This window comes from Glycine soja, chromosome 14 (genome assembly GCF_004193775.1).
Source record: "Glycine soja cultivar W05 chromosome 14, ASM419377v2, whole genome shotgun sequence".
NCBI lineage: Eukaryota > Viridiplantae > Streptophyta > Magnoliopsida > Fabales > Fabaceae > Glycine > Glycine soja.
Window position 1 is genome coordinate 49549878 of NC_041015.1, and position 50543 is coordinate 49600420.

Here is a 50543-nt window from a genome sequence, read left to right on the forward strand (position 1 = left end):
GGATGTAAAATATGAATTGCAGAAGTTAAACAAAATCTAAATTAAATTGAAGATTTGAATTGAGATGCGTACCTCAAGATATGTGCAGATATGATGTCAAGAAGGTCAAGAATTTAGATACAACCTTATTGCTGCGAATCACGATATTAATTGAATGATGTGGAGTTGCAATTTTAAAGAATGAAAATGTTGGTGAGAGATAGGAAAAATCGAAGTTAGATGCATGAGAGAAGAAGTATGAAAAATATGTACGTGTGTATCGCTAAATGAAAGAATAAAACTTAAAGAGGGAGTTCATCTTTCCATGTTCACAAGTAAGGAATTGATAAAGATGCAGATTATTCCTTAATTTTATGGGGGTTCATGAATAACAATAAATTCTTTTTCAACTTTGTTATGTTTGTGCTTTGAGCCCGACACTCACACGTTGTTGTGTGAAAAATATATACAAGAAAAGAATCGAGGACAAAAGGTTTGATTCCTATACATGACTTCACACACATACACTTGGATTCAGATTGGATATACAAATAATACGTGTATAGTAAAACTTTAATTTTGAGGATATTATAAGATATTTTTATCATTATTTGATACACAAGTTTATTTTAATAATTTTTTTTTGCAAATAACTTATTTTTAGCTACTTGAAATAGTTTGTAAAAAATATGTAAGTTAATTATAAGTATTTTTTTTTCTTCTCAATTTTATTCTTATTATTTTATTTAAAATTTCATCGTACTCTTTTATTCAATTAAAAACCTTTTTATCTAAGTTAACATTCATACACGTACCCAATAGGCAATTGGTCAATTGTTACTAAATTGTCCTTTAAACTTAAAAATTCTTTGCTTTTAAACCACACGAGGAAAATGTCAAGATAATAAATTATTAAAAATAAATTTCAATATTAGATATATTAAATATTAGAAATATTAAAAATATCATTTTAAATGATTTAATATTTATCAATTAATTTATAAATTAGTCCTGTCAACTACCTTTCAATTTTTTAACTCCTAATTTAACTAAATAATTTTTAACTAACTTATAAACTAATTTTATCAGTCATGACCTAGTGAGATTAATTGATGATGTGCGTCTTTGTTTTCTATCTTCCCGGGACACTCATGACAACTAAGGTGAGATTAGATATTTGTTAGGTGCTTCCTCCAATGGAATGTTACAAGTTTAATGCAAGAAAATGAGAGGATTTCATAAGTTGAAAATGACTTCAAAATAAAAAGTAACTAAATCGAGGAAAACAATAGTTATTTACTTTTCTTTGTAATTCTTATTTTTATTGATTTCCCTTTTATATTTAATTCTTCTTTGTTTGTGTTGATGTATAACATTTGTCTTTAGTTTAAAAAATATCATGTGTTGTTTTTACAAAAATGTCTATATTTATTTAGATATGCTAAAAGTAACACGCTAATTATTTTTCTTTACTGGATTCTTGAATTTGTAGTTAAAACTTTTAAATATCTTAAAAAATTTATATTAAAGGTTTTAGATTTTACAGAAATGTGTATAACCACTTCCCCTACAACTATATTTTGTTATTTGCATTTTTGAGAAATATTCATACACATCAAATATGCTATTATATACTCAATGAGAGAGAAAGAGAAAAAAAATATATAAATATTATAAATATTATGATATGACATAAAAAAGAGATAAGGAGAGAAATTATGGTATTTGGAAAGTATGAATATCTTTGTATCATTACTCTTTACATTTAGATGATCAAAACAACATCAGGATATCACTAATTACCAAAATATAAGATACTCACTTTGAATATAGAGTATATTAAATTAATTTAGATGAATTTCATAATGTCACATTACATTTAAGATATTCATATATAACTTTGCTTCAATGATAAAAAATTATCAAGTAACAAATATTTTTATTTTTATTTTCACTTACTACTCTCATTGTCTCTAATTATAAAATCTTTTTTTATAAATTTGTTTATCTTGTTTATAAGATCATTTTTTAATTTTTAGATGCATTAATTATTATTTTTTCTACACATACACTATAATTATTTTCTCTTCAAACATTAATGAAAAATAATTAAGTGGATAAAAAGATTAAAAAAAGATAATGTTAAAATAATAGTATAATTAATTTACAAATTTAATGTGATTAAATAAATTAATTACTTTTTAAGAGACGTAAATTAGTTGAAATAATCTTGTAAATAAAAATAGAAGGAGTATGTTTTCCTCTTTCTTCTTGGAATTTGAACTTGAAATTTTATTTTTATTCTTTAAAAACTTTGGAGATGAATTGTTTATACAGCATACTAAAATCAAAACTTAAAAATTGCATAATATCAATTGGACTTGTTTTGACAAAAAAAAAAATATTATTCCAAAAAATTTATCAAACATCTTCCGTGGAGATTACCTATGAGAAATGTTTCCTCAAAGAGAAACTGAAATCTCAAAGTAACTAGTAAATAATAGCTTATAGCATATCTGTATAACATTGGAGAATGGAATGTAAGGTTTTAACCTTCTATTATGGTGAACAAGTCACTTTGCCATTCGCAAAATGACACAATATGTGTACGTGCCATGTTCTTTAGTTTAGCCCATTTATAATTAGTATTCTTTTATTTAACAATATTGTTTTCATTTTTTTAAACTCATTAATTATAAGTATTTAATATATATTTTTGCATTAAAAGACAAGAAAAAAGAACAAAAAATATTTAAACATAAAAATAATGATAATTATTTGAGATAAAATTATAATATACTAAGATCTGAGTATATCTCTTTTATAGATTTTATAGATAGATAAATTATTCATGAATTTTTGTTTTTGGCGTACAATAGTTACATTTATTCAAATCTAAGACCTGATACTTACTGTCTGAGTCTCCTCTGTTAGACTAACCTTATTGTGTTATATATTATTCCTGAGCTTTAATTTATTATTAAATTTATAAAATTTAAACTTAACTATTTATATAATGAACTTAAAATTAAGCTAGCTTAACTTCATTTGTCAATTAAAATAAATGAAATTATAAACATTGAATTAAACTCGAATAGTTTATGAATATCTTAACTCACTCACATGCCATTAATTATTACATAGCTAGCACAATGCAAGTCTTAAATGATCGGTTACTATCTAACCAAAAACATTCACAGGGGTTCATTTCCATTTCAACGGTGGATGGGTAGTTGTCCATGTCATCACATATACTATAGTCACATGACCATAGCTCAACTTATAACCTACATCCGGCCATGACCATAGCTCAAAAATGATTGAGCTTTGCTTGAAAAAAAGTGCACCCATGTCATTATGGTAAAATCATCAACAAAAGAGGATGAAATATTTGTTTCGGCTCTCACATAAGGCAAGCTCATACTACCGCACAAATCGGTGTATTTGCTGATGAAAAAGAGTTCCTATGCATTTTCCCAAATTGACAAGCATCACATAAATCATCAAGATTATCCATCATAGCCATTAAACCAAAATCCAGTAATTTGATCCGTTCAATCACAAATCCAATTTTAAAAATATTGGTTTAAAAAGTTATATATTTAAGAATAAGAGTTATATAATAGAAAGGCAACAAGGTAACAAACCACCACTGAAATCCAACTCTACAAACTAAAACAAGTCTAGAAAGAAGCTCACCATATAATAAAATAAACAATAAAAAGCAAGCAAGGAATTAATCCTCCAATGAAGTTAATTTAAAAAGTACAAATTAACTCATCACAATGGAGTAAAGAACACCAAGTCAGTAAGGCAACAGAATGGAGTCTTTAGTCTTCATCTTTCTCTTCCGCATACTCATACACTCCTACGCCTTGCTCTATGCTCATTCTTTACTCTTCTATTTAAATTAGGGTTTAAGAGAGATTCCATGCAGCAAAAACAACAGTTGCATCAATAAGAAAATGTAATGAAAATAGCAAGAGTGGAAACTTAGAGCAAGTATAATAGTTCCATCTTTAAAGCTTTATATATGAAATTATGAACTTGGAGAATATCCAACACACAGGAATTGTTACTAATAAAAGGGCATGAGAATTGTACCTGTGTGTAGATATAAACTTGGAGAATATTTAGGACAATCATTTATGATATGTTCTTCAACATCATCTTTTAACTTGAATCCATGGTGAATCTCTTTGAAGTTTGGCAAACTGCTGAGTCTTATACGTAGCAGCTTACGTAGTAGTACTTTTTCTCCATCCATAACAATCCCTTCTTGATCATCGTCATCAGTTTCACATTCAAAAGCAAAAACCTTCTGTAACTGAGAGCAGTCTTCTATATCCAACGCGATCAGATTGTGAAAGTGACCAGCCACAAAATTATGAAAAAGGTATTTCAACTTGTTGCACTTTTTGACCCAAATATCCTCGAGATTTGGGAAGCACACTTGTTGTGAACAAGTATATAGGGTTTGTGCATCACCTGAATCAAATATTTGCTCCAATTCCTCACAATCAGTTATATACAGGCTTGTCAGCATTGGTAAGCTTCTAACAATGGTAGGGGAGAAGATGGCTTTCAATTTTGGACATCCATCCACATGAATCCTGTCAAGCATCTGGAGGCTTAGAAAATTTGAGGGGCCCTTCCATATGAACTCGAGCTCAGGTAGATCCCACAAGTCAGCATGAGTTAGATCCAAGTTTAAAGGAGCAAGTTCTGTGTTGCTCCCATGTTCTCTGATTTGGAATTGGAAAAGACCTTTTACTCCAAGACCAGTCAATCCAAGTTTTCTAAATTTGAGTACATGTCCAAGTTTAGAGGAAAGCACTTGATCGGATAATTGGTTGAATGTGGTGGTAACCAAGCATAATAATTCCTTCTCCTATATACATAACAAAATTCACTGTTAGTTTGTTACTTGTGATAATTCAATTTAATAGAATTTCCAATCTAAAGAAAGACCATAACAAGAAAATTGAATACTTTTACTTCAAGGATGTACAATATATTGTTGTTTAAAAAGAATGTGGCCATGAAGATATAAATTAATGTAAAATGTAATAATTAAATAGCATTTTAAAAAATTAAGTGTTAATTGTAAGGTTAAATGTTGACTAGTGTCCGCTTACGAACAATAGTAGGTAATTGCATGCTTAAAAAAGTTTTAAGCATTTTTTAATTTTAAATTATACATTAGGTCATTTACAATTTACATGTTCAATTATAATATTATGTTTAATAAATACCTATATGTTAGTTGTTATTTTGATCAAAATATTTATAATATATACAAAACATGAACCACGAATTATATTGTTATTCAATTTCATTATGTTGATTAGTGTAATTGTTAAAATAAATACTAAGTAATATAAAAATCTATTGAAAAATAATAGGAAAAATAAAATAAACCTATTATTATCACTGTCAATATCTTGAAGTGTACATATAATACTAATATTGGAAAAAAAAAATGTACATAGTATAATGGTAAAAATATATAATAAAATTTATATAAAAAATAACATATTCTTAGACATCAACCTTTCATTATGTTGATTAGTGTAATTGTTAAAATAAATACTAAGTAATATAAAAATCTATTAAAAAAGGATAGAAAAAATAAAATAAACCTATTATTATCACTGTCAATATCTTGAAGTATACATATAATGCTAATATTGGAAAAAGAAATAATGTACATAGTATAATGGTAAAAATATATAATAAAATTTATATAAAAAATAACATATTCTTAGACATCAGCATTTCATTATGTTGATTAGTGTAATTGTTAAAATAAATACTAAGTAATATAAAAATCTATTAAAAAATGATAGAAAAAATAAAATAAACCTATTATTATCAGTGTCAATATCTTGAAGTATACATATAATGTTAATATTGGAAAAAGAAATAATGTACATAGTATAATGGTAAAAATATATAATAAAATTTATATAAAAAATATGAAAATTTAATATTTTAAGAATAAAAAGATAATAAAATACAAAAAACTAAAAACTATCATTTAAAAAATATTACTTGAAATAGTGTCTTAAAAAATTATAAAACATATACAGTTTCTATCACCATCTATCTATTCATAATTCTTATCCATAAAAAGTCAATTCATGTTCACAACTCACGGTTCAATTACATCCCCAAAAATAAATTAACAAATAATCATTAAAGAAATAATCATTTTCGAAAAATATATTACCGTTGCAGTTGAGTCTTGTTGCAGATCTGAATCAATAATCATCACCCTACGCACCCAAGAGTCAGGCAGTCTTGGACAATCAATGCATCGTAGCTCTTTCAAATTTGGTAAATGTGGATCAAAATATTTAGGCCAAATCTCAACCAAATTCGGCAACCGAAACAACCATAGAGCTCCCAAATTGATGTGAATATTAGTCTGAGGATGACTCTGGTGCTGGTACACTCTAAGATCATGTTCCTTTTCACTGCCAAATACATACTTCAACTCATTACATTCTTCAATTTCCAGTTCTTCCAAACTTGCTAGCCCGTGAACATAACACATAGGGAATATATATTCCAAGCTGTGACATCGAAGAATAGTAAGTGTCCTTAATTTTGGAAGCATCAAAGAGGTATGACTTTGACTGCTAACATAATCAACACTCCCTTCTTCCACTTCTTCTATTATCTGCTTCAATTCATAGCAGTCAATTATTGTTACTTGTTCTAGCAGCTCTAGAGTTTGGACAATGGATGGCTTGAAGATACAAGTTAGCATCGGGCAATTATCTATTGTCAAGAACTTGAGATGGCATAGCTTTGAGTTCTTGGGAAAGGAAATATTGTACAATTGTCTACACCTCTTTATGGTTAGCTCTTCTAAACTTTTGAGAGAACATCTGGAAGAGGGGTCATTAAACACTTCTTCAAGGTTATCCAATTCAGACAAGCATAAAATGACTAGGCTGGAGAAGGCATCTTCAGTTTGCAGCAGATCAACATTGGTACTATCAAAGACGCATTTTATCTCTGGACAATCTTCGAGGAATAGGAAAGTCAAGTGATTCATGCCTTGTGGAACCATGGATGGGATTACATTTTCGTAACCTCCCTTAAGGTTCTCCAATTGAAGATACTCTGCTTTTTGAAAGAAATCCTTGATTGGTAATGATATAAAACTTTGAACTGACGCATTAAAAGCACGTGTGCATAACGCTCTACATGGTCTATGTTCTTCCATTATTTCCATCCCCAAGTAAAAGGGGTCCATTATTTCCATCCCCAAGTAAAAGGGGTCCATTATTTCCATCCCCAAGTAAAAGGGGTCCATTATTTCCATCGCCAAGTAAAAGGGGTCCATGTAAAAGGGGCCCATTTTATAAATTAAAACATACCTCTCTAATCTTGGGAAAGAGATATTATGCGGAAATTCCTCATTTGCATACGAGAGTATATACAAATACAATTCATTCAGCTGCAAACATCTTCCTATAACCTCATAAGCATTATTTTCCTGAATGGAACAACAGAACAAATCCAGAAGCTTCAATTTCTTTAATGACGCGATTCCATTAGGCAATTCAATAAAAGAAGAACAACGCAAGTCAAGAACCTCAAGTGCTTGTAGGCTTTCCAAAATGGAGATGTCACCTAATTTATAACCTCTCAAGCACAGAGTATGAAGATTTTGTAATGACTTCATTGATTGTGGCAGTGACAAGGTGCAAGATGTCGTATATAAACTCCACGTATAGCTAGATGTTAAGAATGCCAGGATTTTAATCATTTTTAGCCTTTCAAAACAAGCATTTGATACTACAAAGGCAACCTTGGGAGAATGAAACAAGAGAATTTCAAGTGATGGACAATTCAATTGATCATTATCAAGAAGCTGGCCATTTTTCAAATCCCATAAGGATATTGCCCTCTTATCTTTTATGGATTCATCCTCTATCAACATTCTTGGATCCATTCCAGTACTTGCCAAAATTGCTTGACCAGTTTTAGATGCTATCCACAAGGCTACATCACGAACCATGTCATGCATTTTCACCCTTTCTTTTTTACTGGCCTCCAACAACAAATAACAATCAATGAGGATGCTAACAGCTATCTGCATCTCCCTCCTTGCTTTCTCCATTGTTCCAAAAGTCCCAGGTAGGCCCATTCCCTTTCCAAATCGAAATAAATCTTCCAAATCAATTTCATGATCCTCTGGAAATATAGAACACAACAAGAACAAGGACTTGGCTAATTCATTGGTCAAATTATCATAACTCAATCCAAGACAGCCATAAGGACTTCTTAAGCCTTTTGGAATATCTAGTGGTTCTGAATCTTTTAGTCTTGACAATGCTAATTCCCACTCTTTAACAGTTTTGCCCTTCAGTGTGCTTCCCACCGTCACAATTGCAATAGGCAATCCTCGGCACTCATCTACAATTTTTGTTGCAACGCCTTTCGATGCATATGGTGAGTCATCAGTTATGTTTGCATTCAATTTGAACAAATCCCAAGCTTCATCGCCAGCTAAGAGATTAAGCTCAATTATTGTTTGGCATTGCAAGGAAATGCATACTTCTCTACTCCGAGTGGTTAAAATCACTCCACAGCCCTTGTTGTTTTCATTGGATGGAATACCTATAGCCTCAAATTCTAGCTTTTCCCATAAATCATCCAAGATTAGTAGAGTTGTGCCTGTCCTTAATCTCTCTGATAGTCTTTGTGCTCTAGCTTCCTCTGATTCTTCCACAAATTTCAAACCCAACTTATCAGCAATTTGCACTTGGATGCTTCGAATATTTGGAGTCTGAGAGACTGTTGTCATCACAACCTTCTCAAAAAGTTTTAACTCCTCAGCTTTCTTACCAACCTCTTTCGCCAAAGTAGTTTTTCCTGAGCCTCCTAGTCCAACTAGTCCAATCATGGAAACACTTTTATCCTTTAATGCTTCCAAAAGCTTCTTAAAAGCTGATTCTCTTGATTTGAAAAGAACAAAATCTTTGGATGAATAGTACTTCATGCCTGGAAGTTCGGGAATCTTAGAAAATGGCTCAAACTTGCTGTTGTGGTTGAGTTGAGCCATTTTCTCAATTTTTCTTGCTATTTTTTTGGTAAGAAAATATTGGAATTGCCTTCTGAAATAGCTCTTGCTTACTTCCGAAATTCTTCCTTGAAGCATATGCACTTCTTCTAAGACTTTCTCAACATCTTTCAGCCACTTCTCAACTGCTGGTTCAATTTTTTCAGTCCTCATAATAGCTTCTTCAACTCGTTCCTTCACACTGTTTCGGGTTAATTCCAATTCTTCCTTGGCATTTGGAAGATTCCCAGCAATGTTGTTGAAACAACACAAGTATCGAGCATGGTGTAAAATTGGGTCCACTGTATATTCTGCTAACTTTGCTACGATGGAAACAACGATATCCCCCATTTGTAATAGCAGAGTCCTAATGATGAATGAGTACATAACATTTTAGCTTAATATTATGTTAAGCAAAGTAGGGAGTAGTGATGCAATTAAAGGAAAGAATAACGTAATAATACCTTTGATGGATGTTGACGTTGTTGTATTTAAAAACGGAAGTGAAAGTAGTTGATGTTGCAGATTCGATACCTTTCTCCAACTATGGGCAAAAAAGTAGTATTAGAACTCTAAACAGAGAACTACAATAGCATATGGTATGTGTACATGAAAATATGTATATAATAACATCTAAGCTAAATTACACATTTGAATTTTTACAATTCATTTTGATTTTCATGTTTTTTTTAATTTAATTTCATCTTTTATCTTTTAAATTTGGTTCAATTTAGTTATTTTATCTACTTAAACTTTAATGTTGTTAATAATTTTAACATAACAATAGTTAAAATTATCACACAACAATATTTACGTGTCTAGAAGTTTTTTCACACGTGTGATTAAAGGGTGATTGTTTATAGTTATCACACAACAATACTTTCTTGATTTCTCTCGTAGGATGTCATGAATCTTAAAATTGAGAACTAAATTGAACCAATGTTTTGGGGGTTTGTTTATCCTATGCTACAGTGGATTTTGCGAAATCCAATTTGTTTTGGTCTATGCTTTAAGTCCATGTTTTATCCAATTGAGTGAGGAATCCAAGCCAACCCGATCTCCTCCAAGAAACTTTTAAAATATCGTTCCAATCAAGAATGGAAGAGAACAAATTGGGTCAAGTTTCTAGGTTGAAGAAACTTATTTTCTAATGCACATGTTTAACATTATATGCTCAATTCTTTCAATCTAGATATCCAGTTTTACAAAATTTTGACATTTAGATCAGAATGCTTCCATCTACAAAAATCTTAATCAATTTTAAGATTCAAGGGGGATTTAATTTTATAATTTGAGGGTAAATTGTAATTTGTGGTCTCCCTTTAAGTTTTGATCCACAATTTTTGTGGACGACTTTAGTCCTCATATTTTTTAAAAATTCACAATTTTGGTTTAACCTTCAACTATAAATATATTAACAATTTCTTTTTATGTTTTAATTAATGAAATTAATTTTGTTATGATATATTAAATAAATATATTAGATATAAGATTCATTTGAAATAAAACAAAAGAAATCAAACTTATACAAAATTAAGGATTGAACCTAGATATAAGTTTTCTAAAATGTGGTTAGTAAAATAGTGATAGAAAAAAGGATGATAGAAATTGCGGATATCCATAATTGGAATTTAGCATATGTTTTTGTCTAAATAATAGGTATCCTTCAATTTTGTATGCATAAAAGCGTTGAAGCGCATAAGTATTATTTTGTGGTAGTTTTTAATCGTCATTACATTAATATTATTAACAATTTTAATTGGAACCTCATAGAAGGACCTAATTGGATCAAATTTAATAGATAAAGGATTAAATTATTTTTAAAAAAAGATAAAAGATAAAACTAAATATATAAAAATTAAGATAAAGAACCAAATGTATTACTTAGCCTAACATTTATTATTTTAATATTTGTTCAACGCTTACCAAAAATGAAGACAAGTGATATAAATATGCTACTTGCCTCTTAAGAATAATAAAATATTTAAAGATTTAAACTAAATTCTAATATAACTATCAAATCTCTAAAATATTCACCAAACGAAAATCAAATCTACAAAAGATATTAACTATTGCATACTAAGATATCTCAATTATCACATCACTCTTCTTCAAGATTATCATTAAATTCATCACCACTTTAACCCGTATGACCTTCACCACCTCCATTGCCTTGATCATCATTGTTTTCGTCACCAGCAATATCGTCAATGTGCAACAATGATTATGGTGGTGATAGTGAAGATTGTAGCATCAATCATGGTAGTGACAATGACAACAATCAAGATGGAAAGGCGATGGTAGTCATGGTGGTGGTGGCAGGGCGACAATGGTCAAGGCGACGACAACAATAATGACAATCATGATGATGGATGTAATCATGACAGCGATGGTCATAGTGGTGATGATGTGTTATTGAAATATTTTAGAAATTGATAATTGAGATCTTTTATACATTTTTATTTTTTGTTTGATAAATATTTTAAATATCTGATAGTTATATTAGATTTTAATTTTAATTTTTAAATATTTTAATCTCAATTATCTACTATTTTTAATCTTAATTTGATGATTATTATTAATTATTCTCATATTCATACATAAGATTGTGTTCTAATCGGAGTTGTACTATTTATTTCTCTATACATAACTTAAAATATTTTCATATCTTCTTCCAATATTTTCATAAAATAAAGTTGGTAGAGGACTAATAATACACTGATATCAATAATATTTGTTATTTAAAAAAAATGATATGAATAATATTTTTAAGATAATAGGATTTGTTAAAACTTAACATAAAATATAATTTAATTTGAATTTAAAGATAATACTATACTCATGAAAATAAACAATACATTTTAATGTAATTGAAGAATGACAGTAACAGTTAGAATTTAAAATTAAAGATATTTTCACAAAGTATCTCCCATTCCATAATAATTATTGAGTTGGAAAAAAATTCTTTGAAATGATTATTATTTTAATTTTTAAATGTATCATCAATTATTTTTTACTAATATTTTTTTATAATATTGACAGTAGAAAATAAAAATTATAAATGAATTAACAATGATAAAGTTAATTTCACAAAATTATCAATCTCTTTTATCTATTTATTCATTTTTGTTGATCCGTATAAAAAAAATTAGGACCTAAGCTAACACTAAATATTGCAAGCAAGTCACGAGTTGGCAAAATCACTTGGATTGAAGGAAAAATATTAAAAAATAAAGGTTAATATAGAAATTTTTGCTTTTGATTCTTTATATTTTAAGGTGGTGAAGGTTTTGTAAAGGGAGTGAGTACATCTACTGATGATTCCCATGTCCATGTTGCATATTTTTTTTCCTAACTTTATTGGTTGAGATTTAGTACACTTTGGGATTGCTAGATCCTTTCATTGAGATTGTTTGGTTAATTCTAAGGTTCTTCACTTGTTTGGTTTTTCGGTTGTGCTTTGTTTTTCACGTTAATAAAAGCTAAATTTGTTGGTGAAATTAATATTAAATGGGAAAAAGATATTGGAGCGTCTTACTCGCTATTGGTGGTTCAAGCGTTGTTGATCGTGCTAGTATGAAATTGATCAAATGACAAAATTGATTCCTTTTAAAAAAACGTAAAGGACAAAACAAAAAATTTAAAACATAAAAGACCAAAGTGAGAATTACTAAAACCATAAGGGATCAAAACAGTGTTAACATACTTTTTTCTACTTCAATCTTGTTGTACATAGGGCTTTTTTTTCCTTTAACCCGTTAATCAATTAGGTTATCCAGGATAATAGTAATCTATCTAAAAACTTTTAGATATAAAAGACTTTAGTTTTTAGATATAACAGTCTTTCAAGTAGTTTAACATGTCAAGTTACACTTAAAAAAGTCAAACTAAAAAAAACAAAAGAATGGCAAGTTATCGGTTAGATTTTTAAGTTTTATTGATTTTTAAATAAGACTTACTTATTTAAGTAAAGCCTTATTCGATCTAATTTATTTTTATCCTTCAAAGAGCAACTCTTATGCTTTTATTTAACAATTTTTTCTTATAAACAAAAGAGATATTGGTACACAATTTTAAATTTGACGTGGAAAAAGTACAAATACAACTTCAATACCTTAATATGATAAGTGTTCATTAGTATTTTTTGGAATAGACAAAGATAATATATATTATTGAAAGTAAAAATATACTTTTCACCTTCAAATAATTGATAATATATTGGATCAAATAATCTATTTGTTTTCTTATCTTATTTTTTTATTTAGTTTAATACTTTATTTTCTTTTATTTTAAAATAAAGTATTTTATTTTCTAAAAAGTTCGGTTTAATACGTTTTTTATCTTAATTAAAAGGTTTGAAATGATTTTTATTGTTAACATTGTTATCATTCACTATTTTTTGCGTTCAGTCTGTTGTCTACCTTTTACCAATTTTTTTTCTCTCAAATCAAACATTCTATAAGTCTTTTTTCCCAAATTCTGGTCAAGCCTAAATTACAATAGTTCACAAGTTTTGTGATTTGTGATCAGTAGTTTTTAATTTGTGGTTTTTCACTTGTTTTGGTTTTTTGATGTTTTCTTTTTTCTTGTGTATGTAGAATGAATTAAGGATGTTTAGAAAGAAAAATTATATACTTTGTGATATTTTTTAGCCGTCGATTAATATTTCTATATTATTAATGGTGTTAAATTATGTAACTAAAGGACTATTTTAAACCTTTTAATTAAGATAGAAGATTAAAGTAAATTTTTTCAAAGATAAAATATATTAAACTAAACAAAAAAAATAACATAAGAAATCAAATAGATGATTTGGTCTATATTTAAAACTACAACTTTATTGTTATATACGTCAAAAGAAAAACTTTATTGCAGAAATATGAACTGCAGAAGTTAAACTTCATAATATCAACAACCTATATTATTAACATGGATGTAAAATATGAATTCAAGAAGTTAAACAAAATCTAAACTAAACTGAAGATTTCAATTGAGATGCGTACCTCAAGATATGTACAGATATGATGTCAAGAAGGTCAAGAGAATTTAGATTTACAACCTTATTGCTGCGAATCACAATATTAATTGAATGATGTGGAGTTGCAATTTTAAAGAATGAAAATGTTGATGAGATAGGAAAAATCGAAGTTAGATGAGAGAAGAAGTATAAAAAAATATGTGTATCGCTAAATGAAAGAATAAAACTTAAAGAGGGAGTTCATCTTTCCATGTTCACAAGTAAGGAATTGATAAAGATGCAGATTATTCCTTAATTTTATGGGGGTTCATGAATAAGAATAAATTCTTTTTCAACTTTGTTATGTTTGTGCTTTGAGCCCAGCACTCACACCTTATCGTGTGAGAAATATATACAAGAAACGAGAACAAAAGGTTTGATTCCTGTACATGACTTCACACATATATATTAATAATGAAGACTTGTTTGAAAAATGAAGTGAAATGAGTAAATTATTCTTTTATCTTTTCTAGAAGTAAATTAATCTTTTGATCCAGAGTGACTCTTAAGTAATAGCTATCAAGTTCAAGGCAGGATGAACTTCCTTCTATTTCACCCTTTCGGCTCTTTTATGTATTGGAAAAAAAAATGCACTTAGGCCCACTTTTTAATACATTAAGATGATTAATTTAAGGTTGTGTTTGGTCAATATTGTATTTAGTAATAAGTTATTTGAATAATTTCTAATTTTTTATTAAATAAAGATATTTGGTGATTAATAACTAGTTATTTCTCTATTATATATATTTTCATAAGATATTTGAACAAAATTTGAATTTATTATTTTTTATTTGAGTATAATTTTCAAACATTTCAATTTAAAATTTATATTATTGACAAACAAAAATTATCATTAAAATAATTTTTAAAATAATTATTATAAAAAAGTTCATAAATTTATCATATATAATAGTTTTTAATCGGCTTCATGATATTATAAAACTCTTTTATATAGTCACTACATAGATTATTTATTCTTTTAAATTCTATATATTTTAATAAAATTTATTCTTTTAAAAATGTGATCTTAATGTTACAAGTTTTTATTATTTTAGTGTTATAGCTAAATGCTTGTTACTCAGAGTCTCCTAGTATGTTTGACCAAAACATTATTTTTTATATATATTATTTATTTTATTTACTAAAAATTGCTAACATATATAATTTTAAGGTGCGTTTTTAAAATTTCTTAAAACATTCGTAACCTACAAATTATTTTAACTTTCTTTATTTATTATGTAAGCGGATTGCTCATATATTATAGACATGATCAGGTGAAACAGATTCAAAAATAAAATTTGGATGTAGCGTTGAAAAGGATACGTTACAAGTTCTGTTAATTAAAAAATAAAAAGATACATTACTAGTGGATCAAAAATAAATTAGAAATCCGGTAAAGAAGATGGTGAACTTTTAACAAAATTTTTGAATAAGACAACCAACCATCTCAATAATTATGGAGTTGGCTAAAGCTAAGTACGGAATATACGAAAAAGAGAATTCAATCTTGAAGCATCAATGAACAATTGCTTGTTGGCAAAGTCTATGAATACATTAGAGGTGTCAAGCTTACTGTTAGTTGGTGTTCTGTTATATGGAACCCAGCAATCTTTCCTAAGATGTCTTTCATTCTATGACTTGCTAAAAGAAACCGGCTGCTTACTCTTGACAAAGTTGTTTTTTTGAACAAGGGTTCCCTTTGCCCTTTATGTTTAAATGAGGCTGAGTCAAGTGCCCATTTGTTCTTTTCTTACAGGAAATCTCTTCAAGTTTGGGCTCACATTCGTGATTTGGCTCCTTTCCGCAGGCATTTCACTTCTTTACAGCGCATTACTGATTTTTTAATTAAGGGCAGATCCACATCTGGTGTTCAAGGAAAATTACGTTGTCTCGCTATAGCAATTACAATCTATTGTATCTGGCTATCTAAGAACAAGTTGATTTTTGAAGATTATCAATTTTCTGTAATAGAGGTTATTAGTAAGATTAAGTTTCTTATGTATAGACAAGCGCACATGTTGCATTTGTTTTAGCATCTTGATATAGGTCTTCTTGTATTATGGAGGCTTTTAATTTTCTATAGCCACGGGATATGTCCCGTGTTGTATCATTTTGGGTTTAATATAATTTATATTTTTTCCAAAAAAAAATTATGGAGTTGGCTAAGAAATGAGGAAGGAAAAGTTCAAGTTTACTACTTTGTTTTCCCATGCCACAGTGGCACATTAATCCTTTCATTAATTAATCACCGTTTATAAAATTGCACAACCAATTATCCTAGGACGTTGCAATCATTGTATCCACCTCTTAGTTTCCGACAGAAAGCTCCAGAACATGTTTCATCCTTGTTTGACTTGACGCAAAGCCTTCATATTTCTATGTTTCTAAAATTCCAAAACGTTCCCTTGTTAGTATCAAAATGCTTGATGCTTGATGCCATATTCTCGTCATATGCAGAAAATAACAACATTTTTCCTAGTTTTAATCTCAACAATTTTTATTGCTGTGAAACTTATAAATACAATGTCCTGTAAAGCCAGAATTCCTAACAAAAGTTGTCAAACAAAGTATACTTGTTTTGATCATTAAGGAATAATAACAATGAGTGGCAAAAGCAGCTTCCCTGTTTGCTTTTCTTTGGGGACATTTTTCCTCCTTCTACTCAACCACGTCAGTGCTGAAAGTTAGTACTCCTTTTCTTTCTAGGTGTGTTCGAATCAATTAGTTTAGAATTTAGTTAAGCTAATAATTATCTTATTGCATTAACGTTTGTAATAGCAATTGAAAGAATTTATGAAAATAACTTACGAAATGAGATAGTTAGATTATCGAAAATATTTGTTTTCATGAAAAGAATGTTTAACTTATTTCAATAAGCGGTTCAAGATAACTTAAGGAAACAGCTTAAAAATTATACGAAAATGGTTTAACCTAATTTCCTCTGAGACTATATATAAACAACTTACACATAAATATTTGCCTTCATAAACTCTATTACCTTAATTTGTAGAAATTTCCTGATAGACTCCAAATTAAAGAAACTTGACTTTTTGTGTATCTCATTTCAGATAGAACTGAACCGAGGAAAAATGCAAATCTAAGCCCATTCGAGAGTTGGAGGAGCGCTTACTTCTGCATGAACAATGTAATCATATATATATATATATATATATATAGCAATTAATGAAAACACCTTTGCTTAGTTTATAATAATGCATATTATTAATTTCAAGATATACATATGTGTAGACACCCATACCACCTTCTTGCTTGGGAAAACATGGATACATAATGAAACTGGATGGTGTGCTAGACGTGAGTGCCTCTGATATCAGCGACTTTTGTAACAATGGTTGCAAAAGTCACACCTTAGATGTCTTAAGTTGCATCCAAGATGTGAAGAGAGACTTCTACTTCGGGACCAAACAAAACGTCTCCTTTGTCAAGGATGCCATTATCAATGCATGTGCTGCTTCTCAGCGTTACGGTAATTAACCAAGTTTAACACTTCTCAGTAAATTACACATCACCAAATCTAAACAAGAACGATTCTTCCAAAAGCTGTTTTCACAACCACTTATATATAAAGTATAACAATTTTACTTATGCGGTAAATTTTATAACAATATATTCTCTAATCCGCTCTTTTGATATTGATTGAAATTTATTATTAGAAATCATAAAAGTTGCTGAATTCTATGTATCATTTAATGATTTTCTATAGTGATTTTATGATTCTTAATTAATTTTAATCAATAGAGAAAAACTTGTTTAGAGATCCATTAGGATGTGTGTTGTTAGTATTCTTCAAAAAAGTATGGAATGTGGTGATGGGTGATTTGATTGAGAGATGAAGAGAAAAAAATATTATAAAAAATATTGTATGAATAACACAACTTTATAAAATGTGATACACTCAAGAAAAGTTTACATATATTAATAAACTAGTAAAAATTGTAAAAAAAAATATTAACAAAATTAAATGTTACTTTTGGTGTTGTTGATTCTGCAGCTTTAAATACAAATGTTACGAAGGACCCTAACAGTGCCACTAGTTTGTATGGGAGATTATATGTGCCCCTTGTTTCAACACTAACCACCATGGCCTTCATTGCCACCTTTGGGGTGTGACAGTTTTCTCAGCCATGTATATGTGAATGGATAAGTGAGCAGAGGAGATGCCAGAAACATGGACATTTAGTTGAATGTTGAGTCTTATGATTTCATATGTAATCCATACAAATAAATAAGAAAGTAGTGATCTCGATATGCATAGCTGAATAAGGAAAAAAAATATAGTGGACAATTTAATTATAACAAGAATTACTTATTATTATGTTTGTTATATACACATCAAATACCAATTATGTTGGTCCAAGTGGTAAGAAAAATGACTTTACTTCATGCACAAGTAAAAGAATTTACCTTGTACGCGAGTCTATTAGGAATCATTCTAAAGAGTTTAACAGGTATGTATTGTCATTGTAAAAGTTATTACAATGTGAATGTGATGATTATGAAAGAATGAATGAGTCAAAAGCAATTTTGGAAACAAATAATGTCAATCAATTAGAAATTGTTTTTATGACTCTTGAAGATACTTGTTATAAAATAAACATAAGGCAGTTTGTAATGAATTATTATATACCCAAAAAAATACATTATCAAAGCATATATTTATTTTTAAAGTAATTATTATAATTACAAAAGGTCAATAATGTTACTACACATGACCATTATAATTGGATAAAAAAATGAAAAAAAAATTGTATTAATTACTTTCTGCAATTAAAATTTTGTTTACACATGACAATTATTTTCATTAAGTTCAAGAATAAAAATTGTATTGTAGGTAAATTTAATAAAATAAAATAGTATTCTCCTTTCTGATAGCTTAACAAAATGATACTCATCATAAAAGGATCCAAATTTATATTTTTGGTACGGAAAGGATCCAAACTCTATTTTAGAACATCCATTTTTCCTTATTTGAAATGTATAATTGCGGTCCTGGTGCAACATAAATTACGCATGAAAATTTAAGATAAGTTAAATAAAGATTGGAATAAGATCTCTTTTCCTTGAATAAAATATTTTTCAACAAGTCTGTTCAAATAGACTTCTTAAGAGTCAACTCAATTAACTTACATTACATGGCTAATTTTGGCTGTTGAGAATACACACGGGGAGAAAAATGTAACTAGTGGAATCTTGGATTCTTGTCTCACTCTGTTCACAAATTTTCACTGTTCGGATATTTTCACAGTGGCATAAATTACTATAATGTAACCTCCACCTTAAGATAAAATAAAAAGCACTCGTTTAGGATGAAATTTTGAGAGGTTTCTATTTTGGGTGTCCAAATTAAAATTGGAAGATCATGACACTACAATCACCACTACATGAACATTTATGCAAATCATACTAGATTACTAGATTCTATATAAAGCAAAGTATAAGCTTAAATGGAACTAAAATTCGGGATTTCCTAATGTAACCATCATTTTCACTTGCAAAGAAATAAGATATAAAAATATTGACTCAAAAGATACATTTACTACAACAAACTCAATTGGAGAGTAAGAGAGACATCATATAATATGCAAAACTTTAAGGAAAAGGTTCACATCCTCAGCCAAATAACATAAATCAAAAGTAGGACTATGTCCCTGTGTTCCTTCGGCCAACACGAGCAACAAAACCAGCCTTGATTGGAGCAACTGATCTTCCTGATCCACACTGAAAGCAAAAAAAAGAAAAAACATTATAGGATTTTTAATGACAGAATGTAGAATGTCCCTAACACATTCACATTTTGCACTACTGTTACCAAGTATACGATAAACACAACTTTCAATCATTTTGTATCACTACTTTCACAAAATAAACAGTGATTTGACAAGCAAAAAAACATCCTTAAACATTAGAAAGTTACAAAATCCTCGACCACAAATTGAATGAACTACCAATCAAAATCCATTAAGACTAATTGATCATAAATAAAACCAAACATTAAAAGAAACCATCATCTTTGAGAGGATCACAAGGCAGGCGAGAGGAGACACTTGGCATAAAAACTATAAGAGATAGAAGAGAACCAAGCAAAAGTGAAAGAAAATTCACCTTCTCACACCGGAGAAAGAAGAGACGATTCTCCTTTGAAAGTATAGTATCCGGACTCTTGCACCCAAGGCAAATAACATATTCATCTGAGATAAACAAAAAGGTATATCAACTTCAACTGATGGCCCGAGATAGTAGACAGCAAAGCAATAGCCAAGGTAGAGTTATTAAAGTTCATGGCTGCTAGGCTGAATGTATTAAATAAATGGGGAAAATATATAGAGCAATACAAACAACAACTAACTCAACATGGAACTTCCATACTTTTCCAACCTTCTATTTCTGAAACCAAAACAGATTATCACATACAACAAATACTTACTAACATATCGTCGCAGAATTCCTTCAAAGTTCTTTGGTGCAAACCTTCCCTTTACAACCAATCTCTGCTGTCCATCAAGGGAGCCACTTGTACCCAATTCAGCAAGCAAGAAGGCCATGACATGGTCTGGCTGCCGATGCATCCTATATAAAAGATTGTATACAAGTACGTTACCAAAAGGGAAGACAAATATGCCATAGGGGAACACATACAATCAACAAAGGAATAAAAACTAATTAATAATCATCATCATTAGCTGAACAGATTAGTATAAATGTCCCAAACTTCTATTTTGCAGGAATTTATACATTGGGCAAGCATTTTGCATTCATGCAGTAATAGTTAAACCTCAAAAAAATTACAGCAATGATCTGAGAACAAAACTGAAAACTGCTAAATTTTAAAGAAATGCCAGTCCAAAATTGGAATATTAGGAAACTAGTGGAAATTCAGAATCTGTCTGTGATAGAACTCACTGATAGATAAGATATCAGGATTGCTATACTGATAGAACACCAATTATGAAACTGAAATTGAAAGGGGAATTTCAGAGAATTAATTCATCAACACACCTTAAAGGTGGTTCCGGAGCCTCGGGCTCCTCCAGAAAATATTTCTTAGATAAAAGACTAACATACATTCCATCTAACTCCTAGCTTTCTAAACTACAACATCTTAATAAAAAACAATAACTCTCCTTCTCACAGAAAACTCTGCACGGCAATTATTTTCTACATAACTGCCTAACATGACACAAACTGCCATTAACTGCCCGACATGGCAGTTTCTAAAGTCCTTTTGTTGTTTCTGGAGTAAACCTTCCACAGAAGGATGGTTTACTTGGGTTTGGATTCAGCAACCGATCCTTCTCCAACCTAGCAAAATCACGGTCCATATAATGATATACAGTGGGAAGAGTTCCATAACGCCACACCAATAAATGGTGTGTCCAGATTTCATTGAGTGAAAGACAAAATCAAAAATAAAAGAAAATAGAGAAAACACAGAAACAAGGCCAAGTGTTTTGTGAAACAACTTTCATCACATTACTCTGAACTATTCAGCATTTAGCATAAAATATTAACATACGTTTTGCATAGATCCATAAAATTGACAAACACAGTTTTCTTTGTGCCCTCACGAAGAACTTGAGGAGGCCTCATAACTGTCCTTCGCCGATCTCCAGCAAGTTCAGGATTATTTTCACGTAGAATGTTAAACACCCTGCCAAGCAGCTGTACGGAAAAACATCAGAATCCAGAAGAGAGATGTATGATAGGCAAGCCAAGCAGTTTCCAACTAAGACATAACAGAGATTAGTATAAATGTTTTTGGCAATATTTTAAAGATTTATAATTTATAAGCAGACACCGTATCAATAACAATTTCTTACAGATGGTTTATGGTTTAAGGTTCAAGGTTCACCAAGAACAGGCATTTTTTTATCCAAGAAGGACAAAGCGCTCACAATTTCCTATATATTTAGATGCATCACCAAGGCTCACATAAACCATTCGACAAATATTAAATTTTCAAGCATATAAAGGAATCTAAAGCATCAATACCCCCTAATATCACCGTACTAAACCAATGTGGAGAGATGGAAGCGTAGCTGCACAAATGAAAATTCATAATTATGGATGAAAATTAATATCAGCTCAGAAACACTTTTCAACAAAGTGATACAGACGAAATTAAAATAAAATAAGTTTCACATGGACATTTCAATTGAGAGGTCACTATAAATGACAAACCTCCTCATATTCATAATTACGATCACTCCCTTCCCAAGGATAACGAGCCTGGGGAACAACCATTTCTCCTTCATCATCTTCAGGGTGATCTAAAAGCCAAAAAAAGTATAACAAAGTGTTTGATAAAAGTCCATCAAGACATTACTTGCAGTCAGAGCAAACACACAGTCCATTATTCAAACATAAAATATTAACACAAGTATATGCTGCTCACCATCCAAATCTTCAATTGCATCTCCACTCTCATCATTCAAGTTACCCATTTCAACCTACAATCAAACAACATCAAATGCCAAATTGCTTCCAACAAAAAACTAGCTACATGAAAAACTTAAACTCTCAAGAGATAGCAAAAATGAAAAAGCATAAATATGACTTACAGGCTTCTTCTTCTTCTTTTTCAAACCAGTAAATGCAGTCTCAACCCCCTCGGAAACTGTAAGTGAAAAATAAATAAGAATCTTGCATACGCACCAAAAACAAAACCATAAAAAGAAATTCCTTGTTTTATTTCACATACCTGAGAGGTTTTCTGTCTTCTCAGCCAATTTCTCCACAGGTTCATCAGCAGGATCTACAATTGTAATTTTCTTCTTCTTCTTCTTCTTGGTAGGATCAAAAGGAACAATCTGTGATTTAGAAATTAGGGCATCAGAAGATGATACTGCCACCACAAATAAAGTGCCAAGGTGGTTGGTGACCGAAATATGCAACAAAAGACCATTATAACAAATAATTTATAGGAGCAAAACTTTTAAAACCTAATTTTATGGCCTTGCACCCAATTAAGCAAAAACAGTGGGAAAGCATTGTCTAAGTTACAGATAATCAACGGGAAAATGAACTCACTTCTGGAACCTCCTCCTTCATCTCATTTGGTGTTTCATCCGCCATGATTGCTGCAAACATAAGTAAAATTAAGTTAGTACATGATCAGAGAAATAGAAATAAATATAAAAAAATAAAACCAAAATAAAAGTAGGGACAAAAGAGAAAAAAGTAGAAGATTAAGGAAACATAATACTAAATCAAACTCTTTCCAAAAAATTTATAAAAAAAAAAAAAAAAAAACAGCATCAATTTTAGGAAACGAATAACACTCTTAGTTTCTACCAGGTAAAAGTCCCAAACTCGAAAATGCTATATATCATCAATAACAATAATGGAAAAAAAAAGGAAAAATAATTTAAAAAGAAAAAACGCAAGAGAACATTGCTAATTAAACAGTTAAATGTACAACCTGATTTAACACAACAAAAATTCAGAACCTCAATTGCGAATGTGCAAAAATCACACGCTACTTCCAAACAACATTATCACAAACAGAACGAGTACCAGGAGGAACTCTCATCTACAGAAACTACAAAATACAGATTCATACGCAACAACGCGTGCCTTTGAATTAGCTTATTATGTGTGTACTAAACATTTAAAAAAAACGATTACTTTCGCCCTAAATAATCAAATCCTAACACGCCGAAAAGGTGCGACAAACGGATTCCAGAAACACGCATTGAATCGGATAACTTGAATGGGAGAAAGAAACGCGAAAAAGAAGCACCGATTTTGGACATGGAAGAGTGAAGAACGCAAAATCAGTGGAAACCGATTCGGCGAAAACATCAGCGAGCAAAAACCAAAAACAAAAATGGACAAGAATTAAAGAAATGGATAACCGAAAACGAAAGAGAAACCTTATAGCGCAGAGAAAACCCTAGAAGTGAGTGCAGAGAGAATCGAATCCCTTGAGAACAACAGTGAGTATGGCCGGTGGTTGCGAACGAAATGAAAAAACCCTTCTTTCAGATACAAAACGGTGCGTTGCAGCTCCTTTTATTTTTATTTTTCTATTTTCTATTTTTGCGCATTAATGTAGGGTGCATGGGCTTGTATCGTGGGCCTCTGAATGGGCCTAATGAATTTGGATTATTTGGGGCCTTATAATATATTTTGTAATAATTTTATTTTTATTTTCTACCTGCATAAAAGCATTATTGACTATCCAGAAGAAAAACTGAAGTTCCGTTTATTTCTATTTTTTCATTTCCTTTTTTTTAATTACACAAATGATACAAAAAGAAAAGTATTTTCATTAATTTTTAAGATAACATTTTTATAATAATTAAAAAAAAACAGAAAATAAAATTAAAAAGCATTTTATCAAAATAAACAAAATTTATTTGCTTTTAGCGTTCACTAAAAAATGGATGTTGTTTCATAAAAACATCAAAAGGTTAGTATTTTACCCATCTAATGGTCCTTTTGCCAAATACATAAAATTAATCTTCTCGCTGGCGCTATGGCATGCATTTTAAGATAAAATATTTAATTAAATTTAATTTATTCACATATATTAATTAATGTAATAATTGAAAATTAATTCCATATAAATTTAAAATTAAAAACCCTTGCTTGAAACTACCCATAAACAAAGATATCATGATCAGAAAAAAAAAATACCAAAATCAAAGAAAGCATACCAGAAGGCAATAACTAGTTTCTACTAAAGAAAGCGTTAAGAAAAAAATAATTAAATTATAGAAATCGCCACAAGTTATAGCCCATGATTCACTGAAAGGGTTCACTCTATGGTCAAACCTGTCAAAGTCAAACACTCAAACTCAAATAAATATTACCACAGGACAAGAAGTTGCAGGATGTAAAATTACTTCGATTCCTACTTTTCAATCTTCTAAATCATATGCCTTTAAATTCACATATACAAACATGTCAAGTTTTGTTAAATATAAGAATATAATTTATTTATATGTATGATAAGTGTAAAAAAAAATTGGTTTTCATTTTGCAGGATATAAAACTATTAAATTGAAAAACACATATAAGATAGTGAATTGCAAAGGAGTAAGGTCCATTTGAAATTAGAAATTATAATTATAATTTTGGTTAAATTTAAGAATAAGAAAAGATGAGAGAAGATTTTGAACCTGCAATTAGAAGAATTGATGCATGATTGATATTTACTGTTGGAGCATAGTGATTATCTGAATGAAATTGACATGTAAAAAAAATCGTAGGAACTGTATTGTTAGCTAGCGACGTTGATTATACACCATATATGCCAAATTAAATAAAATTGAAAACATCATTTAAAATTTTCCTATTTAAAAAACTAACCAAAATACCAAAAAAGGGGAACTCAAATCACATGTAGGCATGAACTTCCCTTGATTAGTTTACGGGGAATTTATTATGCATTTTTTATATATATTGAAAACTAGTTTCTAGATATAAATATATATTTTAGAAACAACTTTTTAAAAGATAAATAAAAATAGAGAACGTGAAGGAATAAAAAATATTATATATGAATAGAATGAGTATTAGGATGTGCTTGGAAACCCGTTTAATGTATGTTGATCAATGAAAATTTTACATATGTATAAACGTAGAAGCAAAGTGAGTATTGATCGAAGATGAATGTGAGTTTAATGGAACCAATGATATCAAAACACATAATTAGTATTGCAAGTAGATCAAAAAGAAAAAGAAAACACAAATGGAGAAAATTAATTGGTTTGGTACTTCAATATGTCAAATTGTCCTTGATTTTAATCATTTCTTCAACTCAAGGTATTTTTCTATCAACTTTTAGGACTCGATAGTCAGAATATATGAGAATAATGCAAAATATGAAAGTAGGATAAGAATATAATAACTTGTAAATTTATTCAATGTTTAGTAAATATCAAAAAATATTATTGTATTATCTTATCTTGTATTTGTTACCAACCAATAATTGTAAGACTTTTAAAAAAAGAAAAATACATAAGTTGAATTGACTTGCAGAGTTTAAATTCTGCAAAAATTTTAAATAAGTGATTTAATTGTGCTTATAATACACTCTAAAAGTATTGATCCATTGTATGTATCTTGAATTAGGTATTTATGATTATTTTTTATAACAACAATTAAATAAGAATATCACTTAAAAAAGTTCAAAAACTCAATTAAAAAAATTAAGAACCTAATTCAAAATTTGATTTAAAAAAAGGTAAGAGAATCAGTCTAATAACTAAACCTAAAATAATACATAGTGATATTCTAATCAGAGTTGTCTAATTCAGCAAAAAACACAAACAATGAAAAGTAGGGAGAAATTGCAATCAAGAAGGCCAACAAAGAATGGCATGTGGTGAACAATAAAGAATAAAGTTCACAATCTCAAATTAATCTCTAATGCCAACTTATAATATCTAGATTCTAGAGTGAGTAGAGCCATAGACTAGGCAATTGGAGCATTTGGAATTTCAAAGTCATCAATTTGTGTGGAATTGGACCTGTGCTTGACTTGGAAGACCAAATCTGTGGTAAACCAAAGGCCCAGTTTAAGATTCAGCTCCCTCTTCCTTTCCATGTCTCATTCAATCCCCTATTCTCCAATCCGATCTCAAAAACGCATACCCTATCAATCAATTGATTGAAATTGAGACATATTGAACAAGTTTATCTACCTACTCAATCTTTAACTTTCTTCTCCAAATTAGTTTGACTAGTGTGCCTAACAAAAAAATGTTCATTCAAATGCCCTCAACATAAAATAACAAAAATTGGGACAACACAGAGAGAATGGGTCTTTAGGACGAAAAGACTAGGAGACTTCTAGGAAACTATGGTAATATTTTTAGTACTATCAAAAGACCCCTAAGCAAGATTTTGTTTTTGTTTCTATTCACTTTATTAATTAATCACATTTACCGGTTGCTTCGTCTTATTCGGAACAAGTGATGGCTTTATTCACCCAAATTGACCATTTAAATTATTTATAACCACAAATTTGGGTGATATGGAAGCTTATTGGTCGTTTGGAATTTTTCTACTCAGTGCACTTTTGAACATTTTGTCTTTGTCGCATGAATAGTGTTTAGTGCACTTGCGTGAGGGTAAAGGCATGCTATTAGACTTACTTCAACTTTCTACTATTTTCTATGTACCTTTGGTCCCTAGCATCATGACCGAATCATAATATATAAATCGTTTATTAATTTTCCCCTTAAAACATTTTTAATGAACAGTATTTTGCTTTGATATAAAGAAATATATCAACGGAAAAATCTTTGGATTGAGTAGTGAAGCTGAGTTTAATATATTTAAGTAAAATATAAAATTTGAGTCTTATAAATAAAAACAATATGATTAATAAAAAAGACCCACCAAAGATAACTAATTAAATTTATTGACAAAAATTAATTATCAAAAAAATTAATGAATACTCCATATTAATATTATAATTATTAAAAATATATTGGAGAAAATTTAAGTTTATATCTTTCAAATTACATTAAATGTTAAATTGCATATGCTCAGCAAGTCAACATTTTAAATGTTTTGAGTTGATTAGTTCCATTATGGTGTTTAATCTGTATTATCTTTTAAATGTTTGAGTTGATTAGTTTCATTATATGGTGTTTAATCTGTATTGTCTTGACAAGACATAACCAATGAGAATACAAGGTCCTGTGAAAAAGGTGTAGTGGAAAACGTCTTCTTCTTTTCTATATGATTTGAAAATAAATGATTTGGTGAAGACAACGGGCAACAATTGGTTTCTCAACTAGCTTGAGCTTTGAAGAATTGTAGTAAAAGTATTAACCAAAAAAATCATATGCAGTTGATTTTCTTTACTTTTCCTCCTATTCTTCCTTCGCTTTGTGTCACACAAAAAGCTTGTTCCTATCCTTCACCAAACCTTCCTAACTTTACGGTATATTTGGATTGACCAGGGGAAATTAGATGAAGAGGAATAAAATAGAGAGTGAAACATGATAAGATGTATTTTATTCTATTCTATCAAGTACTTTCTTTTTATTCTACTTCAAAATCCAGTTTTGAAGTACCTTCTTTTTATTCTACTTACAATTTGTGGAATGAGATGAAACCAATTTTATCTATTTTATTTATCTATACCAATAATTTATAAAAAGGACTATAATTTTTGTAATTATTTTTTCTGTTTACATTTTTTAGATTATTTTATTATTATTCGTTACATCTTTTAGATCATTTTATTATTATTCTTAATAATATTAAAGTAATAACAATAATTAAATCTCTTTAATTGTGCAAATTAAAATTAATCCACTAACTAAAATTAGATAATCATCCACTAATTACTCTTCACTTTCATTAGACAATTTTATCTTTAAATAATTTTTTAAATTTTTAAATTTTCTTTTAACATATTAACTTTCGACTACTTTTATATTATTAATATTTTTATTCTATCATTTTTTATTAATTATATTTAAATTTTTATTTTTTATTATTTAAAAAATTTAGAGAGATACAGAGTGTCTCTCTTCCCCTAATCATCTAAAAAAGTACGTATAAAAAAACCTCAAAACAAAATTATCTCGTTTTCACTGCAACAAAATTATCTCCTAGGAACTTGAATTAACAATATTATAGTTTATTAATGAAATTTTAAAAAATTGTGATCCTAGATAATTTGGGGCCTGAGACATCTGCCTCATTACCTTGTGGTTGCAACGAGTTTAATTCAGGTCAACAGGTCCTTAAATAATTAAATGACAACTTAATAAATGAACTCAATTTATCAATTTTAAAAAAATGTGCAGACAAAAAGTTAAACAATTAAAAACTTTGGGACCAAAATCACCTAAACCCTGTACAAGGGGACGAAAACTAGTTAATCCTAGTACTAGTATCAACTATCAAGTAGCCTTTTGAGTTGAAGCTTCTTTTTTCTAAGGATCCTTTTGAGTTGTAAAACATCAATTGGAGTCCCTTAGCCCTGTCAGAGGCTAAAATAACGAATATGCTAGAGTTTTCATAGTTAAATTAACACCCAATTTTCCAATTGAATTTTTTCTCTGAAAGATTCTTGAATTAACCAGATACTTGTTCCCAATCAAGACGAACCAACTGGTTTAACACTTTAATGTGTTCTTCATTTCAATTTCAATTTTAGAGAGACCTTGAACCAATCCTACCCAATGAACAATCATACCAACAACAACAAAAAAAAAAATATTTAAACAATATACACTAAGCTTTGAACAAACACAAACCAAGAAATTTCCCATGCAATAAAGGGACTTTCATAGGTGACCTCCCAAAAAAGAAATGTGGCATATATTCCAATTTCCATGGTTGAAACATTTTCATCAAACAGATACTCATCATTAATGAAGAGCAAGTTAATTCGGAAAGGGAAAATAGGCTGTGGGGTTTTCTAGCATCACAGTGTCAAGTGCATGGCAATTATCACCATGTGAATGTAACTGAGTGTATATAAGCCACATGATGATGCCTACTCCATCAACATGTTCCTAACTTTTGTATGTAAATATCACAACTGTGTTTCTCCTTTTTGCTACCCTTTCATTGCCTTACGTGATTCCGCTACTCAACTTGTACCCTCATTTCTTTGTACCAATGAGATTGCGAAATCTTAGGGTGCCCCCTTTAGAGCCTCAAAATCTGTTTGCTTTGATGTTTTTTTATTGTTAAGGTGGATCCAATTGAAGGAAAAAAAAAATATTTGCTATGCGTCAAATGAGAATTATGGACATGAATGAAAAACTTGGATGACGTGTATCTTGAACTCAAATCTAAACACTTGCTATCAAAGCAATCCATAAAATTAAAAATAGTTATAACAACATTATTATTCATATATCACATCTTCACAATATTTTTTATAATTGATTTTCATATCTTTGGCTTTTAGTCACATCAATCATCTTAATACATACTTTCTTGTTTTTTATTCTCTTTTTATTGTACAAAAATATTGTATAAAATATCTATTGAACACGTAAATCAATTCTTGTAATATTATTCCAATTTAACTTACGATATCAAATTCAAGTCCTGAGCATCACCCGTATTAGATACTCTGATAGAGTATTTTGTTGCTTTGTAGTCTTATTTAGTTTGAACTTAATTGTTTCCTATAAAAAAAATATTTATTATATGTACCAAAAAAATTGTACAAACATAATATATGAAAATAAATTTTAAATTATAAGAAAATGTCACATTTGCTTCTGATTTTTGGGTCTCCCCATCAATGAAAATATTTAAAAGCATAGAAACATGTCACCAAGGGGTACGTAATTATGTCGCACACCCAAATATGATTTTGGTCCTACTGCTTCCTTCTAGATAGTAATAATGCACGAATCAGTGATAGAAATGAGGACGAAAAGTTTCTTTCACACCCTGTTAAAAAAACATAAAGGCTCATGAGAAGATTGAAGGGTCGAGTCCTTTAGGACTTAAATGATGGAGGGAGAAAAGGAGAAAACACACAAAAATTATTGCTCCAACTTGCATTGTTAAAGTATATATGTGTGTATGAACAACTTTGACCTTGTGTATGCACCTGAGAGTAAAACCTCTAAGTTAAAAATGCAGATAAAACTGTAGGAACAAAATTAGAAGTTACTTTTGTATGTATGGTTAATGAAAAGGTCGTGAAATTGATTGATGCTTAGCAAAAGCAGCCTCCAGAACTGTTCATGCAATTTAATATAAACTTTATTGTCTCTTTGTCTAGTAGTATTAAATGTATCCATCAACTAAATCAAGAAACCAACAAAAAAAAATGTAGATAACTCGGCATAGGATTTTGCTTAAACTTTTTTCAAAATACATTAAGGATTTTTTTTATAGAAAAATTATAAAATAGTTTTTTATTTAATTATAATTATATATTGTAAAAATAGTTATAATGACAATAGTTTTTAGAACAGTTGAAAAATAGCTCTTCAAAATAATTTAAAATATTATTTTTTCTAAAAAAATTATAAAGTAAATAGAATAAAACCATGTTTTATTAAAAAAATAAAATAAAAAATTGATAAACATATAAAAGATAATAAAAAGAAAATATAAAATATTATAAGTAATGTTTAAAAAACTATTAAAAATATTTATTTACTAAATACTCAAATAAATTTTTTAACTATTATAAAAAAACTAAAAATTAACTAAAATATCTTATATTTGTCATTGAAGCTCTAAACACAATTCAATTAAATTCGGTCGGACAATATTATGGGACTAAAATTTGTCAGCATCTGTATTACCAAATCAGGGAAGGATACTCTGTTCATTATTCAAGTATCTTCTTATCTACATCCTGAAGAAGTGAATATTCAGAAGAAAGAGTACTTGAAAGTTGAAACAGTGTGAGAGCATTTAATAATGCTAAATTACTGTACACAAATTGCAATCTAGTACTATAACATGGTTTCACTTAAATCCTACGTAAGACCATAGAATACTAATAATTTTAGATTAAAAAACAATAATACTAAAAATGGAGATAGTGGATGGCGGCTACGTAGTGTATAGGGTGGTGGGTCGTCATATTTAGGTTTTATTTTTCTTTTCTCAACTTCGTATCTGTTTTGGTCACCAACCGTGGGGCCCACCAAATCAATCCCATTCAAGTGTTTTCACGTTTTAACATCTTTAACCCATTGATTTTGGGAATTTTTTTTCTCTATTGGTTGATTAATTCGCGAAAGAAGATATTAAATAAACAAACTCACATCATATATCTTAGGAATTGTTTGTTATCTATTACTATTAGTCATGATGGTGGCACCAAGCAAGAGCTAGACTCGAGTCATGTCTTAGATATATTGTATTTAAGGATTTATTTGTATAGTGTGCAAATCCTTCAATATATAAGATACCCATCCTATAATATGAACAGAGAACAGAAACTGAGAAGAAAAATAAAAGAAAAAGAATCCAAAGAGAGAAAAGAAGATGAAGATGTTCTCTGTTTTTTGTATATTTGAAACATGTGTCTAAAGACGGTATTTATAGAGCGGGAGAAGTAAGAAAAAACGATAAGAGAATAAATGATAATTAATACATTTAAATAAAAATAACAAAAAAAATAATTGAACGAAAATCTGATTGCCATGATAAAAACAAAAATTCCATAATTTTTGTAATCTCATCATGTCACAAGACACAAGTTTTGAAATACTAAACTACTAATATATAGTGCATAGCCATTAAATTTAAAATGAAAAAGAAAAACAAGAAAATAAAAGAAAACTATGTGGTGCAACTCATTATTCAAAATATCAGACCCACTACAAGGCTGAAATGCTAAAAGAAGGTCCTGCATCGACGTAAGGAAGCTGAGTGTATTTAATGTGCAAGGATTAGAAGAATGGTGTCACTGTCTGAGATTAAATAGGTACATATAAATAACATATAACATGATCACATGTGAATCAAAGTAAAAATTGTAAATCTCACTTTTTGCTAAAAATATATTCAAGAGGTATGTTAATAATTGTTTCAAAAATATCGGTTAAAGTACAAAATTGAAAATTATTAAATAGAATAAATGTTTTTTAAGTATTTTCTAAAAAAATTGACAATTAATTTTTAGAAAATAAAAGTGGAGGAAGAAGATGAAGCAATACAAGAAAAAACATCAATAATGAAAAGTTTGATGTAGAAAATTAATTGATTTAATTTTCTATTAAAAACTAAAAAAAGAAATATTACTTTTAAAAATAATTTTAAAATTATTCATTCTAAGTAATTTTTTTATTTTTAAAAATGAAAAATAAAAAATGAAAACAAATAAACTCATAATCTTTACTAATAGTATGGTAGTAACTACGTGTATTTATTTATTTTATTTCTTGGAATGCTTATGCATAGCAATACATTTTTTTCCTGCTAAAATGGTAGAATGAAAAGAATTTAATTATAAGTATTCAACTAGTTCCTAAGTGTCAGGAAATCTTCTTGAAGATGATTGTTCACCAAGTGATGATGTTAATGGGATTCAAATCCCCACTCATGAAAAAAAAGATAAAAGTTAATTCTTATCCATAATCTAATGTATCAATCCTCATTTATACTTTACTCAATATCACACTTTAAACTAAATTGAAAAAACTAGGTAATTACTTAAGTCCAGCTATTTTAGATTTTGCTTAGTAAAAGATAGGGTTAGTAAAATCTAACTTTTGGGGAAGCAAACACAACCCACACGCAAGAGGATATGTTTCATATCTTCAATGTTAACTTCAGATAATTTTCAAGAGATTCATCAAGAGACACATCTTATAATAAATGCAACTAATGAACATTTTATGTGACCAAAAGTCCAAGCACCTCATCCTTTGAAACTTCCTAGTGTCTACTATTAGGAAGCCTCTTCAGCCGCCGGTAAAGCTTTATTGGTGGGGCCCAAGGCCCATTTGAGAGGCCATTATGTGCAAGCACGAAGCAGCTTGGTGGGCCCACCCGCCATTATTGTAATTAACTATGGAGCCACCTATTTGTGGGCTCACGGGCCCCATGGGCCCACTTTGTTACTTGTCTTTAAGCAGTGGTCAATCAAACTTAGATTTGGTCTCATCTTTGACGCATGTAAAAACTGAAAAAGGAGGGGACAGGGGAACCATAATTGCAGTAAAAAAAATGGGGCTGTGACATGATATTGCTGAAGTGGCCCAATCAAGATGTTGAGATTGAGATATCTTACCAAAAGGTAGAGGCCAGTGATGATAATTATAAATAGTTTTCTTGGAAGATTTTTTTAAATATAGTTAAAAATATCGGGTTCCTTTTATTAAAGCTTTCATTTCTAATTTATATATGTGATATGGATCTCTAGATAAGATGCTATCAGAAGTTACAGGTAGATAGTAGGTAAAGTTTTGACTTGTACGAGGATATTTATATCTCATAAAAAAAGAGGATATTCATGAGTTTATTTTTTTATAAAAAAATTTGTTAGTATTTTGTGTATTGTATGGATAGTTAAAAATAATTCATGATTAATAAAAATGTGAAATTAAAAAAAATAATCAAATACCATATTATTTTAATGGTAAGTTGTAAACATATTAGTATATTTAATGTTGATTAAAAAGTATTAATAAGAAATTAAGAAAATTAAAAAAATTATTGCATAAATAATTAAAGAGTGAAAAATATTGAAAATAAAAAAGTTCTAAAAATAATTTAATTGCATAAATAATTAAAGAATGAAAATATTCTTTTAATTTCATATATAAGTTTAGACGATATGTGTAAAAAAAACATGTATCCCTTTTGTGAAGAAAAGGGGCTAAGCCCATCACAAAAAATGGAAAATTGCAAAAGAAGGAAAATATGAACCGAGATCATGACCCATTTTTAACAATAAAAAGCTTTTGCAAGAGTAGTAAATTATTTAAATATTTTGATTATATAAAATTAAATGATACTCTATAAAATCTTGGGCGAGTAGTAAAGCATAAATTTTGCAATACATCTAAGGGTTTAGAATTAAGTTTCAGTTTTATAAGATCATATTGTAGGTAACAATTTTATTTTTCATTGTTTAATATAACGACTAATAAAATATAATTAGGATATTAAAAGAAACGATTTTTTTTATATTACAGGAAGAAATTCAGAGAAAAAGTGGAAGTTGTAAATATGTCATCATGTATTCCTTTATCTATATTTTTCACTTTACTGATTTCATGTTGTATGAACTACGAAGTCAAAATTTATAGAGCCAGACAATGTTGAATCAACTTGATAAAGAAAAAAATTGCATACGGTAGTTTGGATGTCAACTATAAATTTGATTGATAAAACCTAAAGAGAACTGTGATACGGCATGGTTGAATATTAATGTACTTGGGTTCTGAATTATGATTAGTAATATCCCTGTTGAAATTAAAAGTACAAACAGGGAAAAGTAGCAAAAAGAAAAATGGGAAAAGCCAGGTCACAAATTACACTTAGGGGTGGTTTGATTGTATTCAAATGGAAAAGAAAAGAAGATTTTTTTTTCTTCAAAAATTGGTGTGGATCTCATTTTTCTTTCTTTCAACTTTAATTTAAATATTTTTCTTAATTCTCTTCAATTCATTTCTCCTCCACACAACCAAACTATCCCTTAATAAGAAAAGTGTCCATATTTTATATCTCAAATTGAATTATCCCTATAGAAAAATATTTGAGAGAAAATTTGTTATATTTATGATAATGTGACATTAAATTTAGGCTTTTTAATTTTTAAAATATTTATGTTGCTATTGTTAATTACAACATAAGGTGTCATTTTTGTAATAAAAATGTTTTCAAAACTAAACAACTAATATTTTTCCATTTTAATGAACAACGAAGTATTGCTCTGTTTTTCTTCCATAAACATTATTTTTATTAATGATATTTAATTGTAAAGCTTGCAAGTGGTTGTACTTTTTAGTTCATAATAATGTTGCTTTAGGACCTTGATTTTGAATAAATCCGCTCTAGGGCTATCATTATGTTAATAAATCAGCATGGCATGGCCTCAGATTGGTAAGACTCATAGCCAATGTCAAAGATCAAATAAATATTCGGTTAGTCTAGTGCATAAGGTGTACTCACTGCTTTGATTAATTACTTAGACTTAAACCTATGGTCGGTCAAAAAGAAATTAATTTTTCAAAATTATTACTACTATAACTTTCTTTTTCTTTATTAATATATACATATGGTGCTTATCATAGCTTTATTTTTCTTTATTACTATATGCATATGTTGCTAATTGTAACTTACTCCCGAATGGTACAAGGACTAACTCTGCTTAATGCTCTAAGTTGGCTCAACTAGTGCAAGATATTCAAATCAGCTAAATTAATTCTATCCTCCTCAAGTGCCTGAGTTTATATTTTCTTTTGACCAATAGTTTTCTTGATAGTACATTTCTAAAAACAAATCAATTTCTTTCTACTCCTTTTCAATTTCTATTTAAAAAAACACAAGTCTATTTCTAATTTCAACAAATACCTCCAAAAAGATATTTTTCATAATAAAATAAAATTGAAATTTGTATAAAGATAACATCTAACCACTTTTATTTATCCGTTAGTTTTTTAATTTCTAACTAATTATTCAATTTTTAGTCCACTTTTCAGTTTCTTTTTTCAAACATAATCTTTATATATGTTAATTTTAGTCCTTGCATGTATCCACATATAAATTTAAATTTACATTTATGATCATATTATTTTCTATTTCTTGTTATTTGTTGACTCGTTGATTCTCCAATCAAATAGAAAATTTATGCATCGTAGTCATTCTTTTCTTTCATAGGATCATGATTCATTCATATTATTCAATTGTCCTCTAATATGCGCTCTGTGATTAGACACGAATGTTGTATGGTTCTACTACGAGTAATATAACCTAACCTTCAAAAAAACAGAGAACAAACACTGAATTCGAATAGATGTATAAGACTTTTCAAATCTTTCCAACTCAAACTTTCTTAAATATATATTTTGAAATGTTATTCTCTGATTTGACAAATCGACATAGTACACTTTGAAGAATCAATAGAATCCCACTTGCAAGAATCTCATTATTAAGCATTTTTTTAATATAAAAAACACATCAAAACATTAGTATGATGTCTGTGTTGCCTAACTAAATCACCCCTTAACAATTTCAATCACGCATGCAAATAAAAAACACAAATAAATAACCCATAAAGCAAAGACATCAACTTAACCAAACCAAAAACAATAAACAAAAAAAAAAAATCTAACAATGAAAATGGAATGATTCATGTATGAACAATGAACATACACTGATGGTTGAGATTCAGCGGCCAATTTATCACAACGTGTCCCCTCTAAGTTAACCCATGATCTATATATAGACAATACCAAAGTTTCTTTAAATAATTATCAAAATTTATATACCGAAATTACAATATAGTCCTTCCTTCTCAAATAACACCATCTTTCCTTTTCTCCTTTTCTCACTCACTAGTTTTGACACTTCATTTTTTTTTTCTTCTTTTCATGATAATAACTACAAATTAAACTCTACCAAATACGACACAAAGAATCGCCGTTTCAGGTGGTAGTAAAATGCGACTACATAAAATTTTGTACCAACAACTCTACACTCTTCCAAAGCTCCAACGAGTACGACAAAATTTCAAACTTGGACAACGAGAGGGGGAGGGGGGCAATTTCGGGATTTCCAACTCACACTTCCGCAATGCAAACAGGGTGTAATTTACCAAACTGTCCCTGAGATTTTTATCACTAGTAAGGCCACGTCATGAACTCGTCCAGATCGAATTCATCAAACGCCTCCTCCTGCTTCTTCCCGTGATGACACGTCAGCGCAACGTTAACGTTAACTTCCGGCAAACTTAACGGCGCGTCGATGTGGAACCCGAACGCGTCAACGTCGAGATAACGGAAACCGTCGAACGGCGTCGAGTCGCACTCGTAGGCCAAGACGGACGTCGGCGAGGCCACTAGGTCCGAGTACGACGCGCCGCCGTCGGAGCTGAGGTTGTCCGCGGCGAGCGGTGGAGACTGCGCCGTAGCCTCCGGCGCGAGGGGGAAGTTGGTGACGGCGTTGGGGCCCTTGAGTTTGACGGCGGCTCTGTCGTACTCCGTGGCGGCTTCCTCCGCCGTGTCGAAGGTTCCGAGCCAGAGGCGTTTCCGGCGGGTGGGGTCGCGGATCTCGGCCGCCCACCGCCCCCACGGCCGCTGCCGGACGCCGCGGAACTTGTTGCGGCGGCGGGCCTCGGCGGAGGAAGGTGGCGGCTTTTTGTTGGGTCTCTTGCACTTTAGGTTTTGTTCCGATGAGGTGGAAGCTGAAGAGTAATAAGAAGATGAAGGGGAAAAGGAACTATTATGTGATAGAGGAAGTTGCATGTTGATTTGGGTGATTTCTCTGTTCACTCTTCTTGTTTTTTGTTGCTGCTGCTGTTGTTCTTCGTCGGAGGAGTCAGAATCGGTGGCGTCATGGTCGGTGATTATGATCCGAAGGAGCCTCCTTTGGGTTTTGGTCTTGGTTTTGCATGGTGGGTCGTCCTCAAAATGGGAACTTGGGGATGCTAGGTTCATGGGGTGGTGCTTCAGTTTTGCGTGTACGGACATGCCTAAAAGAGTGTTTTTGGAGTGGTTAAGGATGTTTTTGTTTGAGTGAGAGAGGGAAGAGGGAAGGTTGTTGTGTGATGGTGTTGGCTGGAGTGCATGAAGGGTGGGGTTTAAAGAGTAAGAGAAGAATTTAGAGGGTATGGGGGAAAAGTGGACAAGTAGATGTATATGCTGGGGGGGAATTGAGACGTTTGGAAACACTTTTGGTGGTGGTGAAGCAGAAAGAAAAACCAAGATGTTTTATGGGTAACAACTTTTGCTTTTCGTCTCTAGAGATATATTCCAAGAGAGAGAGAGAAAGAGAGAAGAGAATATGGCCAACTTTGGATGCGCTTCAAGTGAAATCTCACTCCACTCACATCAACAACAACAACAACAACAAGGTTCAAGAATTCAACGCTCAACCTTGAATCCTTGGTGATCACAGAGAAGGGTTTTGGCGGGAAGGCAGAGCAAAAGAGAGTTATGCTAATAAGTAATAGCCGGAGTGAAGATAGAAAGAGAGAGAGGGATTGTGAGAGTGGGAGGTAGAGAAAAACGGAGAAGAAAACAAGATGAAAGAGGAAAGGTTAAAGGGTATTTATAGTGCACGGGGTGGTATTTGCCCCATTGGATATTTCACAAAACATTTTTCTCGTGAGAGTAGGGTTTTGGAATTGAATTGGAGTCATTCAAGTGAGGTAGTGAGTGTGAGTGAGTGGAGGAGGGTCGTGACTGCGTGTGCGTGTGTGAATGTGTCCTTGTCCGGGGTGGAAAAAATTATACTAGCTTCAATGTTCCAGCTGTCAAATTGGTGACGTGTCCTAACCCAAATTTTCCTCAACTATAATCCCACTCTTACTACTAGACATCAAAATTCCACTCACATACATATTCCTACTCCTTCTCTCCTTAATTAACCCTTTCACCTTTTTACTCTTCAAAATTCATAATCATCTCCTTTTAAACCCTACCTAATTCCATTTTGTTCCTTTTACTTCTAGCGGGGCTTATATTCACAAGGGGCGTGCTTTCTAATGGGGCATGGATGACGTTGCCTCTTGTGAGCTTTAGTTATGACTTTTAAAAACTATTTTGTTGCCTATAATAGTTGGTTTCTGTGTGAAAGGGTTACAGAAGAGTGAAAACCGTCCCAACTTTACACGTTGGTCAAGCTTGCCTTAGCACCATGCCAAACGCAATTGACGAGTCCCTAGTTTGGAAACCTTTTTCTCTCAAAAGAACAGTAACGTTGAAATTGCGCAATTGGGGTGTGTGTGTGTTTGTGGCTTTCTAGTTATTACCAACGCAGTCCAATAACCTAGAACCGTGAGAGAAGAAAAACAACATTTGAATCTCGTATGTCTAAAACCAAAAACAACTAATGATCACCGAGGATGTAAATTAATTGTGTAAAATTGTTCTAGTTTGATTAAAAAATTTAAATTCAGAGTCTTAACATATAATTACGTTAAATATTTATTGGAAAAATTTTGTTATTATTCACATTTGAATCTCGTATGTCTAAAAAGCTAGAAGTTTTATAACCTTTCAAATCCTAGTATGTGTGTTAACCTAAGTGAAAACAAGAAAATTCACCCTTATTTATAGAATGTGAGGAATCAAAAGATTAAAATCCAATTATTTAGTTATAGTTTAATTCGCTATTCTTAGTCAACTTACTTGACCTAATAGTTATAGTCACTCAAGTATTATGCTTAAAAGACATGAGCACTTACATTATTCGATCCACTAAAGTTGTGATCCACAACTCTTCAACCACAGAGTGAGTATGAAAGGCATGAATACTTATCATGTTTAGTCAACCTACTTAACTAAACGATCTAATTATTTATTATAGTATTACATAATTCGAAGAAAATTACCTTCAATAAAAAAATATAAGTAACAAGACTCTTTTCAGTATTTATATTTTACTGTGGTGGTGACTAATACCACAACTAACGACACTGTTGGTTTGGGTATGTCCAACACATGATGAGTCTGTAACAACACCCTTTTCAGTACAAATTTCTGCACCGTTTGTCTACCCGGGGCTTGCAGGACACACTGCTCCGTTGTATGCATTAGTTATCTGCAACAAAAAGTCGGAATATCATTATATATATGCACGGATTTGATTTCAACAACGAAACCAAATTTGTGTGGTGGCCAAGAAACCAGTTTTTGTAATGTTTTACCTCAAAGGACAAAGGTAGATGCTACCCTTTTGACTAGAACGCAAAACTCACCGTAATTGTGTGGGACTAGGAGCCTCCAACGTATACTAATATAGAAAGTTTTACTATTTAGATAATTTGAGATTTTAGGAAAATCATCTATGCACACTTAACTGCTAGTAATTGATACTAAAGAAAGATAGAGAGAATGAGAAAGAAATATACATGTAACAAGCCACATGATATAACAAAAAATTGACAAACATTAATGAATTTTTTTTACAGTAAAAAATATTAATGAAGTTAATATATAAGGATGTTTATATATGATTATTAGTAATTTTAAATGCATCACAGATGACATTGTGATGAGGATACATTTCAAAGTATGAAATGAAGAAACAAGAGTTTGTTTTATTAAGACTAAATGAGGTTTTAAGTTTATTTAAATCGATAACCAAACATGCTATTAAACACCAGCAAGCAATTGAACCTAATTCCTTTCCTCTAGACACAGCTAAAAATTTAGTATGATGAACATACTGAACAAAACATATATAACAAAGTTTTATATATTTTCTTGCCTTACTCTTTTAAGCTTCTAAATCTTTTATAATAACAAATGTTGTGTCATTTACCTGATTTTTTTTAACTAAATGAGTTGTATGAAAATTTATCCCTTCTATTTCTTTTAGTTAAAGGTTATAACACAAAGTTAAAAAAAAAGTTAATTTTCAATTTTTTAAATGGTTACTTTTTTACATTTGATATACTATTATTTTTCTTCTTTATGTATAAGAATGTAACTAATAAAGTAATGATTAACATTGTTTTAAAATTTTAAAATAAAAAACCTTCAAAAGTTACGGAAATAATAATTAATTTTTTGATACCATAAATTAAAATAAAAACAAAAACACAAAGCTGGAAGACCATGACACACCCATGTCTCCCCTCACCCCATCTGACCACCTCTGCTTTGTTTGAAGGGAAAACAAACGATTCTCAATCGCTAAAGACATCTGTCTAGGTGGTTCTTATTGTTAATTATAAGTATCATAATCAGACATGGACACTTCTTTCAAAATAAATTGTCGTTTTTAAATGGCGTTTTACTGAAAAAAGAAAAAAACTTCGTTTTTTTGTAATTATTCATTGAAATTTTAAAACATCTTATTCAAGCAAGCAGTAAATTATTTCAATAATATTATTAACAAAAGGTTATCTATTGTGTGTCTATGAATATACAGTGTTAAAAATATTAAATACATCTTATTAAATATTTTAAATTACTTAAAAAAGGCAAGCGTAGAACAATTTTTTTATGTTTTTAATATATTAAATGTTCATTTACCATAAAAAGTTCCTGTTTTAAATTTCTTATCACATATAAAAGAAAATTCTTGTTGAAATGTTCAAATAAATGGAAAACAAACTCCTTCAAACAAGACTTTCAGTTCTTACGACTCTCTCTTTTGGGTGAGAATGTTTCATATTAGTGTTGATTGAAGTTAAATTTAAAGTGGTGAACATCACGATGAAGTTCTTTCTAGCATCCGGGTAATGGCTAATTTCCATGGATTTGAGGAAACCAATTACTTTTTCCTCGAAGAGACACATTTCACAACTGTTGTCAATGTGACTATGTTAAATAAACTTGTTTGCATAAACTTCTACATGATTTTGACTATCAGTCTGTTAGGACTTTAGACACACTTTTATGTTCACATCTTGCTTATTTTTACTTCAAATTTAAAGAAGCATAGAAGCTCCTAAGTGTTACTTCCACATAAGATGTAATAAAAGAATATTATACGTGAGTTATCAAATCTTTTCCAAACATGACCTATATATAAAATGAGGAACGGGTATACGTGAAATTAGAAAAGAGGGGATGTTAACATCGTATGATGGGGGCTTAATTTAAAGGTTTAGTTAGGTTTTGGCTTGAAGAAGAAGCAAAGGCAAAATAAGCATGCAAGATAGTCAAACACGTGTTTTGTTACCCTGCTGGGAGAGCCAAAACGTTGTACAATACAACAAAAGTGACCCCTCAGCTCATTTTGCTTGTCAACCAAGTGACCAGTCTTTTTTATTATTATTAGTCTTTTTGCTAACTTTTCCTCCAAGGCTTCAATTGTTGAAACTTGTTATGACCTCACCCGCAAACGTGTCTCACTCATGCTTCATTGCTAGAACCTTTCCAGCATGATGCATTTTTCATGCACAACAAATTTAAAATTATACAAGTCAACCCGATCCTTCAACTGTATTAAAGATGTCTAATTTCATTGCATGATTTGGCAAAGAGAACATTACTAAAACGATTTTTTTAATAATAAGACGAATTAATAAAGTGGGAAGAAAACGTAGGCTTTCTCTTCAGCATCACAATCATAGGAACAAGAAGTGCCAGTTAAATCTTATTAGTTGGATACTTGAATTAAGGCACGGTTGGAGGAAAAAAAATATCTGACCCCCCCATAATTGAACATATCCATAACATGCCTTTCATTTTCCAAGATTGAAGCACACAATAAACACGCCCAAGTGATTCAGCTTTCCTTTTATACCAAAGGACAAATATATTCCTCATTGTGATGAGTCTTTGTAGTTGGTCTGTCTCCATCAAAACAATGCTGAAAGATAGGACCTTAATGTATATCAAATACCTTCGTATTTGCAACATCTAGCATAACAAACTACTGTCTAACTACGAATAAAGTGAATACACAAGTCTTAAGTCGTGCAGCATAATAAGATGTCGTATAGTCTCCCTATACATGACTAAAGGTGGCATGAACACCAAAAAATAGTAAAAAAATAAACCTACATACAGCTCTATCCTATATTTTTTTTTGTTCTTTTTTATGTTTGGTCTCCAAATTCAGTTTGTAGCTAGCGCCTAATTTGTAATGATTATATTGGTCACTTGTTTGGAATATCAGATGAATAAGCAGAAAAGTTTGCACAACACAACATTCTTCCATCACCAGTGTATAGCAAAGAAAATATTCACAAATTGGCAAACCAGGTCTCTTCTTACCACTGTGGAGTTCCACTAATATAAAATAAAGCATTCAAATTCATTCAAAATATCTTTTGTTCTTTTACATAAATTATGATTTTGCTGCTTCATTGAAAAACAGCTCTATATGGTCATCCCATGGCATACTTCTGGGTCCAGCTGCGGGCCGTAGCCTCATACTTGGCCCTGTCAGTCTTGTACATGTGTGCAATCTCTGGTACGAGTGGATCATCAGGGTTGGGATCCGTCAACAATGAGCAAATTGACAAAAGGACCTAAAAACAGTAGAATTAGTTTTCAGTCTTGAATAACCAAAACTTCATTGGTATATAATCAGCCGATGGAGACATGAAAACTATTGTTCAAGTCAACATATCAGAAGTTTAAGAGTTTGAATACACAGTTCATCAACTTATAGACGATTTTTTACACATCTGAAGTTAGGAGTATCCTAAATAGACGAAATCTGAAGTTAGGAGTATCCTAAATAGTAAATAGACGATTTTTTACATATTAAATAACCCCTGTTCATCAACTTATAACACTCTCCCCAACGGCACAACAAGCTTTGTAATGTTTAATTTTAGCAGTCTCAAGTGATTACCCAGCACAACATGTACTATTTCAGTACTCCCACATGCATTAATTTAGTTTATAGCAGACAATATCACATGGTCATTCAGAAAATCCATCTAGCTACAATCAGCAAGTTGAAAACAACCACGATCCTTATGCAAAACTAAAATATAAAGCTGGACAAGCAAACCAAAATCAAACCTTGGAAATGGTTAGGGCTGGGCTCCATTGCTCCTTGAGAATGTCAAGACATATACTGCCATTGCTGTTGATGTTTGGGTGGAACACCTTAGTCCGAAAAGCAACCTGCAGTTTTTAGGCATATTAAAGTCATCACTTCTAAAAAAGGCTATCTTTAGCTCAGTTTCTTTTTAGCTTACTTTAAAGGTCAAATAAGATCTTTAAAAATAAAGTACAAGCTGTTTGACAGTTTTAGCTTCTTTTAGCTTGAAAGAGATAACTTGAGAGATAGCAAAGAGGAGAGAGAGCAGGGAGGGAAATGTTGATGATGGATGGAATATCTGGCTTGTGGGTGGCAGGTTAGAGGCTGCGGGATTCTGCTGGTAGGGAGATGGTCCTTTTTTTCCTCATTTTTTATTTTTTGATATATGTTTTTATTCTATTCTAACCTGAACCCACCCAATAGACATCAGGTTGACTAGCCAAAAAAAGGATACCGAATCCAACCCAACCTGGTTTTGTTTGATTGAATTTGGTTTGGAGTTCAGAACACCTCAAACCCTGCCCAATTGTACCCCTAACTTTACATTTTCAAGTATTGAATTCCTATTCTACTTGAATATTTCATAAAAAATAGAAGTATTAGTGTACATCTCTTTCCACATAAAAACCACTTTAAAATGGTCTGGTTATTTTAGATGCAGTTTCATTTGGTTTTAGGTGTTGCCCAGTACTCCAGTTCATTAGGTTTCTCTGCACACTGTTATTTGAGGGGAAGGAAGACAGATATAGTAGCAGAATCTTTTAGAGAGAATTTAGAGATTGAAAAACTCATAATTTAGTAGACATAGTTCATAGGTTCAGCATATCATCCATATATTATAGCCTCTTGTTAGACTTGGTGCCAGTGGCGACTAGAGATTATTCCCTAGGATTATAATAAGTGATACAACATCCTAGACACCAATGTTGATGAACATTAAATGCATTTTAGCATGTGATAGATGAACCTTGCACGGCAGTAAATATTGTGGTTCCATATAATTACAAAAATAAAAATCTATCCAAAGTTTTTTTAATCTTATTTTCATATATGTCAACTTATACGTGTACACTTTCCCAATCAAACTTACATATGTGTCATCTGTTTCTATTCTTTCTAACATTAGAAATAAGAATGTTTTTTTACTTGACAAAAATTTATCTTGCATGAAAATTTTTACAATGATAATCCCTAAGCATCCATTTAGTAGGCACAAAATGGATAGATTATATATGGAAGGATAGAAAAGAGTAATTTTTTGCTTTCTTCCACAATGTGAAACATGTGAGACCCATGACTAATTGTGTTGTGTTCTGTCCATTAGGAGAGAGAAGATGGAAAGGGGATCATATATATTTGAAAACTAATTACCCTTATTTTTACACTTTTTTCTTTCCTTCAACTTTCCATATAACCAAATAAGAGAAAGAAAACTTTTAACTTTCATTCTCATTTTCTCTTGTCAAACAACCAGAAAATATATCCTTTCTCTTCTTATTATCTCCTTCCTTTTTCTTCCCTAAAACAAAGCAAAATCGTTTGCCATCCTGATATTGTATAGTTGGGAGCATCCTTTAATTTTTTTAAAAAAACATGTAATCATAAAAGCTAGGTAGATGAAACAGATAAATGCTTCAAGTGTTGCTAGTGATCCACAGGTGTCTCAAGCTTAAAAGAAAATTTGACTACAAAGTTATAAAACCAGCAAAGTTTTGGTACTAAAGACTAGGCAGTAAGGTGACAAGAGCATAACCAAAGTGTAATAGAGATCTGAATGTGATGGATGGACACACAGGACAAGATCAGGAATGAATGAATTACAGGGTAGGTTAAACAGAAGGAATATGATGGTATGGCTGTGTGAGGTAAAGTGTAAAGAGGAGTAAAAAAATCCCAATAATTAGAAACATTGGAAGAGGAAGACCAAGAAAAACACAAGTAAAACTGTTAAAAAGGACTAAGAGATCAAAATGACCTTATTGAAGATTTAGTTTTTGAAAGGACACAATGACATTTGATCAAGGAAGACAGCCCAACCGCCTAGTGGGAAAAAGACTTTTTTTCTTGTATTAGTTTGTATTTCAGATTGAAATAATAAACAGCATCAAATATGATGAAGAATATATACAAGAGAGGATAACATTCTTTAAAAGAAACCACAGATCAAAGGAAATAAAATATACCCATAGAAAACTACAAAACAAACACCTCAGAAGGAAGAACAGGAACCGCCATAATTGCCCCAAATCCTCATAGGAAATTCCATACACATAACCCCCCCCCCCCCCCCCCCCCCCAAAATACCACAACCACTTTCAAAATTGTTAAGAGTTAGAATAAAAGGGTTTTAGAATGTACACAGGCTTGGTCCATGTGCTTGTATATACTTAGCCTAATAATGATAGGATACACTACAGCTACCCTCATATTATTACAAGGTTAAGTATATACAACTATACAAGCACATGAGCCAAGCCTGTATTCTAAAGGACTCTTTAGAAATATAACAACAAGAGGGATCCTCCATGGCACAAACTGGAACCAGTCAAGGGCACACTCAGTGAACTGTTTGCATTAGTGCAAACCAGGTTAAAAACAAGTCAACATGGCAAGTAATTGGAGCAGTCAGTGCAGAGGTTGTCAAGGTTCTATCTCAAACAAATCTCCACTACCATTGAAATCAAGGAGGCTGAACTTCATATGGTTAACAGTTGGGACAGAATGTGCAAAGGTTGTCAAGAATCTAGCTCCAACAAACCTCCACAACCATGGAAGGTTGATGAACATCAAGTTCTTAAACAAGTGAATCTTTGGAACAAGAAGCACTTAAAAAAGAATTGACCTCTGAAGATACAACTTTAAGAAAATGTTTAGAAGATGAATACCTAACAATACATGCAGCTAATGAGAGTAAAAGAATAGGATAGAGTACCTTTGGTGGCTTGAAGGGATAGTCAGGAGGAAAATGAATTGAAACTAGGAAAACACCACCTGCATATGGGCTATCAGCAGGTCCCATGATTGTGGCTTGCCAGTGAAACATGTCCTCAGCCACAGGGCCTAAAGTAAACAACAAAGTATTCAAAAGTTATTGAAAATATAGAGAGGGGACACTGAAGCTAACACCAAACAACCAACCAAGAAGTTACAATTCAGAACAGACAAAATAACTTAAGGAATACATATGTATACTTAATAAAAATAGTTGGAAGCAAAACATCAAATAAGATTCACCTCCTCTAATGTGAGAAGTTCACATTAAATGATAACCATTAATTAAAAATTCAATGGAGTTAACAATTTCATAATTTATTACACAAGAGCATATATTTATCACAATCTCAGCAGTTAATTACCTCTACATTTTTGTCTAATAATGAACCCCTCACTTTAAAGGAGTTATTTTCAACAAATCTATCAAGGATGCATAATTAATGATACCCCAAGCACTTTGCATAAATGATAATCGACCAAAATAATAAATGGTAAGAACACTTAGCATCTTATTACCCACCTAAGCACGTTACACCTTTATTTCATTTTCATTTTCTGAATCAGCTATCAATCTAGAATCTAAAATCTAATGGGGGGAACCTCACAAACAACATACTTAAAATACCAAGGAAAACAGATAATTAAAACAAAACAAAAATTGCATAGGCACAAAACTCATCCACAAAAAGAAGAAAACGGAGCACCAAGATGTGGTTTTTATCCTTCGAAATTTATTTAAAGGTAGAAACAAAAACTCCTTCAATTCTTGTTTTTCATACACCCAACAAAAGAAGAAAAAAAGAGAAAGGGATCGAGAAGCTCACCTGCACTGCATGAGGTAGGAGGATCCTTCTGCAAATCCTTGAGCTCCTTCAAGATGCGTTTAGAAGCCATACCTAAGGTTCAAAGAAGAAAAAAAAAACAAAATAACTGAGAAATAAAACGCAGAAAATAGAGTCCAAAAAATAAACCTTTTCATAACAATAAAGGTTATAAGCGACAGATCGCTATACCCAGAAACCGATTAACAAAATAAAACCTAAAAAATCTGAAATTGAAAAATTGATTGAAGGGTCACCAATCGGAACGGTAAAAGGGAGAGAGAGAGAGAGAGAGAAACAGACCTGGATCAGAACAGAAGATGAAGACCAAAGGGACTTAGATTTTTTTAGAGAATGAAAGTGCGAAAGAAAGAGAAAGAAAAAGGGTTGAAGAAGAAGGAGAAGGCAAAGGAAGAACGAGATTCTAGAAAGTTCACAGAGAATTGTGATTGGTCATTGGATGATAGCGTGAGATCAACGTCCTAACGTTTTTCTTTTTATTATTATTATTATTATTATTGAATTGGATCAACGTTGACACAGTAAAAATATATGTTGTCACAATTCACAAATATGTACCAGGAAGGACACCATGAAGTGCCTTATTTGATTTAGATGATAAAAATTAGTAGTAAGTTAATAAAATTGTTCGATTGTTTTTTATGAAATTAATTTTAAATCATTAAACATGATTAAAAATTATTTGAATGGATTAAGATTGTATATTTAAATTAAAAATTTTATTATTTTAAAAATTGAGTAGATGTTTTTATTAAAACCAGGGTCTATAAATCTTTTAAATAATAAATAAAAACAAAAAATAGAAGTTATATATAATTAATAAAAAAATGACAGAATAAACTAATTTACAATATACAAGTAAGGAAAAGTTACTGTAGGTTAAAAAAATTAAAAATTTAAAAAGTGGTTTAAAGATAAAATTATTTAATAAAATGTAGACATAAAATGAGAATTATTCGTTTTATTATTAGTATAGATTAAATAGTGTGAAAATTGATTGTATAATTTCAAAAGCAATAGTAACGAAATAAAAAAAAAGGCTCAAGAAGAAATGTTTATGTTTTTAAGTTTTAAGAATTTATCTAAATTTTTTTTTAACAATTCATAAAAATAACTTAATTATTATTATAATAAAAAGTGAATAATTAATAAATCATTAATTCAACTAATACTAGATTTAATCTCTTTACACATTGTTAATTGAAAAGAAGTATATTAACTAATTATAGATTCAGCTTCTTTAAAATAAACAATTCCCTTTACTATCAAGGTATCAGAGAACGCATTTTCACCATTTAACGGAACTCTGAGTTATATACACATCACGTTTCAAAAGGATCACTTTTTAATCAGTTCTATTATTCAAGATGAGTTTTTCTAGTCTCAATTTGGTTTCTCGTAAAGATATTTTTTAATGGATAAAAAGTGACCTTTAATATCCTACACAAGCTTAAATTAATTGACACTTTTTTTTTTCATTTTTCTTCCACAAAATACAATATGAGGGTTTGAATAAATAATCATCTTTTGATTCTCTTCCTGTAATAAACAGCTTACACTTCTATTACTTTTTCAGATGCCTTTCTGATAACACTGATCAACACTTTCATACGTAAAAGCAACTCTATGGAACAAACCCTGTAACCACATGAAGCAACGCAGAAGGATCCAATGATTCTAATCTAAGTTAGCCCGAAGTTAAGTTCTCGCAAGCTTAAAAAAAACTGAATTATTAGTAGTTCTTTTTTATCAATAAATATTAATTGTTAATATTATTATTGGATTATCAACAGTTGGAAATTGAACTTTGTCCAGTTCAAATTTCATTGCTCCAATTTGCCCCCCACGTTTTTTGTTTCAATAATAAAGCTAAAATACATAAATAAGCATATAGAATCCTTCAGTGTACTAGTTAAAACAAGAGCATATACATTTAACTTTTTGGGGTGTATGTGAAATATGACAAATTTTAGGCCTGCTTGACCATGTCATGCAATTTTAGGCCACAGCTACCATCAAAGAATTTTAATATCTCACGTTATTATCCTATTCATCAGATGGATATGCCTTTTAAAGCATATTAATTAAAGTATCATCACCAGACTGGCATCGAAAGATTAATAAACAGAAGAGAGGGTATTGTTTATCATATCATTACCCAGTCAAGGCATGATCAGGTGATTCAGAAATACACATTGCTAAGTGCTAACACCACCAGCAGAACAACAACTAATTTTTAATAAACAATTATAACTATATTTTAACCTCTAAATTACATCCTTAATGTTGGATATCGATCGTTTCTTGGAAATGAGATGTCCTTCAATTTTCTTGTCACAAGAATTTTAAACTGCTAAAAGAATATCTAAACCGGATATATATTGAGAGTGCATGAATTATTGTAAATCTTCTTTCGATTTCAGATAAAAAAAGCCCGTATATATGCAAAAAAAAAAAAAAGTGAGGTATAGAGATTAATGACACATTCCCTTAACCAAAGGTGTAACTGTTACTGTAGATTCATCTG

The 50543-nt window shown here is 30.5% G+C and overlaps 6 protein-coding genes across 7 annotated transcripts in view; 1 reads left to right on the forward strand and 5 right to left on the reverse strand.

Annotated features, from left to right (window-relative positions):
- LOC114385042 (probable disease resistance protein At4g27220) overlaps positions 1-135 on the reverse strand; it is a 10340-nt gene extending 10205 nt beyond the window's left edge. Inside the window, exon 1 of the mRNA XM_028344976.1 lies at positions 73-135. The gene's annotated coding sequence lies outside the window, so the exon portion shown is untranslated. The remainder of the gene's footprint in view (positions 1-72) is intronic.
- A 3483-nt stretch (positions 136-3618) lies between these two features.
- On the reverse strand, positions 3619-14173 carry LOC114385040 (probable disease resistance protein At4g27220). Of its 2 annotated transcripts, none has more exons than XM_028344975.1 (5): positions 14062-14173; positions 9523-9602; positions 6212-9425; positions 4084-4870; positions 3619-3877 (listed from the first exon to the last, which is right to left on the reverse strand). In XM_028344975.1, the coding sequence occupies exons 3-5, from the start codon at positions 9407-9409 to the stop codon at positions 3873-3875; spliced, it is 3990 nt and encodes a 1329-aa protein (XP_028200776.1). In that variant the 5' UTR covers positions 9410-9425; positions 9523-9602; positions 14062-14173; the 3' UTR covers positions 3619-3872. The 2 variants fall into 2 exon arrangements, with proteins under 2 accessions (XP_028200776.1, XP_028200775.1); XM_028344974.1 differs by having other exon boundaries at positions 3619-3880; positions 14062-14172.
- A 2459-nt stretch (positions 14174-16632) lies between these two features.
- Positions 16633-18631, forward strand: LOC114383142. The gene is made up of 4 exons (XM_028342741.1): positions 16633-16758; positions 17144-17220; positions 17325-17562; positions 18088-18631. Exons 1-4 carry the CDS (start codon positions 16677-16679, stop codon positions 18204-18206), a joined length of 516 nt encoding a protein of 171 aa, XP_028198542.1. The 5' UTR covers positions 16633-16676; the 3' UTR covers positions 18207-18631.
- Positions 18632-19531: 900 nt separating this feature from the next.
- On the reverse strand, positions 19532-24115 carry LOC114382969 (eukaryotic translation initiation factor 2 subunit beta-like). The gene is made up of 10 exons (XM_028342521.1): positions 23969-24115; positions 23124-23173; positions 22795-22903; positions 22655-22710; positions 22489-22543; positions 22275-22363; positions 21610-21755; positions 20521-20663; positions 20199-20284; positions 19532-19814 (listed from the first exon to the last, which is right to left on the reverse strand). The coding sequence occupies exons 2-10, from the start codon at positions 23166-23168 to the stop codon at positions 19737-19739; spliced, it is 807 nt and encodes a 268-aa protein (XP_028198322.1). The 5' UTR covers positions 23169-23173; positions 23969-24115; the 3' UTR covers positions 19532-19736.
- A 12745-nt stretch (positions 24116-36860) lies between these two features.
- LOC114385016 (pathogenesis-related genes transcriptional activator PTI6-like) lies at positions 36861-38834 on the reverse strand. The gene has a single exon (XM_028344942.1). The coding sequence runs from the start codon at positions 38192-38194 to the stop codon at positions 37346-37348; it is 849 nt and encodes a 282-aa protein (XP_028200743.1). The 5' UTR covers positions 38195-38834; the 3' UTR covers positions 36861-37345.
- A 4468-nt stretch (positions 38835-43302) lies between these two features.
- On the reverse strand, positions 43303-48501 carry LOC114384951 (ubiquitin-conjugating enzyme E2-17 kDa). The gene is made up of 5 exons (XM_028344805.1): positions 48299-48501; positions 47999-48070; positions 47113-47240; positions 44159-44263; positions 43303-43656 (listed from the first exon to the last, which is right to left on the reverse strand). Exons 2-5 carry the CDS (start codon positions 48066-48068, stop codon positions 43513-43515), a joined length of 447 nt encoding a protein of 148 aa, XP_028200606.1. The 5' UTR covers positions 48069-48070; positions 48299-48501; the 3' UTR covers positions 43303-43512.
- Between the last annotated feature and the right edge of the window lie 2042 nt (positions 48502-50543).

Coding starts and splice junctions, on each gene's coding strand:
- LOC114385016 (XM_028344942.1), bottom strand. CDS start 38,194: ATGTCCGTACACGCAAAACTGAAGCACCACCCCATGAACCTAGCATCC.
- LOC114382969 (XM_028342521.1), bottom strand. CDS start 23,168: ATGGCGGATGAAACACCAAATGAGATGAAGGAGGAGGTTCCAGAA. Junction 22,544..22,654: donor AAAAGAAGAAGAAGAAGCCT/GTAAGTCATATT, acceptor GTTTGATTGTAG/GTTGAAATGGGTAACTTGAA. Junction 19,815..20,198: donor TCTTTCTCCGGTGTGAGAAG/GTGAATTTTCTT, acceptor TTTTGCTTTCAG/TGTGGATCAGGAAGATCAGT.
- LOC114383142 (XM_028342741.1), top strand. CDS start 16,677: ATGAGTGGCAAAAGCAGCTTCCCTGTTTGCTTTTCTTTGGGGACATTT. Junction 16,759..17,143: donor CAACCACGTCAGTGCTGAAA/GTTAGTACTCCT, acceptor ATCTCATTTCAG/ATAGAACTGAACCGAGGAAA. Junction 17,563..18,087: donor TGCTGCTTCTCAGCGTTACG/GTAATTAACCAA, acceptor TTGATTCTGCAG/CTTTAAATACAAATGTTACG.
- LOC114385040 (XM_028344974.1), bottom strand. CDS start 9,409: ATGGGGGATATCGTTGTTTCCATCGTAGCAAAGTTAGCAGAATATACA. Junction 4,871..6,211: donor AACAAGACTCAACTGCAACG/GTAATATATTTT, acceptor TTATGTATATAG/GAGAAGGAATTATTATGCTT.
- LOC114384951 (XM_028344805.1), bottom strand. CDS start 48,068: ATGGCTTCTAAACGCATCTTGAAGGAGCTCAAGGATTTGCAGAAGGAT. Junction 47,241..47,998: donor TCCTACCTCATGCAGTGCAG/GTGAGCTTCTCG, acceptor TGTTTACTTTAG/GCCCTGTGGCTGAGGACATG. Junction 43,657..44,158: donor CAGCCCTAACCATTTCCAAG/GTTTGATTTTGG, acceptor TACTGTTTTTAG/GTCCTTTTGTCAATTTGCTC.